Source organism: Dermochelys coriacea, chromosome 6 (assembly GCF_009764565.3).
Source record: "Dermochelys coriacea isolate rDerCor1 chromosome 6, rDerCor1.pri.v4, whole genome shotgun sequence".
Classification (NCBI taxonomy): domain Eukaryota; kingdom Metazoa; phylum Chordata; order Testudines; family Dermochelyidae; genus Dermochelys; species Dermochelys coriacea.
In genome coordinates this window covers 127,639,204-127,708,370 of record NC_050073.1, presented here as the reverse complement: position 1 = coordinate 127,708,370, position 69,167 = coordinate 127,639,204, and the positions used below count along the sequence as shown (strand labels likewise).

Genomic DNA, 69,167 nt, shown 5'->3' with positions numbered 1-69,167 from the left:
AGAGGTAACAAGTGAATGTAACAACCAGGAGAGAAGGCTCTGGGGAGGAGGATGGTAAGAGTAAGAAGACGCACACTTGCATAGGCTACCGACACGACTTATCATCAGTGCCCCCACTGGTCCTGTGCCTAGCCATATTCCCTGGCAGTGGTATGTAGGCCTCATAGTAGAGGTGGGTCTTGAGGAGGGATTCGAAGGAGGAGAAAGCTGTGATTCCACAGACTAGTTCTTCCCTGAGTAAAGGGCAGCACTGAAGGAAGCCCAGAGATACTTGTGGAAGAAGTGGACGAGGTCTCCACTAAGGGGGTGACAAGATACAAGAGATGAGCTGCAAGGGGCAGAGATGTGGTAGGCCTCGAAGAAGGGTGGGAAAAGGGAGCCAGTAGAGAGATTAACAAATAATGGCGCAGGATGTGAATGCCTCTCCGATCTCAGTGGGTCCGAGGGAGGCCCGCACATGAAACTCCTCACATGGCAATCCTGTATCAGGAGGAAATTCTCCCTCAATGTGAGCAGCTCCATAATTGTTTTCCTAAACTGACCAACCCAATAGTGACCGCTTAAAGAAACAGTTCACAAAACAGAGCAATAAAGCACTGTCATGGGGTTTATATACCCTGGCAACCAAGAGGTTAATGCAGGAATGGCCTCCCAGCACTGACGGGCAGCTGCACAGCAGCTGGGAGAATAATAGGGCTGGGGAGCAGAGGGGTGGAGCATCTGCCCGAGGAACAAACAGGCTGGAGAAGGAAAGTCCTGCCAGCAAGCTGGTGAGATGCCGCCCAGAGACAGCCCAGAGCAGGGACAACCAGATCTACAGGCTGGAGCAGCTCACAGAGCCCAGGGAGGCAGGCAGGAGCTCAGCGCCCAGCAGGAGGAGTTGATGAGGCCTGATTCTGCCTGCCTGGTTTCAGGGCCACCCCGCCCCATCTGACCAAAGGAGGCACTGTCACATCAGCACACCGGCTCACATGCACCAGCCTAGGCGGGGACCATCGCGTGGATGGCATGCAGTAAATTAAAAACCCTCAGCAATCTCCACTGCAGCCAGGGGCCTGGAGTCTGTCCCCTCAATCATTGGCTTCTCAGCATGAATGTGATGGTGTTAAATGCCTGTAACATACGCCAGGGTAAGGACTAGACTGGGCTTCTTGTGTTTGCAGGATGAAAACCACATGCCACTTCTTGCTCTGGGAGCAGCCCTGCACACACTGAGGGGCAGCAGGAAGACAGCACAGAGGAGTTTGGAGTGAGGGTGTTTGGCACCAGGGGAGTAGATTGTTCAGTTGGCTATTAATGGACTGGAGTCAAGAAAATCTGCAGTCCAATAAGTAAATTCATGGGTAGGAGAATAATAGTATGAGAAATACATACTTAAGACACTCAGACAGCTTTACCTCTGCCCCGGTAGGAGTGTCCTGAGTTAGACAGAACTCAGCGATTTGTGACAAACAGTTTCAGATCAACAGTGACGGCAAAACACTGGAATGTTTTAATCATACAGCGTTGCACAAAATCTGACCTCCACATTCACGGAACGGGACAGACTTTATAAAGTATTCACACTGGAGGTAAGCGTCCCCATTCTTTTGAAAGAATCTATATGCTGCAGATTATGCAAATATCAGTAAATTAGAGCTCAGATTCATGAAATTACAAGACACATGAAAGTGGACTGCTAACACATCATACTTACAGCTAGCATCAGACATATCAGTGTGCTTGCTCTACAAGTATCTTCTCCAAACCGGAGATTTCTGCAGCCAGAGAGAGGAAATTAATTAATACCCTTGTGAAAACAAGATGACCAAGGGAAGATGGAAGGATGCCACTGGGTACCAGTTCCATGGGCTTTTCCAAATTTAAGAACTTTACAGCTATAATCTCTGATTTTGCAAAAGCCCTGAGAAAGTCCTTGATCCTTAATAACACATCTTACAATGTACAGCCCTGATCTTGTAAACTCTTAAATGTGTGAATAAATGCTGGTGGAATCAGACCAAAGCAAGCAGAAGGCACAAAGATTGGGGGGCTGGAGATCTACATTACTACAGAAGCAGAGTTAAGGTTGGTTGTATTAAAGTTGATGGAATAAATGGGCCCAAAGAGTCAGAGGTGTTAACTTGACCCTGTCTCTGTCCAACGTTAAACAATTTTAAACAAGGTTCAGGGTTTGATCTACAGAGACTTCAGCTTGCCTTGAGCCATGGCAAACACACCATTAAAATATTGAACCTTTTCTTAAAGATCTAGAAAAGAGAAGCAGCTAAAGCCTTTAAAATGTAAATGTTAAAAAGGCTTTCATTTTCCCCAACATCCCTTGTTCTCTTCTCTGGAGAGAAGTTTTAGAATGAAGCCCCCCTCTCCCCACTGCCCCTTCTCACCTTTGACAATTCCTTAGCTAGCATTAAAGAGGGTAATAACTGTCCTTTCTGAGGGGGAGACAGAAAGTGTTAGTTGAGATGGGCTGAAGCTGTCGGATTAGTAAGTCTGATCCCCTTTCCTAAAATGGAAACAAGACAAACACATTCAAGATGGGGCGAAAGAACAACAGCAAAGCCAGAAAATGCAGCTTCTGTCTTGGGTATTGACTTTGACTTGCAACCTGACAGCTGGAGAAACACGGTCATGGCCCACGGTTTTATTAGCCACTCCAAGACCTGGCAAACTTTTACTAGAATCAGGCTGTTTAGGGCATGGCTTTTCAATTGTCTCTTTGGTAGCATACCTACAGCAGTGTTGCGAAATATACAGTCTTGGGCAGCTAAGCCTGACTTTTATTAGACAGAAAGAAAAGGGAAAGGATGAGAAAACAGAATAAAGTGAGGAAGAAGAAGGACACATGGGGGGAGAAAGTGGCTGGCCCATGTGGAGGTTGGGATTTAACCGGACCCAGTAGAGGTAACAATGTATCTGCATTCCTCTCTTTGGCCCTGTCTGGTTAGGATGTCTTTCTGGATCAGGACAGTGAAGGCCCAGAGGTGTTACGGTAGACCCTGAATTCCCAGGAGACTGTGGGGGTGGAAGCCACAATGATGAGGCTGGAAGTCATAATGATACTTCTTCTGGGTCACACATCTCCTGGGCAGCAATTGTGTCCAGAGAGCTCCTTGGTTTTCCCCCAAAAGTCTTTTCTTTTAAGGACCCCAAAGGCAGTGATGGGAGGAACAGCCCGTCCCCTCATTATTTTGTCTGCCAATTAGGCCTATCTTCCCACACACCAATTCCAGCCCATTAGTTTGTGGTCCCACACTGTTCTTGTTTACCAGGCATGATTTGGACACAGACCTTGAATGACAGCAGGAGTCCTTTTTGTCTGGACTCACTTAATCTTTATCTTTCTTTTGCCCCTTTTCCCAGCAGCATTTATTGTTGCAGGTTATTGTTACACTTCATGAATTTTTACTCCCTTTGCATAGCTGAGCTCACACTTGGGTAAATTTGTCAGTCCAATTATCACAACAGGGTGTTTGGGTGGCAGCTCCCTATATTAACATATTTGAATTTCTCTTAGTTTAACCTTATCTCTGAATTCCTTCCATTTCTAATGCTGGTCATTTTGTCTAAATACCACAGCACTCTTGTACTGTTTTAACCCCCAAATTACTCAGACATACTTTTTTTTCTGTAGGTGTACATATCTATGTTTGGTCACAATAAGAGAATGGACCAAGAACCTCCAAAGCTAAAAGTAGGAGTGCATCTACAGCGTGAACTAAAGGACTTCTTCTCTCTGTTCAAACTATCAAATCTGAGGTTTGTAGGTCTGGAGATCCTCAGTTCAATCCCTGCTCGTGCCCAAAATGATGAGCATCACACAAATGGCTCACAGCACTTCTAATCCTGACAGCATATGCACATATACCACGTGGGCATCTCTGCAATAAACAGACCAATGGTCAGAATGACCTGATGAGACAATGCAGGCCTCTGGCTGTGGGAAAAAGACCTCCCCACTTCCAAGTGTGGTGGGTTTTACTTCTTTGTGATCATGGGCCTGCAAATCCTTTCAGACACAGAGGTTCTTTCTTCCTGGGAAGAAGAGGGTTTATTTCCATCATAAATATGTTGATTTATGTGGACCCCTACTGTAAATTCAGAATTTGTTTTAGAAACATGTCAGATTTGCCCAAGCAGTGAGTTCCACCCATTGCACTGTGACATACTGGCAGAAATGTCGGGATTTCACCTTCCGACAGCCATATGAACTCCCACAAAAACTTCTCATTATTTTCATGCACAATCATGAGATCGCAAAGCCAAGCGTCAGTCCTTATGCAGAGCTCTACAAAAGCACCGCAGCTCAGGGGCCGGGGAATAGTCAATTGTGGATCAAAACTTGCCGGCTTTGCTCACTGGAGGTGAAGTTCATATCAGGGCAGAGGAGCAGTGCTAGGTTTTTGCACCACCTAAGTTCCAATTGAGCCCAGAGTCCCTCTGCCCTGTGGCAACTTTCACCGTCCTGTGAATGAGACCAGCAGGATTTGGCCCCTATTTTCTTGAAAAAAAGAGCTTAAAAAGTAGGATTAACCCTGAATACAGAAAAAGGCCATTATTGTTTTACAAACTGCATTGAAACTGTGTAAAATAAGTGTCCTATCACATCTGCCCCTCTGCTGATTGCTGGAATTGGTCAATTAACCCACTGAGTAAGGAGTACTCATGCTATTTCACTGACTTAAAAATCACAGCACAGTGATTACAAATTCCTTTAGTGTTTTTCTTTTCGAATCCTGTAGTTGCAGGAATCATTTTGTCCTTTGGCAGCCTTATGTTGTCTCTTTGGTTGAAGGGCTTTGGAGAGAAATCGTTGCCTCTTTTAGTTTTCTAATTCGAAGTGGTACCTGCAAAAGTTACTGTGTCCAGTCTTCAAAATGAGCCCGACAGGTTCTAAACTGCACTTACATTTCAAATAATGCTAAACTGGGGGTGAGCCAGTGAAACACTCCCAGTGAAGCACTCCCAGTCCTGACCATTAATCCAGGCTTCTTGCTTTTATTTAAAACAACTGCAGAAATAGCATTGGGGAAAAAAATTCTAACGAACTTGTGAAATGAACACATCCTTGCTACCTTTGGCTATGTCCTGCCATGAAATCCCCTGCAGTGCTACTACATTCAGTGCATTAGCCCAGAATAATGTTCAGATACTAAACAGGAACTTCTCTTCAAATCAAGCCTTGAGGCCTTTCTGGAAGATATGCTCTAGTCACACACAAATTATTGGCCACAATTCAGGGAGAATGGGTGAAATTTGATGGCCTGCAATATATAGCAAGTCAGACAAGATGATCTCGGCCCTCCTGACCTTAATCTCTATACATTTATGATGGAGTCCTTGTCACTGTGTCCTTCCCACCTCACCTCCTCCTCTACCTGTGACTCTCCTCATGTGCAAAGATTACAAGCTCTCTGGGGCATGGACTGTGTTTGGACACATGGACACATGTGCGTTCAGGGCTTAGCACAATGGTGCCTTTACCCCAGCTGGGGCTGCAGTCTGAAGAAAACTCATAATAATAATGAATTATGAATCAGGGATTTTTTCCAAAGTTCTTTTGAGCAGAAACAATATTTGCCATGAGAGAATGTCTCACAGTTCAGTTCCTGGATAACCACAAACTCCAAGTCCTGACCGCATAAACACGGCCAGAGCAGTTTCTGTTGTGCCCACACAGCCTCAAGATACAAGTCTGGGGTTATGCCAGCTGAGAATTTGGCCCTCCATGTCCACCATGGCATAAACTACCCTACCTAGGCAGGAATTTCCTACTGTCATTGTCGGCTTTCTCCTCTCCCTAGCCGAGCACTGGGGCCCTGTCATTTAAAAGCTTGCTCACTAGTTCCTGCCCATTCCAGAGAGTCTGGCATGTTTCCGTTGGAACAGGGCTATAAATACTCACCACCTGCCATCACCCCCTAGTCCCAGGAGAACCCTCATCTGGGGTTTCACACTAGGTGTGTGCCGACCTCTGCCAGCCTCTGCTGGTGCTGGTTCCCTTGGACTTGAGCCCTTCTCACTGTTTCCCAAACACAAATATGACATGCTTCAGAAACAGAAAGAATCCAGGAACCTGCTCACTTGAAGCATAAATACTTTGGGCATGCTTGTAGGAGAGAGCTGGAGCTGTATCTGAACTCAGTGCCCTCAGAGAAGGCAGTGGGGGGACCTTTATCCCCCCTCCCCAGACAGACAGAAAGACCAGGAGCCCATCTCCTTCCTCTCTCTCCGTCCATGCTTTCCAGGGGATCCTACTTGCAGGGAGGAGAGCTCGGGAGTGGAGGGAGATGGACAGTTCTCTGCCTCCCCTTCCAACCAAGGAGAGAACTCTGGTGTGGCCGTCTGCCTCCCATCGCATAGCTGACAGCATAAGTCAATCATTAATGGATGATGGTTTGGAAGAAGCTTCCCTGGCAGGCACGCTACTCCATAGGTGTCCACGAGGGGTATGCTCGCACCTTTCTCTGGGGCAGCTGGTCCCAGAGACCTGGCACCAGGCTAGATGGTCCCCTGGTCTAATCTGTTCCTGCTTTGTGTTCCAATGCATGCTGACGACACCACAGCTCAAATCACCTCACCCTCTGCTCTGCTAAGGGCATCACATGCACGCAGGAGCCGGGAATACACAGGAGCCTAGTGCAAGCCTCCCCGAGTGACCCCTTCGAGGAGCAATTCCCCCACCCCACACTCAGAACCCATCCAAGAGGGAAGAATGGAACCTCTTGAAAGTGGCACCATTTGCCCCAGCTGGGGACAGCCCACATTAAACCCCGAACACTCTGAATGTTGGTATCCGTGTGTGTGTGTGTGTGTGTGCGCGCGCACACATAGGTGGACATGGCAGGTGGAGGTACTGTGATGCTTTGGGGAACCTGAGTACAACATACATATTCTGGTTAGTAGTGAGTCGTTATGCCATTGTTATGATGAAAACAGCTGGATGGGGACTGCCCCTCTGTCTCGGTGCGTCCGCCATTGCTGACACACCTTTGAGCATGTACCTTCCAGACCATGGGCGAGAGCGAGTCGTCGGAACTCAAGGTCCATCTGTTCAGGGTGAAGCACCTTGGGACAATGGGTTTGCTGGAGTTAGGAGAAGATACTTCCTGTCTGAAAGGAGAGTGGGAATGGAGAGAGTGGAAACCCCCAAGCAGGACAAAGACAGAGGTGACAAAGCCAGGGGTTAAAGGACTCGCACGGGCAGGTCAGAGAACCACATAGGAAGTTTGGGCAGGAGACAGGAAAGGAATGGAGCAGCCAATGTCAGAGGAGCTGAGCTAGGGGACAGAAGGCTCCATATTTCAGGAACCCAAGACATGCACTACAACAGAAGGCCACTGGATGGTCCAGGATGACCCTGAACACAGCCCAAAGAATGCTCTGGAGTGGTGAGGAAACTGAGGCAGGGAAACGCATGTAGAGCTTAATTTTGCCTTTATCTGTACTTTCTGTGCTATAAAAGAACGAGCAATAATGGTGGTAGAATCCTGTGCAAAGCTTCTGTGCATCTTATAAGTTATGCCAACCGCATAGCCTGTTGAAAAGGTAAACCAGAAGGCTCACCCCTGTGATTGGCTACCTGTAAGCTAGAGGGAGAGTCCGAGGGCTCCACAGTGGCTCTAGGGGCTGGGCAGTTGGACCACATGGTTTCAGCTCTCAGGAGAGGATGCTCGCTAGAGGATCTGCACCCCAAGAGTGTGTCTAGGACCCAAAGTGAGGCAGTTCAGACTAAGGGCTTAAAGCACACAGAATCCACCAGCTGGATCCCCTCGCAGCAGCCTGGCAAAGACAGGTGCTTGGCTGGACTGATTGATGTGTAGTCCATTTCAGTAACGTATGACCAGGTCTCCCTTAAACCGAAGCTGGGACACAGACTCTCACAGCACAGCCGCTAATGACCACGGTCAAAGAAATGCATTAATAATTCATTATAAAAAAGACTATCCTTTTCCCTACGGAGCCTGTCACCAGCCTGACCTGGCAGAGGTCTTCTTCTGCCCACTGGCCTACACCTATCAAAAGGCAGCAGCTAAGAGAGGCTTGAGCCAGGGAAATAAATGGAAATCAAATGGAGAGGAGGAGGACCCTCTTCAGCACCCCCTGCAGCTACACACGCCGCTCAGTGGAGCCTCCTGAGGCTACACGAACTGCAGGGGGTTTCTCGTTTTGTTCTGTTTCCCATGGTTGGCTAATACCTGGCACAGCTGAGAGTTCTGGCTGAGGCATTTCACGCCTGCCCGGTCCCAAGGAGGCACCTGGAACTCCATCCCACTTCCTGCTCCACTAACCCCACAATTTCCTAATGTGGGCAGGGGCAGGGATTTTCCCACCTCACTGAACCTCAGTCAGCCAGGCAGGATACTGATAAACACTGAGCTTTTCCCGGCTGGCAGATTCACCCCAGAGCTCAGCCCGTGGGAACACAAGGCCTCCCTGCACCAGAGCACTGACTGGAGAGGGACCTTTCACAGCAGTGGCATGAGGGAGCAAGGCCCCTGCCATCCCAGGCCTCTGGAAACAAGCAAACCAATGTGGTGCAGTGGAGAGAGACACTCAAGCTCCTCTCGAACTAAGATGTACACAAAGAAGGGGCAGAGCTGGCCAGGCAGAAGGGAAGCTCCCCAGATTCTCAGCACCTTCCCCAGAGCTGCCTTTGGGAGGAAGGATGGGGTGGAGAGACTCTAGTCAGCGCCATTCGGATAAGCAGCATTCCCGTTTTGGGGCACTTATCCAAACTGGACCTCTGAACCTCTACAGACTTGTGCCCCAGGAGAACTGCCCATTGCAATTCTCTGTATGGCACAATGCTACAGGCAGGAGGAAGCAGCAATATTCTTCTTGGCCTCCATGCCATGTAAGCCGGCAACAATAAGCCAGGCTGGTTGAGGAGAATGGAGAAGATTGTTAGAATTCACTAGACAAATTACCTGATGCTCTGCTTAGGAATCAGGCTATTACGGAAAAAGAAAGCCAAGCCTAGGACAGTCTGAGAGGCACATCCTTAGCAAGGAAGACAGACTATTTCAAAGACACTGATTTATAAAAGTGAGCTCAATTAAACCAGAGTGCAGAAATTAGTGGATTCAGAGTAGCAGCCATGTTAGTCTGTATTCGCAAAAAGAAAAGGAGGACTTGTGGCACCTTAGAGACTAACAAATTTATTTGAGCATAAGCTTTCGTGAGCTACAGCTCACTTCATCGGACGCATGTGGTGGAAAATGTACCAAATGCATCCGATGAAGTGAGCTGTAGCTCACGAAAGCTTATGCTCAAATAAATTTGTTAGTCTCTAAGGTGCCACAAGTACTCCTTTTCTTTTTGCGAAATTAGTGGAGTCAGCGAATTCCTTTATTACCTGACTGTGCATCCCAATACTGTGCACACTGAAGTCCTTGCTGGCCTCCTTTAAGATGAGCTTATCTGAAAGAGAACAGCAGTTCCTTTAAAAAGAAACCAAACTGTCAACAGGAAAGTGCACGACCAGGACAAACCTTTGATTCTACAAAATGTTGCCATAATAGCTACAGGTAGTTAAAGTTCCACTAATTATTATGGTTTCATCCATTCCCCTCATCTCCAGCTATGGGTAACACACTCTAGAGGATAACAGCCCACTACTGCTACCAGGTAATGGTAGCTCACATAGCACCAACCCATGCTTTGGTGCTGAAAATCCTGAGTTCAAATCCTTCTAACAACCCGCATACAGAGCTGCTACTATGCACATAGGAGAAAATCCTTCTCTGGTCGCTATAGTCCCTCACTTCCTCTGGCAGAGGGAAGTAGGCCAATTCTACCATACATAGGGGCAATATAAGAACGGCCATACTGGGTCAGACCAAAGGTCCATCTAGCCCAGTATCCTGTCTTCCAACAGTGGCCAATGCCAGGTGCCCCAGAGGGAATGAACAGAACAGGGAATCATCAAGTGATCCATCCCCTGTCGCCCATTCCCAGTTACTGGCAAACAGGCTAGGGACACCCTCCCTGCCCATCCTGGCTAATAGCCATTGATGGACCTATCCTACATGAATTTATCTAGTTCTTTTTTGAACCCTGTTATAGTCTTGGCCTTCACAACATCCTCTGGCAAAGAGTTCCACAGGTTCACTGTGTGTTGTATGTCAGTTTGCCAGCTCTAGCCTAGGTCAAAGTAAGTTTAAAGCAGAGAAAACAAGGTTCTACTTTAGTCCCACTGAAGTCAATAGGGGTTGTGTCATTGACTTCACTGGGAGCAAGGTTAGGATATTCCCTGACAAACATGATGGCCTTATCTATGACAGGTTTCAGAGTAGCAGCCGTGTTAGTCTGTATTCGCAAAAAGAAAAGGAGTACTTGTGGCACCTTAGAGACTAACAAATTTATTAGAGCATAAGCTTTCGTGAGCTACAGCTCACTTCATCGGATGCATTTGGTGGAAAAAACAGAGGAGAGATTTATATACACACACACAGAGAACATGAAACAATGGGTTTATCATACACACTGTAAGGAGAGTGATCACTTAAGATAAGCCATCACCAACAGCAGGGGGGGGAAAGTATCTATGTAAAACCCCCTACAGGAACTCCAGGGGAGTTAACACATTAACAGATCATTATAAACTGACTAGCAGGTAACAAGAAAAGGAGTACTTGTGGCACCTTAGAGACTAACAAATTTATTAGAGCATAAGCTTTCGTGAGCTACAGCTCACTTCATCGGATGCATCCGATGAAGTGAGCTGTAGCTCACGAAAGCTTATGCTCTAATAAATTTGTTAGTCTCTAAGGTGCCACAAGTACTCCTTTTCTTTTTGCGAATACAGACTAACACGGCTGCTACTCTGAAACCTGTAGCAGGTAACAGGTTGCATCTGATCTCAAATGCCAGTCAAATCATCCATCCCTAGTTTGGATAAGGGCCTCATGTTTCTGTCCCTCCCGGAGGGATAGGGGGAAATACCAGCACTTCCCCACTCCCATCCACCATGCACTCTTATGAGCTCTTTGCAGGTCTTCTTGAGTGAGAAGGGAGACCTTGCAGCCTGGTACTCTTTGGGGAGGTCGGGTGGCGAAATAACTCCACTCAGCAGGAGGGCGTATGGCCAGTAGACTCAGTCTCTGCCACCTGTCCTCAAAGGATGAGCTGTTTGTCACTATTCTGGAGCAGAAAGATGTAGAAAGGGTCCACTGGGTCCCACTGCAGAGGTCGCATCCAGCCCAGAACACTTGGAAGTACTGTGTGGCCAGGACACTGGAGTATCCCAAAACTCAGCTCTGGGAGGAGGGGGGCAGTTTGGGAGAAGAGCTCTCCAAAGTTCAGATAACAGTACTATAGGACACAGCCTCCTTGCCAATCCAGTGCAATCTAGCTGGATCTTCAGTTGTCTGTCTGTCACTGTCACTTATCTCAACACTGAAGCCTTTGGGAACCACACGATTGTCAACCAGATAGCAACATTCCTTGGTAAAGACACTTCACAATTCAATGGTTTTCTATCCTAATATATCTGTACCAAGAAAGCTGCCAAAATCCGAATCAGGTCTGAGGGACATGGCTGCTGAGTTTGGCAATGAGTATCCTCATTTCTGATCTTGTCCTGCCACTGAACATGGAGCCGCTGATGAAGATGGTGAGAATCATGCAAGTCAATCCACCACCCTTCAGCCTTCCTGAGTGCCCACATTTCACTGCCATACAATAGAATTGCCATAACTGGGCTTCCCTAGATCCACAACTAGAGCCGTCTTGATGTCATAACATCTCCACCGAGGCTGCGGAAGGGCCTGCTACATGACAACAGCTGTTGCTATATAAGCGTCCACATTTTTCTAGCGCTGTCTAGAACACCGCCCAAATATTTCATGGTTGACAGCTGTCAAACTCCAACCTTTAGGGATGGTCAAAGTTCCAGATCATCATGTGCATCCACAAGGATACACGATGCGCAGTCCTGTGTATGTATCTGCCAGGCGCTCCCCCAGGAACATGGGGGAGGATTCTTAACGTCCCTGGTTTGGAGAGAAAGGACAACCCTTGCACGTAATTCACAATCTTCCTTTTAACATTTATTTTACTGACGGATGTTAAGAAGAATGTGGAAGAGGATCTTGACAGTTTGCGTCAGGGCAACTCCATGACAGAAACTAGATTATTAACTTAGGGAAACAAAAGGTTTCAGTAAGAGGCTGGCTTCTCCCCAGCCCCTGAAGGACCCACTGCCACAGCGAGACTCTCTTTCCATAGACAAACAAAAGCAGTTCCTTAGCTCCCCTGGGCTACAGTTCCCAGGGGATTTGCCTATTTGACTCCCTCAGTCTCTCTTACTTCAGAGCCTACTGCAGGACTTTTCTGTGCTCTGCCTCCCCTGGCTTTCAACCTAAAGGCCATTTTCCGCCAGCAGGTTCCCACTGCCTCTCCTCCCAGGGGACTCTGGCAGCATCTCCCACAACTTCCAGCTGCCTGTTCCCCCTTCCTGACTGACAGTCTAATTCTTTACTGCTCTCCCCTCTTAATTAGCCAATCTGGGAGCCTGTTCTAGCATAGGGAGCTGGACCTGCTTCGTTTCAAGGGGCCTGCCACTCTGTTACATTCTGCGTGTATATTTTTTGCAACAGGGAATAAAAAGTGCCCAGTGCTCTAACATGCTGAATGTAAAATGTGTGTTTAAGCCAGAAAGAGATCTTTACTCACACTCCGTGATTGTGTCCTGGGAACTTTTAGTCATTGTTCAGCATATAGACTGGAACTAAGAAATTTATGCTGAACATAACAACTTTGCTGAAGGTAAAAACCAATTCAATCTGTTTCCAAATGATTTTTGGAGTGGAAGGAAAGGGGAAACATTTCTGTCGTTAAACTTTGTTTAAATATTTTTTCTGTTCCACTTTCACACCTGGATCCAGTTTTTAGCTACAATCCAGTATGATAGGGAACTGAAAGGGAGAAAGAAGAATTTGCACGGAAAGGTTGGGTCATCCATAGAAAAGAACCCTTATTAAGTTGTTCTCTTTTTTATCTCTGTAGTCCACTGATCCCATATAACTGAGATGACTGGTGGCTTATTGAGGTTGTACATCTTGGGCTGCTGTAAAGGAAATCGCCTCCTTGCTCCAGGACACTTGAGCCTGAGAAGATAAAAGGAATTGGTGAGCAGCAAGTCAGAAAAGTCAATCCACCACTGCTTACTACAGTGTTGTAGTATTTTAAATTTGGCTTTGATTTAGAAAAGGGATTTCTATTTAACTCTTGCTGTTAAGTTTAGTGTTGTCGCTGTTCGTTTCCTTTCAGTGGGAAAGAGGACCGCAAATGTTTTATCATTAGAAAACTGCATGCGGGATAGCCGTGCAGTACTGGTGTAATTTCAGAGGCCCAAATGTTCCATTTGCTCACAACTACTGTTACATTGAATGAATCTGAAAGATCTATTCTTGTTTGCTTCATAGCTAGAATTCGCTTTTGCCTTATCTGTAAATAACCTGCAGGATTATATGAAAAAAGCTCATTGCAATATCAAGGGCTGTTTAGTGACCAGGTGAGAGATGCCTGCACAGTGAAGAAGAATAAAACACTATGAAATAACACCATATTCAGGATGCCAGATAATCTTCATTCCCCTGTGTTATTATGCCATCTTGTCACTGAAAATGGTGATTTTATGTCAAACAGCTATGCTTTAGTTAATGACATTTTCCAACACAGAAAGTGGCAATTATTACATAAGAACATAAGAGTGGCCATACAAAGGTCCATCTAGCCCAGTATCCTGCCTTCCGACCGTGGCCAATACCAGGTGCCCCAGAGGGAATGAACAGAACAGGGAATCATTAAGTGATTCATCCCATTCTCAGCTTCTGGCAAACAGAGGCTAGTAGCTAGTGGCTAATAGCCATTGATGGACCTATCCTCCATGAACTTATCTAGTTCTTTTTTGTTTTATTGACAAAACCAATACATTCTTTCAAAATTATTGGCTCAAGGGATTTTGATTACGATAAGGAACATGAATTCCAGATTAACTGAGTATGTATGTATAGGAGACTATATTTATTGCATGAGAAAGAAAAAGTGTAAGTGTGTGAAAGAAAAAGTGAAGGAAACACAGAAAGAGAAGTGTAATACTCCTTAATATGCTGATACACAAGCCAAGCCCCCCACCCCACAGTGTTTTAGTCACGGGTATTTTTAGTAAAAAAGTCACAGACAGGTCACAGGCAGTAAACAAAAATTCACAGCCCGTGACCTGTCCATGACTTGTACTATACACCCCTGACTAAATCTTGTGGTGGGAACAGCTAAGGGGGATGGCCCAGGGGGCGCTGTGGGTGCTCAGGAAGGGTGTGGCCTGGACGGGGGGGGGTGCTACAGGTGCTCGGGGGGGGCAGCCCAGGGGTGAGGGGATGCTGCAGGTGCTCAGGGGAATCCGTGACTTCCGTGACCTCTGTGACAAACACGGAGACTTAATAATAAGTCTTTTCCAAATCCTTTATTAATTACATCATTTCTCTGGGCAAACCCGGAGTATAATGTCAATGCAATTACCTGGAATTTAGCAACTTAACTCCAGTGACATTGATGGGAGGCAGCCAGCTCAACTCTCCCGTGCGTTAACGAAAATCACCCTTTAAAGAGACAATGTCATGGCACCTTCATAAGCAGATTTTGTATTTCTTATCACTGCCGTCCTGAAAGGGGAATCAAAAGAAGTCCCAGCATCCTCTGGTAATTCAGTTAGTCCTTTAGGTTCAGGGAGAGGCACCGTTCAGCAATGAACAGGGCCAAGGTGGATTTAAGAATAGTTCATTCATTTACACAGCATTTCCATATAGAAACATAGCATGGTCCAGCAGATAGAGCACAAGACTGGAGGCTAGATAGTAATCATGGGCAAGTTACTTAGCCTTTGTGCCTCAGTTTCCCATCTGTAAAATAGAGATAACGGGTAAAATGGTCAAAATGGCGAAGGGATTTAGGCTCTTAAACCCTATTTTTAAAAGTAACTTAGGCACTCTGGAGACTATATCTAATTCAAAAATTTATTGGGCTTAGGAGGCTAAGTCACTTGAATAATTTTCAGATTTTACTCACTGACACTTCCCTTTCCAAGCTGCAGGAGAAAAGCAGTAGGCAAGTGGTTAGTATTACTTTAGGTATAACTTTGGGGAGCCCTTTTCTAAAACTGTTCCAACTGATGTTTTGCACCTATAATTTCCTAGGGCAATCCCACCCAGGTTCCTGCCCAAAAGTTTGGGAGAACAATAAGAGATGGTCTCCAAAGCATCTGCCCCAGTTTTAAAACTGAGCACAGTGCATGGTGGGAGACCACTTTCAGAGTTTAGTTTAGTGCAATGAATTCTCATGCAGTACAGACATGATTCATCAATCTTATGGAGCCAAACAATCCAATTCTGCACAGCCAGAGGGGACAGAACCCTGCAGGTCCTCACCTGTAGGGCGCAGAAGGGAGTGAGTGCTAGGCATCACTGGGACAAGGGATCATGGGATGGCAAGCCAGAGACACAAGGGCTGGGTCCCCAAAACACTAGGGGGAAATCTGCACCAGAGTTGATATTGACTGAGTCAGTATTAGCTTTCTGCTTCTCCCTCTAGGTGTGGAGATCAGATGTCAAGGATTCCAGGGGCCACAACAACTCAGGAATCCATTGGAGATGCACTGCCAGGAAACCAAAAGACAACGGGTGGTCTCCACATGGAAGGCCCAAGTCTGAGGGATCCCATGGGTTTGAGGACAGAACCATCAAGTACTTCCTCAGAGGCTCAAACCCTCACAGAATTTCTTCTCCCCTCCTGTTTTCCTTTCCTGCGTGGTGAACAATTTGACCCACAGTTGAGCACAGTGCTGTCAAGCTCAGGGCCTCTTTTTCCATGGCCTTGCACGTCACCTGTATAATACAAGTGCAAAAGATTGCCATTCTGATTCAATAACCTTTTACACCCACTTTGCACAGGTGTAAGTGACTACAGATGGTGTAAAGCTGCAAAGCATCAGACCCTTCAGTGCCTTGGTTCTAAGATTTCCTCCAAAATCTAGGAAACACCAGCATCCAATCTGCCAAATGCAAAATAAAAAAAATGCAGAGAACATGACATACTCACTTTTCACAGCACCAGTATTCATTGCTTTCAATGCCGATAATACCTCTGTGAGATGCCTTCCTCTCTCTTTGAGTGAAAAGGGTTGAATTCCTGTGTGTTATCTGCAAACGTGTGCCCATATAAAACACAATAAGCCTGAGAAGCCAGGCTGGGGATGTTTAAAATAGTAATCTGTGGGCATTTTACTGAAGCAAGTTCATGAATAAAACCCATATTGTCTTACAGCAAAATGTTATCATGGAAAAACAAACTTTTGGAGCTGATAAACCTTTATCAGCACTCCCTGCCAACCTGAACAGATAGTCATCATACTGAATGCTACCACACACTTGCAGGAGTCAGACGTGGAAGCTTTCAGCACTAGAAACATTGTTTCACTTGTCACCTTTATCAAAACAGTGCAGAATAGAAAAACCACTTCAAGTTTGAATTTCAAGTTTGTTCCTATGCTGCAAAGGCTCCATGCAATTCATTTCTGTCTCTCATCTGCACCAATTTATTTCTAATGCATTATTAACCAGCACTTGGATAGTTTGATATATGTTCTAGGCATTTGCACACAACTACAAAGGGCTCAATTCCCGCCTCATGAACAGCTTCTACCAAAGTCAGCAGGAGTTGCATACCCTGCTAGAAGTACAGGTGCATAGGGCTATAAGGATGTACAGTGGAGATGCATGGCTATATCTCTAAGGACAGCTACAGTAGATGTACTCCTCTAAACCTGTGTTATTTTTCCCACAAGAAAATTAATACCAGCTTTCAGCATATGTTCAAGTAATAATAACACTTCCTGCTTCTACAGCAGGATCTCAAACCAATTTACAGATGTTAATAAAGTAAACGTCATGGGCCCCAGTGAGATGGATACGTATGGGCTGATGCAGAAACTGAAAAGCTTTGTGGCTTGCCTCAGGTCATACAGAAGGTCACATGGGAGACCCAGAAATAGACACTGGAGACCTGGCTCGTAGTTCCCTTCTCTAGCCACTGGACTCTATTGCCCTCAGACTAGTAAGTGATTTCAGTAAAACAAATAGAACTAAAATCCAAGCAGATACACTGCTTTCGGGATACAGTGCACCCTCAGATACACATGCTGCGCATGACCCAGAGGAGCTGGGCTAGGCCCAACACTGGTCTCAACCCACCTCTCTTGCGTTCTGATCCGAAGGCCAGTGAACCATTCAAGAAGGCTGCCCAGGCACGAGGAGCTATTCTGGCAGTCACGGGGCACGGTGGGTCAAACGATGTCCTGGCTATATCCCGTCGACCGCACACCCCTCCTGACAGGCTGGAAGAAGAATCATAGAATCATAGAATATCAGGGTTGGAAGGGACCCCAGAAGGTCATCTAGTCCAACCCCCTGCTCAAAGCAGGACCAAGTCCCAGTTAAATCATCCCAGCCAGGGCTTTGTCAAGCCTGACCTTAAAAACCTCTAAGGAAGGAGATTCTACCACCTCCCTAGGTAACGCATTCCAGTGTTTCACCACCCTCTTAGTGAAAAAGTTTTTCCTAATATCCAATCTAAACCTCCCCCATTGCAACTTGAGACCATTACTCCTCGTTCTGTCATCTGCTACCATTGAGAACAGTCTAGAGCCATCCTCTTTGAAACCCCCTTTCAGGTAGTTGAAAGCAGCTATCAAATCCCCCCTCATTCTTCTCTTCTGCAGACTAAACAATCCCAGCTCCCTCAGCCTCTCCTCATAAGTCATGTGCTCTAGACCCCTAATCATTTTCGTTGCCCTTCGTTGTACTCTTTCCAATTTATCCACATCCTTCCTGTAGTGTGGGGCCCAAAACTGGACACAGTACTCCAGATGAGGCCTCACCAGTGTCGAATAGAGGGGAACGATCACGTCCCTCGATCTGCTCGCTATGCCCCTACTTATACATCCCAAAATGCCATTGGCCTTCTTGGCAACAAGGGCACACTGCTGACTCATATCCAGCTTCTCGTCCACTGTCACCCCTAGGTCCTTTTCCGCAGAACTGCTGCCGAGCCATTCGGTCCCTAGTCTGTAGCGGTGCATTGGATTCTTCCATCCTAAGTGCAGGACCCTGCACTTACCCTTATTGAACCTCATTAGATTTCTTTTGGCCCAATCCTCCAATTTGTCTAGGTCCTTCTGTATCCTATCCCTCCCCTCCAGCGTATCTACCACTCCTCCCAGTTTAGTATCATCCGCAAATTTGCTGAGAGTGCAATCCACACCATCCTCCAGATCATTTATGAAGATATTGAACAAAACGGGCCCCAGGACCGACCCCTGACACCGGCTGCCAACTAGACATGGAGCCATTGATCACTACCCGTTGAGCCCGACAATCTAGCCAGCTTTCTACCCACCTTATAGTGCATTCATCCAGCCCATACTTCCTTAACTTGCTGACAAGAATGCTGTGGGAGACCGTGTCAAAAGCTTTGCTAAAGTCAAGAAACAATACATCCACTGCTTTCCCTTCATCCACAGAACCAGTAATCTCATCATAAAAGGCGATTAGATTAGTCAGGCATGACCTTCCCTTGGTGAATCCATGCTGACTGTTCCTGATCACTTTCCTCTCCTCTAAGTGCTTCAGGATTGATTCTTTGAGGACCTGCTCCATGATTTTTCCAGGGACTGAGGTGAGGCTGACTGGCCTGTAGTTCCCAGGATCCTCCTTCTTCCCTTTTTTAAAGATGGGCACTACATTAGCCTTTTTCCAGTCATCCGGGACTTCCCCCGTTCGCCACGAGTTTTCAAAGATAATGGCCAAGGGCTCTGCAATCACAGCCGCCAATTCCTTCAGCACTCTCGGATGCAATTCGTCCGGCCCCATGGACTTGTGCACGTCCAGCTTTTCTAAATAGTCCCTAACCACCTCTATCTCTACAGAGGGCTGGCCATCTCTTCCCCATTTTGTGTTGCCCAGCACAGCAGTCTGGGAGCTGACCTTGTTAGTGAAAACAGAGGCAAAAAAAGCATTGAGTACATTAGCTTTTTCCACATCCTCTGTCACTAGCTTGCCTCCCTCATTCAGTAAGGGGCCCACACTTTCCTTGGCTTTCTTCTTGTTGCCAACATACCTGAAGAAACCCTTCTTGTTACTCTTGACATCTCTTGCTAGCTGCAGCTCCAGGTGCGATTTGGCCCTCCTGATATCTTTCCTACATGCCCGAGCAATATTTTTATACTCTTCCCTGGTCATATGTCCAACCTTCCACTTCTTGTAAGCTTCTTTTTTATGTTTAAGATCCGCTAGGATTTCACCATTAAGCCAAGCTGGTCGCCTGCCATATTTACTATTCTTTCGACTCATCGGGATGGTTTGTCCCTGTAACCTCAACAGGGATTCCTTGAAATACAGCCAGCTCTCCTGGACTCCCTTCCCTTTCATGTTAGTCCCCCAGGGGATCCTGGCCATCTGTTCCCTGAGGGAGTCAAAGTCTGCTTTCCTGAAGTCCAGGGTCCGTATCCTGCTGCTTACCTTTCTTCCCTGCGTCAGGATCCTGAACTCAACCAACTCATGGTCACTGCCTCCCAGATTCCCATCCACTTTTGCTTCCCCCACTAATTCTACCCGGTTTGTGAGCAGCAGGTCGAGAAAAGCGCTCCCCTTAGTTGGCTCCCCTAGCACTTGCACCAGGAAATTGTCCCCTACGCTTTCCAAAAACTTCCTGGATTGTCTATGCACCGCTGTATTGCTCTCCCAGCAGATATCAGGAAAATTAAAGTCACCCATGAGAATCAGGGCATGCGATCTAGTAGCTTCCGTGAGTTGCCGGAAGAAAGCCTCATCCACCTCATCCCCCTGGTCCGGTGGTCTATAGCAGACTCCCACCATGACATCACTCTTGTTGCACACACTTCTAAACTTAATCCAGAGACACTCAGGTTTTTCCACAGTTTCGTACCGGAGCTCTGAGCAGTCATACTGCTCCCTTACATACAGTGCTACTCCCCCACCTTTTCTGCCCTGCCTGTCCTTCCTGAACAGTTTATAACCATCCATGACTGTACTCCAGTCATGTGAGTTATCCCACCAAGTCTCTGTTATTCCAATCACGTCATAATTCCTTGACATCACCAGGACCTCCAGTTCTCCCTGCTTGTTTCCAAGGATTTGTGCATTTGTATATAAGCACTTGAGATAACCTGTTGATCGCCCCTCATTCCCAGTATGAGGCAGGAGCCCTCCCCTCTCAGACATTCCTGCCTGTGCTTCCTCCCGGTATCCCGCTTTCCCACTTACCTCAGGGCTTTGGTCTCCTTCCCCCGGTGAACCTAGTTTAAAGCCCTCCTCACTAGGTTAGCCAGCCTGCTGGCAAAGATGTTCTTCCCTCTCTTCGTAAGATGGAGCCCGTCTCTGCCCAGCACTCCTCCTTCATGGAACACCATCCCATGGTCAAAGAATCCAAAGCCTTCTCTCCGACACCACCTGCGTAGCCATTCGTTGACCTCCACGATTCGACGGTCCCTACCCAGGCCTTTTCCTTCCACGGGGAGGATGGACGAGAACACCACTTGCGCCTCCAACTCCTTTATCCTTCTTCCCAGAGCCACGTAGTCCGCAGTGATCCGCTCAAGGTCATTCTTGGCAGTATCATTGGTGCCCACGTGGAGAAGCAGGAAGGGGTAGCGATCCGAGGGCTTGATGAGTCTCGGCAGTCTCTCCGTCACATCACGAATCTTAGCCCCTGGCAAGCAGCAGACTTCTCGGTTTTCCCGGTCAGGGCGGCTGTGCAGGAACCTTACAGGTGCCTTGTGCTGCCAGGGCAGCTCGTAGCAGCCAGAGCAGGGCCCCACAGGGACTCGGTTCACAGAGTCTCCAGGGCATCTCCCAAGCTCGCTGTAGCAGTGATGGATTACTGGCTCTGTTTGTTCATAGGAATCAATCCGACCACAACATGCATGTTCCACACATTCTGCATTACAATAGACCACACACAGTTAAGGCAATGATACATCTTAACAGGAAGCAATAAGGCATAAAGGGGAAATCTCCACCTTTCACACACCCATCCTGAATGCCACAAAACCGGAAGAAGAAAGTCAATGCAGGGCGCCTGAGAAGGAGGTGTATAGTTTATGCATGCTGAACAGCTATGCTGTGTAGGGGCTTCCCACACACTGTTGTGGAAGCCCCAGAAGGTCCGTGGCTAGGTAGATACACAAGCCAATCCCCCCCACCCCCCACTCACACACACAATGGGAACTGTAACAGAAGCAGGGGTTATTGTGGTCCTGAACCTGCAACTTTAGCCAGAGAGGGGTTCCACTAGCACTCCAGGGAATAACAGGAAGGCTTCCATAACCCCTGGACCTCTTGAGCTGTGTGCTGGAGAAAGGGTGCAGGCCTAAAAGAATAAATATTCATCAAGGTATAACACATTGCTGAATAGTTACTCTTTTTGTTTAGTAATTTCAATTGACCTCCAAAATAAATTTTAAAACCTGCTGACTGTCAGGGAGACTAGAGGCCACCAGCCAGATACTCAGTTCCCTCACCAATGCTTTCTCAGCAGCTTTCAGAGTAGCAGCCGTGTTAGTCTGTATTCACAAAAAGAAAAGGAGTACTTGTGGCACCTTAGAGACTAACAAATTTATTAGAGCATAAGCTTTCGTGAGCTACAGCTCACTTCATCGGATGCATTTGGTGGAAAAAACAGAGGGGAGATTTATATACACATACAGAGAACATGAAACAATGGGTTTATCATACACAGTGTAAGGAGAGTGATCACATAAGATAAGCCATCACCAGCAGCGGGGGGGTGGGGGGGAAGGAGGAAAACCTTTCATGGTGACAAGCAAGGTAGGCTAATTCCAGCAGTTAACAAGAATATCAGAAAGAAAAGGAGTACTTGTGGTACCTTAGAGACTAACAAATTTATTAGAGCATAGATGCATCCGATGAAGTGAGCTGTAGCTCACGAAAGCTTATGCTCTAATAAATTTGTTAGTCTCTAAGGTGCCACAAGTACTCCTTTTCTTTTTGCGAATACAGACTAACACGGCTGCTACTCTGAAACCTAAGAATATCAGAGGAACAGTGGGGGGGTGGGGTGGGAGGGAGAAATACCATGGGGAAATAGTTTTACTTTGTGTAATGACTCATCCATTCCCAGTCTCTATTCAAGCCTAAGTTAATTGTATCCAGTTTGCAAATTAATTCCAATTCAGCAGTCTCTCCTTGGAGTCTGTTTTTGAAGCTTTTTTGTTGAAGGATAGCCACTCTTAGGTCGGTGATCGAGTGACCAGAGAGATTGAAGTGTTCTCCAACTGGTTTTTGAATGTTATAATTCTTGATTTGTGTCCATTCATTCTTTTACGTAGAGACTGTCCAGTTTGGCCAATGTACATGGCAGAGGGGCATTGCTGGCACATGATGGCATATATCACATTGGTAGATATGCAGGTGAACGAGCCTCTGATAGTGTGGCTGATGTGATTAGGCCCTATGATGGTATCCCCTGAATAGATATGTGGACAGAGTTGGCAACGGGCTTTGTTGGAAGGATAGGTTCCTGGGTTAGTGGTTCTGTTGTGTGGTGTGTGGTTGCTGGTGAGTATTTGCTTCAGATTGGGGGGCTGTCTGTAAGCAAGGACTGGCCTGTCTCCCAAGATCTGTGAGAGTGATAGGTGGTCCTTCAGGATAGGTTGTAGATCCTTGATGATGCGTTGGAGAGGTTTTAGTTGGGGGCTGAAGGTGATGGCTAGTGGCGTTCTGTTGTTTTCTTTGTTGGGCCTGTCCAAGTATATCCAAGACAGAGACACATAGCAGTTTGCAGATCAAACACAGCATCTGGTTTAGCATGGTTTTCAAATGGCATTAAGTTTAAAGGAGCCCAGATTGTGCTGATTGCTTTGGTCCATCGTAACTTGTTCCACCTCATTAAGTGTCAATGGTGGAGCAAAATCTGAAGCAGTGTGAATTCAGGTTGCCCATTATAAGACCTCAGGGAAAATAGGTTATTTCATCCATGTTAAAAATATCTGGCAATCCTTTCTTTGAACAGCTGTCTCTCCCCCATGCTCTGGGAGCAATGATATGAAATTTGGTAGGAGGACAGCCTTTGTGTCAGGGACGTGCCTTTTGCCATCCTCATGAAAATTGCCCAAACTTGGCCAACGTATAAGCCTTTGAAAAATTGCTCAGTGGAGACTTCTTTGATTTTAGCAGCCTAAACCTGCTAAAATCAAAGATGGAATGGATGGAATGTGAGGATGCACATTCCATCCTCACTGAGTACGCTCCAGCCTCTCTCGGCCCTCAAATGTGGCTGGGCTGAGTATTCATTATCCCCCCAGAGCAACTGAGCATGGTCCATCCCTCACAGCTCCCAGGTGTGGTGGGAGTGGGCATGTTCCATCCCCACACAGCAGTTACGCACGCTCCACACCTTCAGCTTTCCTATGTGTGACAGGACTACACGTGTGCCATCCCCACAGAGTGACTGAGCATGTGGAATGAACAGTATGTGATCAGGTAATTAAATAATTCATATCCTTGGGGGCTAAATTCAGGTTGAAAAGGTTGATTCTGGCATTCCCTAATTTTTGAGCACTTGACTTTGCAACTTTAATAATGTTCTTTTCATATTGTGTGTGTGTGTGTGTGTGTGTGTGTGTGTGTGTGTGTGTGTGTGTGAGTGAGTGTGAAGTAAAAGTTGTATATAGTATCCATATTAAGCAATTTAGTCTTTCCTTCCATTAGCAAGGCATTCTTAAGCATGCATCGGAATCTGTAGTTTAATTGATTCAGAGAGTTTATTGTCCTCAGTCGGTATTTTAAAAGTCTTTTATAAAAGAAAATCCATTTTTTATTCTGAATTATAGAAAAAACACAAGCACATTTCAAAAAAAAATATTTTCATTTGGCAAAAGCTTTCTTAGGCAGCAAGCATCGATTTTCTCTGCCACTAGAAATAATTTCTTTGACAAAATAAGCACAGACCAGTGACCTAATTCTCATCTCATTTGCACTATTTTATGTCAGGAGTAAATCCACTGAAGTCAATATAGTAACATAGATGCATAACTGCTAGGAGACTGTAATGAGACTACAGCTCACTTCATTGGATGCATTACTGGAAAGCTTATGCTCTAATAAATTTGTTAGTCTCTAAGGCGCCACAAATACTCCTTTTCTTTTTGCAAATACAGACTAACACGGCTGCTACTCTGAAACCTGTAATGAGACCGTATCTAGTCATTTAGGGTACATCAACAGTAGATTTTTAGTCCTATTTCAACTCAAGTTACGCCTTAGATCAGAGGTGGGCAAACTATGGCCCACAGGCCACATCAGGCCTGTGGGACCGTCCTGCCTGGCCCCTGAGCTCCCAGCAGGGGACGCTAGCCCCCGGTCCCTCCCCCCTGTCCCCATTCCCCACAGCCTCAGCTTGCCGCACCACCAGCACTCTGGCCCACTCCTCCTGCAGGGCAGCGTCGCGGCGTGGCTGGCTCCGGCATGGTAAGGGGGCAGGGAGCAGGGGGTCCCGGGGGGCAGTCAGGGGACAGAGAGCAGGGGGCGGTTGATGGGGTGGAGGTTCGGGGGGGCGGTCAGGGAATGGGAGCGGGGGGCTGGATAGGCATGGGAGTCCCGGGATGCCTGTTAGGGGACGGAGTGTGGATAGGGGGTGGGGAAGTCAGGGGACAAGGAGAAGGGGTGGGGGTGCCAGGAGGGGGCAGTCAGGGGACAAGGAGCAGGGGGGGTTGAATGGATCAAGAGTTCTGAGGGGGGCAGTCAGGGGGTGGGAAGTGGGAGAGGGCAGATAGGGGGTGGGGACCAGGCTCTTTGGGGAGGCATAGCTTCCTACCCAGCCCTCCACGTAGTTTTGCAACCCCAATGTGGAACTCGGGCCAAAATGTTTCCCCACCCCGGTCTTAGATGCTAAATTAGACACTCCACGAATGTTTTGGGTTTACCTCAGGGAGAATAGACACTGTGACACTGGCAGACCAGGTGCCAGCTTTGGCCAAGGCTATAGACACCAGCTTAGCACTGACAAATTCACAGCTGGAAACCAGATCAGCTCACCTATCTGTTAGCATTGTTCAAGATCGGTGTTAGACTTGCAAGAATGTGTCTAGTGTTTAGACTCAATAAAATGCTTGTAACTTGCTGCATGTGTTAACCTTACTTGTAATGTCAGTATCCCACACTAATATAAAATATAAGTTTGCTTTATAACTATAAAAGTGCTTGCTCTGAACTTGTGAAACTAGGCAGAAAGAAAAGGAGTACTTGTGGCACCTTAGAGACTAACAAATTTATTAGAGCATAAGCTTTCGTGAGCTACAGCTCACTTCATCGGACGCATTTGGTGGAAAAAACAGAGGAGAGATTTATATACACACACACACACACACACACACACACACACACACACACACAGAGAACATGAAACAATGGGTTTATCATACACACTGTAAGGAGAGTGATCACTTAAGATAAGCCATCACCAGCAGCGGGGGGGCGGGGGAAGGAGGAAAACCTTTCGTGGTGACAAGCAAGGTAGGCTATTTCCAGCAGTTAACAAGAATATCTGAGGAACAGTGGGGGGTGGGGTGGGGGGGAGAAATACCATGGGGAAATAGTTTTACTTTGTGTAATGACTCATCCATTCCCAGTCTCTATTCAAGCCTAAGTTAATTGTATCCAGTTTGCAAATTAATTCCAATTCCGCAGTCTCTCCTCGGAGTCTGTTTTTGAAGCTTTTTTGTTGAAGGATAGCCACTCTTAGGTCTGTGATCGAGTGACCAGAGAGATTGAAGTGTTCTCCAACTGGTTTTTGAATGTTATAATTCTTGACGTCTGATTTGTGTCCATTCATTCTTTTACGTAGAGACTGTCCAGTTGGCATGGCAGAGGGGCATTGCTGGCACATGATGGCATATATCACATTGGTAGATGCGCAGGTGAAGGAGCCTCTGATAGTGTGGCTGATGTGATTAGGCCCTATGATGGTATCCCCTGAATAGATATGTGGACAGAGTTGGCAATGGGCTTTGTTGCAAGGATAGGTTCCTGGGTTAGTGGTTCTGTTGTGTGGTGTGTGGTTGCTGGTGAGTATTTGCTTCAGGTTGGGGGGCTGGCTATAAGCAAGGACTGGCCTGTCTCTCAAGATCTGTGAGAGTGATGGGTCGTCCTTCAGGATAGGTTGTAGATCCTTGATGATGCGTTGGAGAGGTTTTAGTTGGGGGCTGAAGGTGACGGCTAGTGGCGTTCTGTTATTTTCTTTGTTGGGCCTGTCCTGTAGTAGGTGACTTCTGGGTACTCTTCTGGCTCTGTCAATCTGTTTCTTCACTTCAGCAGGTGGGTATTGTAGTTGTAGGAATGCATGATAGAGATCTTGTAGGTGTTTGTCTCTGTCTGAGGGGTTGGAGCAAATGCGGTTATATCGTAGCGCTTGGCTGTAGACAATGGATCGAGTGGTATGATCTGGATGAAAGCTAGAGGCATGTAGGTAGGAATAGCGGTCAGTAGGTTTCCGATATAGGGCGGTGTTTATGTGACCGTCGCTTATTAGCACCGTAGTGTCCAGGAAGTGGATCTCTTGTGTGGACTGGTCCAGGCTGGGGTTGATGGTGGGATGGAAATTGTTGAAATCCTGGTGGAATTCCTCAAGGGCTTCTTTTCCATGGGTCCAGATGATGAAGATGTCATCAATGTAGTGCAAGTAGAGTAGGGGCATTAGGGGACGAGAGCTGAGGAAGCGTTGTTCTAAGTCAGCCATAAAAATGTTGGCATACTGTGGGGCCATGCTGAAGTGAAGAAACAGATTGACAGAGCCAGAAGAGTACCCAGAAGTCACCTACTACAGGACAGGACCAACAAAGAAAATAACAGAACCCCACTAGCCATCACCTTCAGCCACCAACTAAAACCTCTCCAACTCATCATCAAGGATCTACAACCTATCCTGAAGGACCACCCATCAATCTCACAGATCTTGGGAGACAGACCAGTCCTTGCTTACAGACAGCCACCCAACCTGAAGCAAACACTCACCAGCAACCACACACCACGCAACAGAACCACTAACCCAGGAACCTATCCTTGCAACAAAGCCCGTTGCCAACTCTGTCTACATATCTATTCAGGGGACGCCATCATAGGGCCTAATCACATCAGCCACACTATCAGAGGCTCGTTCACCTGCGCATCTACCAATGTGATATATGCCATCATGTGCCAGCAATGCCCCTCTGCCATGTACATTGGTCAAACTGGACAGTCTCTATGTAAAAGAATGAATTGACACAAATCAGACGTCAAGAATTATAACATTCAAAAACCAGTTGGAGAACACTTCAATCTCTCTGGTCACTCGATTACAGACCTAAGAGTGGCTATCCTTCAACAAAAAAGCTTCAAAAACAGACTCCAAGGAGAGACTGCTGAATTGGAATTAATTTGCAAACTGGATACAATTAACTTAGGCTTGAATAGAGACTGGGAATGGATGAGTCATTACACAAAGTCAAACTATTTCCCCATGGTATTTCTCCCCCCCACCCCACCCCATCCCGCACTGTTCCTCAGATGTTCTGTTAACTGCTGGAAATAGCCTACCTTGCTTGTCACCATGAAAGGTTTTCCTCCTTTCCACCCCCTGCTGCTGGTGATGGCTTATCTTAAGTGATCACTCTCCTTACAGTGTGTATGATAAACCCATTGTTTCATGTTCTCTGTGTGTGTATATAAATCTCCCCTCTGTTTTTTCCACCAAATGCATCCGATGAAGTGAGCTGTAGCTCACGAAAGCTTATGCTCTAATAAATTTGTTAGTCTCTAAGGTGCCACAAGTACTCCTTTTCTTTTTGCAAATACAGAATAACACGGCTGCTACTATGAAACTAGGCAGAAAGAGTGATTCCCCCACCCCTCAGGAAGGACAATCAATATTTCGTGGGCCATTGTAGGACAAAAACATTGTCGATTGCCCCATACACCCCTGGAGACGTTACATGCAGAAGCACTCGTCCCACCGGTTTGAACTCTGGGAGAAGGGCATATAAAGACACTCACAAGAAGAAATAGTTCTCTCTTTTGCTGCCTGGCTCTCACAAGGGTTGGAGCTAAGAAATAAAAGCAGGGATCCCCAGGGTCAACCCCTGTTAGCCCTATAAGACATTCACGAAACAGATTACAAGAACTGTCACCTTCTGGAACCACAGGCTGTAACTCATTTGTGCATATATGTTGCTGATTTAACCTTTAAACAACTCCCATTTCTTTTCTTAGTTAATAAACCCTGAGTTAGGTTACTATAGGATTGGCTACCAGCATTGTCTTTGGTGTGAGAGCTAAGGTATAAAGTGACCTGGGGAAAGTGACTGGTCTCTTGGGATTGGAGGCAGCTTGAATCTTTTGGGATTTTTGGTGTAAGTGACCATTTATCATGAAGTCCAGCTTGCCTGGGTGGCGAGATAGATTGGAGAGCCCAAGGGGACAGTCTGCGACTCCATGGTAAGACTGGTTTAGGGCTTCCAGAGTTCACATTGGTTACTGGGTTGGTGAAATCTAATTACAAAACATTCCACCAGTTTTGGGTCTCCGCCCTGCTTTTTGTCATTCTGCCCTGAGGTGGTTAACCACTCCAGACAGCATGGTAGATACCATCCAGACTGGCACATTATAAATGGATGAATAAAGAAATAAATGTAATGATAACTGAACACTGTCATTCTCCTACATACTAGATAGTAGGAAATCTGATCAGGAGTAGTTAAAATGCACAGAAATATACTTGAAAAAATATCAGCTGTGATATCTACAAAAAAAAAAGAGGCTAGTGAGAAAGGAGTTTGAATGTAAATGGCAAAGTTAAAGGAGAGTTATTTAGGTGAAGCTGCCCACAGCCAAGGGTATGCAGCCCCACACACAGACGTCAGAGAAGAACCATATTTGCTCTCCCTCAACTATTTTGGGTGGGATTTTCAAAAGCCTCAGAATCTGCCTAACTCTGCTCCCACTAAAGCCAATGGGAGATTTACCACTGATTTACATGACAACTGAGCTAGGCCAATGATGGATGCTTCTGAAAAATCCTATCTGCCATGTGTTAGAGGCTTTCCCTTCACCTTCTCCTCTGGTTCTCGTCATGCAGACAGAAAGCAGAAGATCAGAAGTCCAAAGTGCAGGCAATGAGATGTTTATTGGGGTTAGTTCCAAGCAAGCATATCCACAGCTCTACACACCAGCAGAGTCTATTTGCCAGTGTTCTGTTCCCAGCTCTGATGCCGCAGAGCCTTGCCTGTGTCCCCGTTGCCTGTTCCTCAGTTCCCATTTCCTATTCCCCATTTACAATTTTCCCTATTCCCACCTCCTTCTTAGCAGGCCCAAATACACCTGCAATGCAGCCCCACAGTCCCACTCCTTAGGTTCATGTTCCATATTGGGCCTGGGGTCTTCATCCCACCCCTTTTGTATCCCACGGGAGGGGTAAGGAGTGAGGTTGTGCTCCAGTCAGGGATAGGCATTCTTTTGGTCTGTTAGTGTTTTATACCTTTCCCCCTAAGCCCCTTTTCCCCTCCCAACTGGTTGCTTGACTTTGCCTTCAGATAGGGATTGAAGCAATCTTCAAGTGTGCTCTGAGTAACACTTTAACCTCTTATCTGTTCCCATTGTACCAACAAATCCAGCTAACAAGGCAGAAGCAACATCACAGTGTCCTTGTCCCTTGTTTACACATTTTTGTATCAGAGTATCAAAAAGTCAAACCCAAAATTGGATCCCACGCTCACAGACCTATCTACTAAGACCATGCACAGCTGAGAAGCCATCACTACATACAGCACCAATCACACACTATCACAGGACTGTGCAACAAATCAGTGGTGATTAGATATGGCAATACAATAAGAAGCTTAGCTGCAATCTTTTGTATTACAGCTACAGGATACATAAGGCTTTTTTAACCATGACTTCAAGAGAAAACTGCATTACAGAGCTTCAGATGACTTGTTCTCAGGCCCACCAAATGAATACTGGATGGCTGAAGGTGGGTCATAGTTTATCAGACAGATTCTAAATACTGGACTGAAATTAACGTGCAAAGCTCTTAACTCTGCTACTCTAGAGGATTTTTGTCATATCCACAATAGTGTTCAAAAACTCACCAAGACTCTAATCTATGCTGTAGTTTTCAATACATCTGATGCAGCTTTATTTATGCTAGGGACAATATAACAATTCTGCTTAAACAGCATGAAAGACTGCATTTTATACAAAACCTAATTCACGAGTTGGCTTTAAGATTCATATTTATTTTAATGTGACAGTCTGAACATACAAAGAGAGACAAACAAATGGAAATCAGCCATGCCAACTGTCACTACAGACTCTCCACGCAGCCTGCTCTCTGCCCTTCCATCTCTGCTTCTAGACAGGTGTTCTGAATGTCTTCCTAGTTCCTTAATTACAGCCTCTGCTTTCATTCGTTGCCTAATCAAAGAGATTTCTTTCTTTCTTTCAGGCTCTTTCTTCATTATCCCAAACCATTAGTCACTCTGGAGCCATCTGTGCTACTCTTAACTTTTTCTCTCTCTGTTAGTCACAATATAGTTTCACCTCATGTGTCGATGCTATAAAGGGGAGGCAAGGTAAACCAGAGAAAGAGAGCGCACACATTGCTCTAGAAGATATGGAAGGACATAAGCACTTTGCCTTGGGGCAGGATAAGGTTGATTTGTCACCACTGATGCTGCTGATAGTTTTCACATGACAAATGTGTGTCGGAGTTCTGCATTTCTATACAGTTTCGATAGAGGAGTCCCGTGTAGCTGCACACTCTGGAACACCACCAGGACAGGCCGTGGGCGCTGTTCTTACACAAGCTCAGCAGCCATACTGTGCAGCTCTCCTGTCATTTCCAAAGCAATGTTCTGAAATATAAGTGTTGCTTTAGTATAAAAACCATTCTCTGAAGTATCCCTAGCCTCTGTTTGCCAGAAGCTGGGCATGGGCGACAGGGGATGGATCATTTGATGATTCCCTGTTCTGTTCATTCCCTTGGGGGCACCTGGCATTGGTCACTGTCAGAAGACAGGATACTGAGCTAGATGGACCTTTGGTCTGACCCAGTATGGCCATTCTTATGTTCTTATACTTCATTTAATACTAGATTAAAATTCACCAGTTTACAAAAGCTCCTATGGTGAAGGCTTGTGACGCAAAGGCAGTAGTAATTTGACAAGGAGATAAATGTAACCAGTATAAGACTGTGAGATCTTTGGACCAAGAGCCAATCATCTCTTACTATATGTACACACCAGCCATCGCCCAATGTAGCACCAACAAATAAATAATAACACTGAGTATCACCCTTTGATATGGGCTACTCATCTTTGATATAGAAAATCACAATAATACTTGGTGCTCACACAAGGCCTTCCATCCAAGGTTCTCCAACCACTTTACAAACATTTGTATATCACCCCTCTCATGGAGGTGTTAGTCCATTTTACAGGTGAGGAAATGGAAGTCCAAACTGAAATGAAAGTCCTGATCGCCCTGTTGCTTTCACAGGATTGGTGCTCATAAGATTTTAGGGGAGGTGTGACCCTCTCTATACTTTGGGGGAGCGCCCTGTAACCCCCACATTCATCATTCACATATAATTGTGATATTTCCTATAAAGCAAGCCACGTGAGGTACCATGGGGAAGGCTCTGATCTGCTAAAAGTCACTGTTCTATCTAAATATGTATCTCATTGGTGCAGATGAAGTTACGAGATTGTGTTGTATGGTTGTCACTAGAACATGCTGTGAGTTGGGGAATCGCCCAGGTATTAGCTCCCCAGAGATGACAGGAAGGGACGTAACCAACACCTGGGCGGGTGTTGAACAACCATCAGCAGCTATTGTCCAGCAAGGTAGTTACAATTGAACAACTCATTTGCACAAGGCCACAACACATTTGCTCTGCCTTACCTGGTGACTTAGCAATGCCCACTAGACATGCCTAGACTTTTGTTCTTTGTGAACGTGGAATAAGGATATAAAACAGAACATAGTGGCCCCATGCTTTGTCCTTTCTCTTCTCTCCCACCTATGCTGAAGGCAAGGAGAATGCTGGAGCTGAAGAGACAGGTCCCCAGGCTAAGAGAAAAAGCCAGAGTATGAAAGACTGTAACCAACCTGCAATATCCAGTGGGATGAGAAAAACTGCTTAATCTAGATGTTGCCCAGTCTATAGGTTGAGAGTTTTAACTGCGTGCTTATATTTTATTTTATTTTATTTTGGTAAAGACTCTGACTTTTTGTCTATTGTGTATAATCACTTAAAATCCATCTTTTGTAATCAAACTTATTTTAATGTTTATCCTTATCAGTGAGTTTGCCTGAAGTGCTTGGTAAGTCTGCTCAGGTTCCAAAGGCTGGTGTATATCCACTCTCCACTGATGAAGTGGTGAACCAATTAATGCACTTGCATTGGTCAAGAAAGGAACTTGAGCAGAGCAAGACAGCATTTTCCTGAGGTACAAGGCAGGAGATGAGGGGGAAGGGTTGGCTCATGCCTTGCTCTGTGTGATCCATGAGTGGCTTTGGGACCATTCATGCAATCTAGCTGGGTGAGGGGCTCCACATGTGGTTGTACTGAGTGGTAACAGCACCTGGAGGGGTTTGCTGCTTGTCAGCAGTAAGGCATTGTGAGAGACAGCCCAGAATAGTGAATAAAGGGAGCACAGCAGTCCCGTAGTCACAGGTTGCACCCAGAGATCCCATCACGGGAGGATAGAGAGGAAGGAGAGAGGGAACAGCCTCTCTCCATGTGCATCATCCAGTGCTGATCCCATTGCTTTACAGCTGAAATCCAATGGAGAGTTTATGCTGTGGGGGGGGGGGAGCAAGTAACTTCCTCTTGGCCTTCCCAGGGGTGCTCTTAAACAGACGTGAGTATTCTATCAATGGCAGCATTGATCCAGAGGAAACATATGGCCTGAGGAAAGCAGGGTAAAACAGCTGTGCAAAAGGAAATTACCCTGTGGGACTAAGAGTTTCCTTCCCCTACCTTCTCAGTGGGCCTCAGCCCTGCCCTTGAGTGGAAGATTTGATGTAAACTCAGCCTCCCATGATATTTCTAGGGGAGTGTACAACCTTGTCCTAGTTTTAAGCATCATATCCAGGCTCTGACCAAATCATGCTGTTCCTTCTCTTCACAAAACTTCAAAGATCTGTACTTTCCCCTCTCTCCTCCCAGCTAAAAGTCTTATCTGGGAGCCAATTATCTCCTGGCTTGCTTGCAACTACTTCCTTCTTTCAAACACCTGGTTCCCCACACCAGACCATTATCTTCTGATTCTTCCTGAGATCTGAGTTACTACAGAGAATTCTTTCCTCGGTGTCTGGCTGGTGAGTCTTGCTCACATGCTTAGGGTTTAGCTGATCGCCATATTTGGGGTTGGGAAGGAATTTTCCTCCAGGGCAGATTGGCAGAGACCCTGGAGGTTTTTCGCCTTCCTCTGCAGCGTGGGGCATGGGTCACCGAGAAGTCTGCTGCTTGCCAGGGGCTAAGATTCGTGATGTGACGGAGAGACTGCCGAGACTCATCAAGCCCTCGGATCGCTACCCCTTCCTGCTTCTCCACGTGGGCACCAATGATACTGCCAAGAATGACCTTGAGCGGATCACTGCGGACTACGTGGCTCTGGGAAGAAGGATAAAGGAGTTGGAGGCGCAAGTGGTGTTCTCGTCCATCCTCCCCATGGAAGGAAAAGGCCTGGGTAGGGACCGTCGAATCGTGGAGGTCAACGAATGGCTACGCAGGTGGTGTCGGAGAGAAGGCTTTGGATTCTTTGACCATGGGATGGTGTTCCATGAAGGAGGAGTGCTGGGCAGAGACGGGCTCCATCTTACGAAGAGAGGGAAGAACATCTTTGCCAGCAGGCTGGCTAACCTAGTGAGGAGGGCTTTAAACTAGGTTCACCGGGGGAAGGAGACCAAAGCCCTGAGGTAAGTGGGAAAGCGGGATACCGGGAGGAAGCACAGGCAGGAAGGTCTGTGAGGGGAGGGCTCCTGCCTCATACTGGGAATGAGGGGCGATCAACAGGTTATCTCAAGTGCTTATATACAAATGCACAAAGCCTTGGAAACAAGCAGGGAGAACTGGAGGTCCTGGTGATGTCAAGGAATTATGACGTGATTGGAATAACAGAGACTTGGTGGGATAACTCACATGACTGGAGTACAGTCATGGATGGTTATAAACTGTTCAGGAAGGACAGGCAGGGCAGAAAAGGTGGGGGAGTAGCACTGTATGTAAGGGAGCAGTATGACTGCTCAGAGCTCCGGTACGAAACTGTGGAAAAACCTGAGTGTCTCTGGATTAAGTTTAGAAGTGTGTGCAACAAGAGTGATGTCATGGTGGGAGTCTGCTATAGACCACCGGACCAGGGGGATGAGGTGGATGAGGCTTTCTTCCGGCAACTCACGGAAGCTACTAGATCGCATGCCCTGATTCTCATGGGTGACTTTAATTTTCCTGATATCTGCTGGGAGAGCAATACAGCGGTGCATAGACAATCCAGGAAGTTTTTGGAAAGCGTAGGGGACAATTTCCTGGTGCAAGTGCTAGGGGAGCCAACTAGGGGGAGCGCTTTTCTCGACCTGCTGCTCACAAACCGGGTAGAATTAGTGGGGGAAGCAAAAGTGGATGGGAATCTGGGAGGCAGTGACCATGAGTTGGTTGAGTTCAGGATCCTGACGCAGGGAAGAAAGGTAAGCAGCAGGATACGGACCCTGGACTTCAGGAAAGCAGACTTTGACTCCCTCAGGGAACAGATGGCCAGGATCCCCTGGGGGACTAACATGAAAGGGAAGGGAGTCCAGGAGAGCTGGCTGTATTTCAAGGAATCCCTGTTGAGGTTACAGGGACAAACCATCCCGATGAGTCGAAAGAATAGTAAATATGGCAGGCGACCAGCTTGGCTTAATGGTGAAATCCTAGCGGATCTTAAACATAAAAAAGAAGCTTACAAGAAGTGGAAGGTTGGACATATGACCAGGGAAGAGTATAAAAATATTGCTCGGGCATGTAGGAAAGATATCAGGAGGGCCAAATCGCACCTGGAGCTGCAGCTAGCAAGAGATGTCAAGAGTAACAAGAAGGGTTTCTTCAGGTATGTTGGCAACAAGAAGAAAGCCAAGGAAAGTGTGGGCCCCTTACTGAATGAGGGAGGCAAGCTAGTGACAGAGGATGTGGAAAAAGCTAATGTACTCAATGCTTTTTTTGCCTCTGTTTTCACTAACAAGGTCAGCTCCCAGACTGCTGTGCTGGGCAACACAAAATGGGGAAGAGATGGCCAGCCCTCTGTAGAGATAGAGGTGGTTAGGGACTATTTAGAAAAGCTGGACGTGCACAAGTCCATGGGGCCGGACGAATTGCATCCGAGAGTGCTGAAGGAATTGGCGGCTGTGATTGCAGAGCCCTTGGCCATTATCTTTGAAAACTCGTGGCGAACGGGGGAAGTCCCGGATGACTGGAAAAAGGCTAATGTAGTGCCCATCTTTAAAAAAGGGAAGAAGGAGGATCCTGGGAACTACAGGCCGGTCAGCCTCACCTCAGTCCCTGGAAAAATCATGGAGCAGGTCCTCAAAGAATCAATCCTGAAGCACTTAGAGGAGAGGAAAGTGATCAGGAACAGTCAACATGGATTCACCAAGGGAAGGTCATGCCTGACTAATCTAATCGCCTTTTATGATGAGATTACTGGTTCTGTGGATGAAGGGAAAGCAGTGGATGTATTGTTTCTTGACTTTAGCAAAGCTTTTGACACGGTCTCCCACAGCATTCTTGTCAGCAAGTTAAGGAAGTATGGGCTGGATGAATGCACTATAAGGTGGGTAGAAAGCTGGCTAGATTGTCGGGCTCAACGGGTAGTGATCAATGGCTCCATGTCTAGTTGGCAGCCGGTGTCAAGTGGAGTGCCCCAGGGGTCGGTCCTGGGGCCCGTTTTGTTCAATATCTTCATAAATGATCTGGAGGATGGTGTGGATTACACTCTCAGCAAATTTGCGGATGATACTAAACTGGGAGGAGTGGTAGATACGCTGGAGGGGAGGGATAGGATACAGAAGGACCTAGACAAATTGGAGGATTGGGCCAAAAGAAATCTAATGAGGTTCAATAAGGATAAGTGCAGGGTCCTGCACTTAGGATGGAAGAATCCAATGCACCGCTACAGACTAGGGACCGAATGGCTCGGCAGCAGTTCTGCGGAAAAGGACCTAGGGGTGACAGTGGACGAGAAGCTGGATATGAGTCAGCAGTGTGCCCTTGTTGCCAAGAAGGCCAATGGCATTTTGGGATGTATAAGTAGGGGCATAGCGAGCAGATCGAGGGACGTGATCGTTCCCCTCTATTCGACACTGGTGAGGCCTCATCTGGAGTACTGTGTCCAGTTTTGGGCCCCACACTACAGGAAGGATGTGGATAAATTGGAAAGAGTACAACGAAGGGCAACGAAAATGATTAGGGGTCTAGAGCACATGACTTATGAGGAGAGGCTGAGGGAGCTGGGATTGTTTAGTCTGCAGAAGAGAAGAATGAGGGGGGATTTGATAGCTGCTTTCAACTACCTGAAAGGGGGTTTCAAAGAGGATGGCTCTAGACTGTTCTCAATGGTAGCAGATGACAGAACGAGGAGTAATGGTCTCAAGTTGCAATGGGGGAGGTTTAGATTGGATATTAGGAAAAACTTTTTCACTAAGAGGGTGGTGAAACACTGGAATGCGTTACCTAGGGAGGTGGTAGAATCTCCTTCCTTAGAGGTTTTTAAGGTCAGGCTTGACAAAGCCCTGGCTGGGATGATTTAACTGGGACTTGGTCCTGCTTTGAGCAGGGGGTTGGACTAGATGACCTTCTGGGGTCCCTTCCAACCCTGATATTCTATGATTCTATGATTCTATGACTTGCTGGAGGATTCTCTGCACCTTGAAGTCTTTAAACCATGATTTGAGGACTTCAATAGTTCATATATAGGTCAGGGGTTTGTTACAGGAATGGGTGGGTGAGATTCTGTGGCCTGCGTTGTACTGGAGGTCGGAATAGATGATCATAAGGTCCTTTCTGACCTTAAAGTCTATGAGGCTCTGATTCCTGCACCATCTATCTGAACATGTCATACCTCCTCCCCATGCTTAAATTTAGTTTATAACCTCTTTGAGGCAGTGGTCATGTTTTTCTACATCTTCTCTGAAGATACTACCATATCTCTGAGTGTGACAAATAGATAAATCAATAAATGAATAAGCAAGAAAGCACTTTCCCAAGGTCATACATGGCATAATCATGTAGCAAAGGTGAGAAGAGAATCCAGATCTGCTGACCAGCAAAACCTTGCACCTTAAATCAAAAGATCATCAAGTATAAAGAAACTAATTCTAGACAAGGGCCAGGCTTAGTCTGTTCTGGATTTGAATTCTGCACATTGACTTGGCACAATTTAGTTAAATTCTTCATAGCATAAAAAAATTCATGGTTAATAAGATGGGGAGGGAGAGGTTAAACCAAGAATGTTCTACAGATATACATTTGTATTAAACCAAAGTCATTCTAAATACATCTAGTTTAACTCAATAGTATTAAAATAGGAGTAAAGGTGTTTGGGTTTCTTGTGGTTTGGGGAGTATTTTTACAAAGCAGCATATACCTCTGTGGGCTCTAGTTTAAATACTCCTCTCATCAATTAGCTGAACTGAAAAGGGATTTCCGGGACTGCAAACCCATTGAAGGAAACCAAACACAACCCTTCTTGTGCACACAGTTGTCTCTTTATATGTAGAGAGTGCTGGGGGAAGTGCTAGTCTGACAGCTCTAGAAAAGCTACAGAGCAAATACATCATGGCCAATGGCCAGGCAAGCTTCCACAAAAGTTCCTTCAGTTATACTTGGGGTGACCACCTCAAGCAATGAAAGGGGAGTTCACATGCCACGCCAATTCAGGTCTTAAGCTCTTAGCTGAAGCTGCCAGCAGCAACCAACCAGTCAATGCATCTTCTTCTGTTTTGGAGTAGTTCTATGGCCTGTGTCAGGCTAGATGAAAAAAAAAATATCCCTTCTGGCTTTGGAATCAAAGAATCTGTCCATTAGGAAGTGAATGAAGACCACCACATCTAATCCAGACCAGACTTGGATCAGTGAGCTAGCAGAAAGGCTCCAGCTCCTATTACTAGGATCCTGAGCTATCCAGTATCCTCCACACTACATTTTTTTAAAAACTCTTCCTTATTATTAAAGTAATCCTTCTAAAGGCACAGCTCCAAAGAGGACAGTGTGACAGATGGCCACCTTCGCTGACCTACTCAGATGAATGACATTTGTTAGCATGCTAACAAGTAATTTGTTGTCCCCAGAAGGCCAATTATGGATAGCCAAAACCATTCAGAATTAAATTGCCATCTTTAAGAGGCAAATTTATTATTAGCAAATAAATGGGCTTTTTTTTTAGCTACAAACAAGAGTCTCTTATAGTGCCAGATAAATTTGGAACAAGTCTATCCTTCCTATCTTGATGGAAAATGAGGAAGGGAAGAAAAAGGGAGACCTCAAAAGGCTCATTGACATGTAGATATGTTTATATAGTTCATCCAAACATAACCATATCACAGCTTTCTCTGTCCTCTGCCCCATCCCATTCTACTTAACCCCAAAGTCACCACTCACTCTCCAAGTAGTAATTCCCCAACTCCTTCGTGTGCCTCTTATCTTGGGTCATTTTCTACCCAAAGTAGTAACTCAGGTTGGGTACATAAGAATGGTCATACTAGGTTAGACCAAAGGTCCACCTAGCCCAGTATCCTGTCTTCTGACAGTGGCCAATGCCAGGTGCCCCAGAGGCAATGAACAGAACAAGTAATCATCAAGTAATCCATCCCCTGTTGCCCATTCCTAGCTTCTGGCAAACAGAGGCTAGGGACACCATCCCTGTCCATCTGGGCTAATAGCCATTGATGGACCTATCCTCCATGAAGTTATCTAGTTCTTTTTTGAACTCTGTTATAGTCTTGGCCTTCACAACATCCTCTGGGTATTCTCTGCTGAACACTATCAAGGCTGCTTAACGTAAGGTATATCTCATATATTCAAGAGGGGGAAGCCACAGCAAATGGGCTCTGAGCCAAAGCCCACTCAAGTCAATGGGAATCTTTTCATTGACTTCAATGGGCTTTGGAGCAGGTCCATGGTGCATCCACCTTGGGGAAAAAAGAGAACACAGAAGATGGAAAGGCAGCAGCAAGCCTGGTGGATATTGCCACACCTCTGAGGATGCCAACATGAACAGGAGCTATGATAGAAAGCCTGATGAGGATCATGTGGTGGGAGAGAACTTAGCTTAACTTTTTTATACCCTAAGCATTGCTTGAGGATCAATTACGTTTAGTGGTGAGGGGCTATTTTTTGTTTACCCCTCATTATAATAAATGTAATTTGACATAACAAAATAAAAGAGGTGGGTTTTTAATTGTGATGTGTTGAGCTGAATATTAAAGATGAAGTGAGACAGCATGAACATATTCATTTTTATGTGATCAGAACCTTAAAAGAAACAGAAGAATCTTTTTATGAGAAAAAGAGGGGGGAAATCATTTCCGAAGCCTATTACAGACAGAATCAATGTCTGTGCTATACAGCAAATCCAATTTTGGGTTTATTTTTCAGGAAAATGACAAAAACAAGTCCAGACTTCATAATATAGTTCATGAAACACATCAATAGACTGAAACAGGAGCCATAAGTAATGCATAACAATTTTGTTAATTAAACATTTAATGTAAGAGACCTGGTGAGTTAGTATGGGGTTGTTGTTTTTTGCAGATCTATTTTGAGTACTTGCAGAACTGAGCAACTGTTCCTCTGCCCACACTTGGAAATTATGGCCTTAGAGTAAATTATGGATGTAAAAGTGTTACCTGAAAAATTCATTGTTTTACGCAGAACAAACAATTAGATAGGTAGATAAGTGAGAGAGAAAGTGCTCCTGCTTTTAGAGAAAGCAGTTTCTCCAGAGCACAGTGAAACTGTCTGTACCTTTTTCTTGTCTTTTCCTTGGACTGCATCTGAAATGCACCATTCACTATTAACAATTGGTCTTGTTTCAAGTGGCAACTCCAGGGAAGAACAAAATAAAGTGTTTTTTCCTTGTGACAGCCCTGATTAGTATGTATGTTCAAATGCATCAACCTAATGAAGCAGTTTCATTACAGCAAACTACTGTATTAAGTATTCTGGAAACTTCAGAACATCAGAAGAATTTGGGCGGGGGGGAAGCTATTAGTTAAACCCAAGGAGTCATAATGTAATAACAATGACTACCAAGAAATATGTTGGTTTCACTAATGACTGCTGCATGGAATGTAGAGGGTAGAATTCTAGCATACTCATATTTTATTTCAAGGCATGAATAGCTATAATCTACTTTCTGAACAAGGCAGATTATAGAGAGCTTTTGCACTACAAGGCAAGATCTATCACACTGGAGACAGGAATATCTGAACCACACATTAAATTAAGTAAGATGAGAAAAGGCACATTACTCTCAAATGCCACCAACGAGATGACAGGTTTTGTTTTGCCTTCTGCATTTGGTTATTACAAATGAGATTGCAGTGGAATTTGGTTGGGATGATAGTGAATGGTCAGTTACTGCCTAGAAGTGGGAAAGTAGCTGAGTTTCCCGGCACATTAACTGTTAAGGATTTTGGCGCAGAAGTGCCTGAAAGCAATATTTAAACATATTGGGTAGGGTGTTGACTGTAGTAAGTCTTTAACCCTTGTCTAACTGTAACTAGCTTGCAACAAAGTTCAGCAGAATGGTCGTTCTGGCACTGCAATGGGGCTCTGGAGATAGGGGTTCCATTCCTATTTCTTCAACGGATCCCTGTGTGATGCTAGTAAATCATTAACATCATTTACTTTTGAATGGTCGCTGCCCTAGGAGGTCTAGTTGAAAGAATAAGCTACCCCACCAGTCAGAGGTAAACTGAGGCATAGCTGCATCTTCATGATAAGGAAGTAAGTGTATAGTTACTAAGTGATGATTGTGGGACTCAACTGTCATCATTACATTAAATAGGTAATATATAAATTCATCAAATTATAATTCATATGAATAAGATCACTGGAAACAGTGCAATAGATGTAATTGCAAGGATCCCAGTAGGCAAAATAGGGGCAAGAGATAAATTAATCTATAATCTGATGCTCACCAGCAATCCCGGCTTCACACCACCCACACACAAGCTCCCAATTACTTCCTAGGAGAGGCCAGAGTACAATCACTAGATGTCTATGTTATTAATAAACTTTATTATGAAAGATGACAGGGCTGGGGAAAAACTCAATTATGTAAATAAATTAGTCAATATAAATTCTATGCCTTCCCTGACAACCCTCAATGTCCTTTCCTAGAATCACGGCTTGCTTTGCAGTCGCAAAAAAGCAACCAAAGTGTATCGCTCAGAAGGGTAAATTACATGATGTCATCTCTCAAGCCCAGTGCCCATTCCAAGGTAGTCAGATACTGCAGTGGAGACCTCCTTTACTCCCCAAAAACTAGTTGCAGTCAAAGCAATGGGAGAACTCAGTTACATCACCTTCAATTCCTAGCCAGGTGAAAACGCAGATGGCCCAGTGCAATATTTGTAATGAAAGAGAGGCCGGGGCTCAAGCAATTAGGTGCTGGGGCTCTAGTAATTTTTTACATTTGTCAAGGTTCCTTCCCCACTCTGATCTCTAGGGTACAGATGTGAGGACCTACATGAAAGACTCCCTAAGCTTATTCTTACCAGCTTAGGTTAAAAACTTCCCCAAAATAAAAACTTTGCCTTGTCCTTGAACAGTATGCTGCCGCCACCAAGCAATTTAAACAAATATTAGGGAAAAAGACCACTTGGAGATGTCTTCCCCCAAAATATCCCCCCAAACCCTACACCCCCTTTCCTGGGGAAGGCTTGATAATAATATCCTCACCAATTGGTACAGGTGAGCACCAACCCAAACCCTTGGATCTTAAGAACAATGAAAAATCAATCAGGTTCTTAAAAGAAGAATTTTATTTAAAAAAAAAGGTAAAAGAATCACCTCTGTAAAATCAGGATGGTAAATACTTTCCAGGATAATCAGATTCAAAACATAGAGAATCCCTCTACACAAAACCTTAAGTTACAAAAGGACACAAACAGGAATACACATTACCTCCAGTGCAGCAAATATACAAGCCATTAAACAAAAGAAAATCTAATGCATTTTCTAGCTAGATTACTTACTAACTTTACAGGAGTTGGAAGGCTTGCACCCTTGATCTGTTCCCAGCAAAGGTATCACAGAGAGAGACAGAACCCTTTGTCCCACCCCCACCCCAGATTTGAAAGAATCTTGTCCCCTCATTGGCCATTTTGGGTCAGGTGCCAGTGGGGTTACCTTAGCTTCTTAACCCTTTACAGGTGAAAGGATTTTGCCTCTGGCCAGGAGGGATTTTATAGCACTGTATACAGAAAGGTGGTTACCCTTCCCTTTATATTTATGACAACATTCAAACCTGATACAGCAAGCCCAGAGGTTCTGGGGCTATGAACTGCCAAGCTGAGAGGTGCCAGGGTTCTCTGGCAAAAATTAAGCACTAAGGTGGCATTTATGCAAAGCACAGGCAAGGAGTTCCCCTGCTGAGGGGAATGGCTTTGGCTCTGACTTGATCCCCTGTGATCTTCAATAACCTGATCTCTACATCCCTCGATGAATTGAAAGTCTGTTTCTAGTCTGAGATGTGATAGTACACACAGCATCATGGGGCTCCATGTCAGTATCTCGCCATGATTTCAGTATCAAATCTTCACATTTTACAAGAGATTTTTTTTCTTTCTAATTGGCAGCCTGGCAAACCCACTGTGAGATCTGAACCCTGAGTGTGGAAATTCTGAAATTTCAGCTTTATTCATTCCCTCCTGCACACCATCACCTGTAACAAAGGTTCTGCCAAGCAAATCAGGCCCTCGGTTATATTTGTACAACCCCATTGCTTGCAGTGGTTTACACAGGTGCAGCTAACAGGACCTGAGGCTAGGCAGTTAGGCTCAGATGTCAATGGACATTACGAGTATAAATATTGTTGTGAATCTGGACCTTAAGGACTAATTTTCAAAGGTGTTTAGTTGCCTAAAGATGAAGCTAGGTGCCTGCTGGGATTCTCATGAATGTTTAACTGATATTGGTTTCATTGCAGGTTAGGTACTTGGGCAGTTCTGGAAATCCCACTAGGCACCTATCTGCATCTTTAGCCACCTAGCTACCATGCAAATCTTGCAGGTGCCCAGAACTTTTGTAAATCAAAAGTGAGTAGCCTGACTCATTATACCAATCATAATTGTTCGTTACTTTGTGCATCCCCATCAGTTTGGTGTTTCCACCTATTGTCTCTCATTGTGATTCTGTGGCACAGGGATTATTTTCGTTGTGTGTGCAGGCAGTGCCTAGCACAACTGGGTCCTAGTCGGGCCTTCTAGATGTTATGGCCGTATAAATACACAAGAACGACTTGGGGCCAGATCCAGCACCTACCCAAATCAATGAGAGGCTTTCCATTGACTGTAATGGACACTGGTCCCAGGTAAGCAGCTATATTGATGTGTGAGATGGAATATGATGACTTTTCAGAGTCAGAGCTACACTTCAAACTATTAACATAATCATCTCTTAAAATCTTGACCTACTGATTAAACTTCCTTCTAAACTTTCTTCCTCCCCCTCCACTGTGTACTTGAATCCTTGACTCATTGGTGCTGATGCAATTCTAACTATTATCATTCCTTTCCCATGCTTTCTCTGGGCACCCAATTTTACTGAATTACAGCCTAGCAAAAATACCCTGTAATACTGCTTATATACCGTCCTATTGTATGAAATCTTAGTTGTTCACAAGAACGTGTTCCCCTGAAATGGACCAGTTCTTCCACACAAGAGAAGCTGGTCAGACTTCTGTGTGTCTCTGGACATATATGCTTGTTTTAATTATTATTATTTTTATTCTTGTTGGCACTGCAGAATTAACAGAGCTATAGCACAGGGATCTCAGATTGTATTCTGCCTCACATGTTCACAGAATTATTCGCCTGTTTCTAACTCCAAAGCCAAATTCTGCAATCAGTAACACCTGTGCAACCCTACTGAAGACAGCCAACTAAATTAGTCCCACACAATTGTTGTTACTGGTGATAATGCATGGAATTTATCTAGATGGTCCTGTTACCCAGGGTTTTCAAAACCCAAAGCAGTGGTAACATAACTGTTTCACTCCAGGTGGTGTCAGGAATAAATCAATGGGAACACAGCATTCCTGTCTGATGAAAGATTGATACAAATAAGTGTGCTCTTATTTAAAATGACTATTTATTAGATTTAAGCACACACAAACATAAGCAATAGGTTTAGATCATCCCAAATAATTACCTAGAATCTGAGATGGTATTGAGTAATTAGCAGCTGGTCAGCGATGGCCGGATGCTTCCCCGCCAGGTAGTATGGTTCCCTTTTGCCCCAGGTTATCTTACTTTTCTTTGCTGTCTCAGTGAGTCTGTGTGCATAATAAAACTTCACAGATTGAGGAGAAAGGGCTCTTTATTCATTCAGCACATGGTAGTTTGGTGGGGGTGGAGTTTACAGGGGAGAAAATGCAATGGAGGGAACAGGTTGGTAAGGAACAACACAGATAAGTGTCACATTATTGTGGGTCATTGATGAAACTGGTTTTCAAAGCCTCACAGAGACGCAAAGCCCCTCAGTGGGCTCTTCTTGTTGCCCTGGTGTCTGGCTTCTCAAAATTGGCTGCTGGGTGATCTGCCCAACCCCCCCCCCATCCCAGTAGAATCCTTTCTCCCTTTGTTTCATAGATATTATGGAGCACACAGCAGGCAGCAATAACGATGGGGATATTACTTTCACTGAGGTATAACCTAGTAAGCAAACAACACCAGCGACCTTTTAAATGACCAAAGGCACATTCCACCACCAATCTGCATTTGCTCAGCCTATGGTTGAACCAGTCCTTACTGCTGTCCAAGCTGCTTGCGTATGGCTTCATGAGCCTTGGGAACAAGGGGTAGGCTGAGTCTCCCAGGATCACAATTGGCATTTCAACATCACCAACGATTATTTTACAGTCTGAAAAGAAAATCCCTGCTTGAAGTTTTCTGAACAGACCTGTGTTCTTAAAGATACAAGTGTCATGCACCTTTCCCAACCATCCCATGTTGATGTTGGTGAAATGGCCCCTGTGATCCACCAGCGCTTGCAACACCTTGAGAAGTATCACTTTCGATTTATGGACTCTTTGACAAGGTGGTCTGGTGCTAAAACAGGGATATGCATTCCGTCTATCGCCCCACCGCAGTTAGGGAACCCCATCGCAGCAAAGCCACCCACTATGTCCTGCACGTTTCCCAGAATCACTACCCTTCTTAGCAGAAGTCTGTTAATGGCCCTGCAAACTTGGATCACAACAGATCCCACAGTAGATTTACCCACTCCAAATTGATGCCCCACTGACTGGTAGCAGTCTGGCGTTGCAAGCTTCCACAGAGCTATCACCACTCACTTCCCACTGTCAGAGCAGCTCTCATTTTAGTATTGCTGCACTTCAGGGCTGGGGAAAACTCTTCGCACAATTCCTGGAAAGTAGCCTTACACATTCTAAAGATCGGCAGCCACTGCTTGTCACCCATAGCTGCATAACAATGCGGACCCACCAGTCAGTGCTTGCTTCCCAGGCCCAGCAATGGTGCTCAGCCAGGTCAAGGTGATGCATGACTGTTGCCAGCAACTGCAAATTGCTCTGCTCTAGGTCTTCCAGCAGGGTTGCTTGTGTGGCGTCGCATTGTTCCGTGCAGCGGCTCCTGTATCGGCTGTGTAAATACTGCAGGATAAGGCGTGAGGTGTTTGTAATGCTCACAACAACAGTGTACAGTTGAGCAGGGTCCACACTTATCATGCTATCGTATCTGTGCGGATAATCCAGGGTTACAAAAAAAGGCGTAAAAAAGGCTTGGTTTGTTTGCCGTTGATTTCAGGGAGGGAGGTAAGTGCATCATGGGAGGCTAACATCATCTTCCCATAACCACACGTGCCAATGTTTTGGTCCCAAAAGTCATTGCAAGCCCAGCCCAAAATTCCACTCGGCTATGTGCACTGTGAGATAGCTACCCACAATGCAGTGCTCCATGCGTCAGTGCAAGCTCTGAAGATGCACTCCTCCAATACAATGAGCATAGTGTGGACACGCAAGATCGACTTGCTTAAATCGGAGGCTCGATATCGACTTACATAAAGTCAAATTAACTTTGTAGTGTAGATATGGCCTTAGTCATAATAAGTTTCCATATCAAAGGCGCCCAAACTCAAGGTCTCCGTCCTCTTATTTTCTTTCAATCTCATAACTTGTTAACTCTTTTCTCCCCTCCTCCCATTCTGATTAGCAGAAACTGCAAGCCTGCCGCTAGTATTTGGCCTTGCTTCCAGAAGCCCTGCTTGTCCAAATTAACCCTTAACTACAGTATGTGGTGTCCTCTTTTATTAATTTATGATGGCTAAATGCATACAATATGGCTGCAATTAGCTTGACCAAATTCTGGGGTAACATTCCCCTCAATTCCAGGGTAACTATCCTATGCATCATCAATACAATAGGTTGTATCCGGGCAAATAGCTTCGGACCAGATTTTCTGAGGGTCTCCAAAAATCCGCTGCAAAATTTGCAAGCACATTAATTTGCTTGTACAACTGTGGTAATTGTGTGGGTCACTGCATGTGTGCTTGTGCTATTCTGTTTCTGCCCTCAAAATGCCCAAGTGGATGTTCACAGAGTATGCTCATATACACAAATAGGTATATCCGCTCATTTGGAAAATATACTTCTGGGTGGGCATTGAAAAATAAAGCTCTTAGAGGAAATGAGGCTATATGTGAATCTTTATAATAATATCTACCGTACAGAAGTGCAGTGACACCTGATGTATTAATACTTGCCACAAACTGAAATATGCTACGTCAGAGCACATTTATTAAAATAGCTCTAAGACTCTAATTGTGGGAGCCAAAACTGTTCGCTTGCTCATGACCAAAAAACATTTGAAGGAATTCATCCCAGGTATTGCATAGCCTGTTTGTGCCTAATGCTCTGGAGAAATTGCCTCAGAACAGTTTATCCTCACATAAAGATCTTTTTTAAAATGCTGCCAATGCCCGGGAGAGTTTGGATTATCTGCTGCATGCATGCCAGTAGAAAATAGCCGAGAAGTGGCTCTTTTAATTTGGGCATTCAAATTTTCATTCCATTTGTACATTGATGTGAACTGCTATCTCTATTTTATCTTCCACAGCCTTTAGGGCACGTGCACTCACTTATTCCATGCTGAGGTTATTGCTCTTAGCACAGAGAAATGCTAATAGGTGAATAGCTTAGTGTAGATCTGAATGAGAGAGCTGTGACCGACGGTCTGGCACCTTTCATTTAAGGGAGGCGAAAATCTGACTCAGCTGAGACATAAATCCTTACCAACAAAGTCAGGCTCATGAGGTATAAAAAAGTATGCAAGACTGCTGTCCTCTCACAGGCTGAGTAAAATGTTATTCGGGTTCCTTCATTATGGTAACCTCTTTAACTATTCATTTATCTTGCTCCTCCCCCCCCCCGCCCCTTTGCTGCATACGGCAGGTTAATTGATCTGCCAGTCTAGACATACAAAGCCTAATCCATTGATTTCAGTGGGCTTTGGCAGCATTCTCCTTTATTTCAATGGGGTTTGGATTAGGCCCATTGCTGTTTTATACCTTTGAAATTAACAGCAAATGCAAGCTTCACTATGCTGAAAAACAAGACTTGCCCCTTGGGACTTGCAAATGGAACCATCTCCACAGCTTAATTGCTCCTTCCTAATGTTACTAATAAATACCCTGGTAAAGGTTTCAGAGTAGCAACCATGGTAGTCTGTATCCGCAAAAAGAAAAGGAGGACTTGTGGCACCTTAGAGACTAACAAATTTATTTGAGCATAAGCTTTCGTGAGCTACAGCTCACTTCATTGGATGCATGCAGATTATTATATGCTTGTAAATTATTTCATAATATAGACAAAAGCCTACTTACCGCACAATAACGCTCGCCTGAATGTGTGTGCTCATAAAGAAGAGAATTATGTTCATTAATTAAAAGACATGCGAGATGGCTTCAAATCTTGCCTACCTGAACTCAGTATAAGAAGTCAGGATAGAACAATTCATCACTAAAGCAAGGCTACCCTTTAAGGAGAGGGAGGGCCTAATTCTATGATAAATCACTCAAAAGCAGGAAAGGTCTAGCATAAGTAATAATCACAAGGAAACAGTTGAGAGCGTAGGAAACCTCTGGCAGTACTCATATTACAGCAAAGGTTGACAGGCAGGGGGCAAAGTGTTTTGGGGAAGTGAAATATAAAGGTTTGTGCATGTTCTTGACAGATGCTATTTTGTGAGTTTCACAGAGTTAAAAATTTAAAAGTCTTTGTAGACAAGGGTTCTGTCAATATTTGTATTTGCCCTCGCTTCGTATGCAAACAACCCTGAAGAATGGTGGTTTGAGTTGGGCTGGTCAGAAAACAAGAATTCTGTGTCATGAAACATTCAATATTGGTTTCGGTTGAAGACTGTTGAAAAATATGTGGGGAGGGGGAGTGAGCGACAGCGAGCAAGAGACACACCGCCGCTGAAGAGCCAGAAATGGTCAGCGCTCCCCGAGAATGTGGGAAACCCAGGCTTAAGGCCCTGCTCTGCCTTCTTTGGCTCAGGGATTTAGATTCATAGATACTAAGGTCAGAAGGGACCATTCTGATCATCTAGTCCGACCTCCTGCACAGCGCAGGCCACAGAATCTCACCCACCCACTCCTATGAAAAACCTCACCTATGTCTGAGCTATTGAAGTCCTCAAATCGTGGTTTAAAGACTTCAAGGAGCAGAGAATCCTCCCTCAAGTGACCCGTGCCCCATGTTACAGAGGAAGGCGAAAAACCTCCAGGGCCTCTCCAATCTGCCCTGGAGGAAAATTCCTTCCCGACCCCAAATATGGTGATCAGCTAAACCCTGAGCATATGGGCAAGATTCCCCAGCCAGATACTACAGAAAATTCTTTCCTGGGTAACTCAGATCCCACCCATCTAATATCCCATCTCAGGGGATTAGGCCTATTTACCATGAATATTTAAAGATCAATCAATTACCAAAAATCACATTATCCCATCATACCATCTCCTCCATAAATGTATCGAGTAGAATCTTAAAGCCAGATAGATTTTTTGCCCCCACTGCTTCCCTTGGAAGGCTATTCCAAAACTTCGCTCCTCTGATGGTTAGAAACCTTCGTCTAATTTCAATGCTGGTCTCCACATTCCTGGGGAGTGCCCTAACAAGTGGGCTATTGGCTATTCTGGGGGTCTCTCTCGCTCTCTGATTTGGAGCAGAAATTTCATCCGAGGTCTGAGAAACATTCCCAAAGAAATTTTGGCTGACACCAATATATTTCCACAAAAAGTTTCGGATTCAATAAATCGGTATTTTCCAGCTAAGAGAAATAGGAGAACATTCTGAGCCAGCTCTAGTTTTGAGGTCCAGAATCAGCATCTAGTTTTAGAGCCCATGAAGCTTAGAAATGCCTGGTTTTGTTTTGGACTCAAACAATAATCCCTGAACTCCATTCGCTCCTGAGCTCCATGGAAGCTATTCCCAGTTAAATCCATAAGTGCTGCAGTAGCATAGCTGAGAGAAGAATTGAGCCCCTTGTATTTAATGGTACAGCAGTTGGAGGAGGAGCCAGGGCTTGATTCTCTATCTATATATGGGTTTTATACTGCTGCTTATCACCATAGTATCTGAGCACCTTCCACTTCAAAATCAATAGCAATAGCAAAGTTTCCAGAAGACATTGTGGACTCACTGGCTTGGAGCTGGTGATCTACATCTCGTGCTTGACGAGCAGTACCGGGATTAGGAGCGGAACCGGGAATTGGAGCTCCCGCAAGTGGTGATGCCCTCCTAGGGGATCAGCGATGGTCTAAGGAATGGTACCATTGATATCTTGACAGATCCCTGGAGCGGTACCGTGACCATAGGCGCTGTGGTCATAGGCGCTCCCCTCCCCACCCCAGCTCACCTCCGCCTACGCTTCCTCCCGAGTGCGCCACTTCTCCCCCTAGTTCCCAGTGCTTCCTGCCGCAAAACAGCTGTTTCACGGCGGCAAGCGCTGGGAGGGAGGTGGGAGGAGGAGAAACATGGCATGCTCGGGGAAGAGGCAGGGCCGGGATGGGGATTTGGGGAAGGAGTCCAACAGGGGCAGGGAGGGGGCGGAGTTGGGGCAGGGACTTTGGGGAAAGGGTTGGAATGGGAGCGGGGCAGGGATGGAGTCAGGGTGGTGCCGAGGGCATGAGCTCCCACCAGCGCCAGGAGAAGTTGGTGCCTATGACTGTGGGCTCTGAGATACTGGGTACTGGGACGGGTACTCCTGCCGAGGAGCGTGTGCCTCCAAAGGTCTGTGCCCAGTGTTTGACGAGCTGCACCTCGAGCCTCTCTGCCCATGCCCAAGGTCCGGGGACCAAATGGGGCTGTGCTGCACCTGCCTATCAGATGTGTGGCAGCTACAGGAGGGCGAGAGCTGGTGGAAAGTCCCCTGCAATGGGGAATGGTGCCACTGAGGTGGGGACCAAAGCAGTCCAAAAGCGGGTTTACCTTGTGACCGGGGAACTGGAGGAGCCGACAGGGCAGCACCGGGAGGGATGTGATCTCCTGTGCCGCCTGCAGGGTCTCCAGTGTGGACGGCATCAGGAGCTCACAGAGGCCTCTGCCACTATCCGGGGTTGCTGCTGCGGAGCGGGTTGGGCTACATCGCTCCACTGGAGCTTGGGCCCGAGATCCCGGCATGGGTGAAGAGTTGCCCGGCGTGGGACCTTGCTCACACCCAGTCTTATCTTTTCCTTGCGGGTTCTTGGTTGGAGCCACAGATAGGTCACGGTACTCAGGGCTGAGTACGAGCGTTGCTCCAGTGCCGGGATGAGGGCCGACTCTTAAACAAATATCGCACTTCTTCTTAGTCCTTGGCTTGAAGGACTTGCAAATTTTGCACTTCTCACTTGTACGTCCTTCACTCAAGCAACGCAGACAATGCTCTGTGGATCACGGACAGGCATGGGCCTCTTGCAGCGATCATAGAGCTTAAAGCCTGGGGACCGGGTCATGCCCCAACCCGAGGCAAAGTCACATTCGGAACCTACAAAATCTCTAACTATAGCTAAGGGATTTATAAACACTAATCAGAAACTACATACAGTATAAACAGGAGATAACCAGTTCATACGAATGAGCAACTACAGCACTAGCTGAAACAGCAACAGTTCCAACACCGACACTGGTGGCAAGAAGGAATTGAGGGTGGGGGGAACCAGCGGCACCCTATATACCGCGGCATGTGCATGCCACTCCAGGGGGTGCCGAAGCTGGTCCCCTAAGGATACTGCTGAGGGAAAAACTTCCGGCAGCGGTGCATGTGGCGAGTGCAGACACCTATGTTGAATGGACACGAGCAATCACTCAAAGGCGAATTTTGTCTGATGACTGAAGAGTCCATTATCAAACTACAGCACAAAGCAACTGCAATAATTTCATTGACTGTGCTGCATCCCTTCTCTCCTGCATAATTTGGAAGTACGCACCAGGATCTTGTGCGGGGGATGCTGCTCATTACAGATATAAGCGGAGTCAGGATGAGCTCCACCCTGACATCGGGTAGTGAGTTGTGGCAAGTTGTGGAAAAGAACTTCAGGGGCTGATCTCATTTGCATAGGCACACCTACCCCATCTAGCATGAGCCCATAGCTGCCCAAATGGTCACTTTGGCTGCTGTGGGATCCCCAGTTTCTCTGTTATTGGGGCAGGAAGAATAAATGGTTATTATCCTGATTATGTGAATCAAGGACAGTAGAACTGTACTTGGCCTTTTGTTATGATGGAGGGACTTGCCATCAACTAAGTAGCACTCACTAGGCAAGGGACATGGGTTCCAAAACTCAGTGAATTGGAAGAGGTTGGGTACAGGTATTAATGCCTGGTGGTATGGGCCCTACATGCTATTTGCATTCCCCCTCCTGTGGAATATCAGAGCTAATTTTGATTCTATTAGGAGTGCAGTTACAAGCTGCTGAGCTGAATTCACTTTGGGCCAATGGTACACCAGCACTGAGGCTCCCCTGCTACAAGCTGAAATCACTGAGTGTTGTGTTAAGTAATGGAGGGAAGCCTGAAGATATGTTATATTGGAGCAGTTTATGGGACAGCTGGAGCAGTTTGTGGGATGGCGAGCAGAGCAATTCGTGGGATGGCTGGTGGAGAGGAGAGGAGAGGCAATCTGCTTCTGACCCTGTAAGGTGCTCCTTAAACCCCCATCTCCACCCAGGTTGGGAGGTAAAACTCTGTAGATAAACTTTCATACTCTGGGGTTGCACTGACCAGGGACAGAGACTTTTGGGGTGTTGGACTTTTGGGACTTTGGGTGTCTTTTGGGTTGCTGGTCTCAAGAACCCAAGGGAAAGGACACAGCCCAATTTGCTTGGGGTGGGTTTTTGCTCATGGTTTGTGTTATGAATCCTGGTGGTGGTGTTCCCACAATGTAATGCCACATTGTTTCTCTCTGTTATTAAAAGGCTTTTCCTACACTCAGACTCAGTGCTTGCAAGAGGGGAAGTATTGCCTCTTAGAGACACCCAGCAAGGGTGGTATATATTTATCCCAGGTCACTGGGTGGGGCATCGAGCCGGTTTTGCATTGTGTTATTGGAATGGACCCCTGAGATACTGAACCCAGCCGTTCTTGCTGCCAATTCTGATGGGCAGAAGGGTTACACACAGGATATTCTAAACATATGGTTTGCAGCTATAAGCATAAGAAAACTCTGAGCTAATTAACTAACTAGTAGGTTTCAGAGTAGCAGCCGTGTTAGTCTGTATTCACAAAAAGAAAAAGGAGTACTTGTGGCACCTTAGAGATTAACAAATTTATTTGAGCATAAGCTTTCGTGAGCTACAGCTCACTTCATCGGATGCATTTGGTGGAAAAAACAGAGGAGAGATTTATATACACACACACAGAGAACATGAAACAATGGGTTTATCATACACACTGTAAGGAGAGTGATCACTTAAGATAAGCCATCACCAACAGCAGGGGGGAGAAAGGAGGAAAACCTTTCATGGTGACAAGCAGGTAGGCTAATTCCAGCAGTTAACAAGAATATCAGAGGAACAGTGGGGGGTGGGGTGGGAGGGAGAAATACCATGGGGAAATAGTTTTACTTTGTGTAATGACTCATCCATTCCCAGTCTCTATTCAAGCCTAAGCTAATTGTATCCAGTTTGCAAATTAATTCCAATTCAGCAGTCTCTCGTTGGAGTCTGTTTTTGAAGCTTTTTTGTTGAAGGATAGCCACTCTTAGGTCTGTGATCGAGTGACCAGAGAGATTGAAGTGTTCTCCAACTGGTTTTTGAATGTTATAATTCTTGACGTCTGATTTGTGTCCATTCATTCTTTTACGTAGAGACTGTCCAGTTTGGCCAATGTACATGGCAGAGGGGCATTGCTGGCACATGATGGCATATATCACATTGGTAGATGCGCAGGTGAACGAGCCTCTGATAGTGTGGCTGATGTGATTAGGCCCGATGATGGTATCCCCTGAATAGATATGTGGACAGAGTTGGCAACGGGCTTTGTTGCAAGGATAGGTTCCTGGGTTAGTGGTTCTGTTGTGTGGTGTGTGGTTGCTGGTGAGTATTTGCTTCAGATTGGGGGGCTGTCTGTAAGCAAGGACTGGCCTGTCTCCCAAGATCTGTGAGAGTGATGGCTCGTCCTTCAGGATAGGTTGTAGATCCTTGATGATGCGTTAGAGAGGTTTTAGTTGGGGGCTGAAGGTGATGGCTAGTGGCGTTCTGTTATTTTCTTTGTTGGGCCTGTCCTGTAGTAGGTGACTTCTGGGTACTCTTCTGGCTCTGTCAATCTGTTTCTTCACTTCAGCAGGTGGGTATTGTAGTTGTAGGAATGCATGATAGAGATCTTGTAGGTGTTTGTCTCTGTCTGAGGGGTTGGAGCAAATGCGGTTATATCGTAGCGCTTGGCTGTAGACAATGGATCGAGTGGTATGATCTGGATGAAAGCTAGAGGCATGTAGGTAGGAATAGCGGTCAGTAGGTTTCCGATATAGGGTGGTGTTTATGTGACCATCGCTTATTAGCACCGTAGTGTCCAGGAAGTGGATCTCTTGTGTGGACTGGTCCAGGCTGAGGTTGATGGTGGGATGGAAATTGTTGAAATCATGGTGGAATTCCTCAAGAGCTTCTTTTCCATGGGTCCAGATGATGATGTCATCAATGTAGCGCAAGTAGAGTAGGGGCATTAGGGGACGAGAGCTGAGGAAGCGTTGTTCTAAGTCAGCCATAAAAATGTTGGCATACTGTGGGGCCATGCGGGTACCCATCGCAGTGCCGCTGATTTGAAGGTATACATTGTCACCAAATGTGAAATAGTTATGGGTCAGGACAAAGTCACAAAGTTCTGCCACCAGGTTAGCCGTGACAGTATCGGGGATACTGTTCCTGACGGCTGGTAGTCCATCTTTGTGTGGAATGTTGGTGTAGAGGCTTCTCCATCCATAGTGGCTAGGATGGTGTTTTTAGGAAGATCACCAATGGACTGTAGTTTCCTCAGGAAATCGGTGGTGTCTCGAAGATAGCTGGGAGTGCTGGTAACGAAGGGCCTGAGGAGGGAGTCAGAGGCTCGTTCACCTGCGCATCTACCAATGTGATATATGCCATCATGTGCCAGCAATGCCCCTCTGCCATGTACATTGGCCAAACTGGACAGTCTCTACGTAAAAGAATGAATGGACACAAATCAGACGTCAAGAATTATAACATTCAAAAACCAGTTGGAGAACACTTCAATCTCTCTGGTCACTCGATCACAGACCTAAGAGTGGCTATACTTCAACAAAAAAGCTTCAAAAACAGACTCCAACGAGAAACTGCTGAATTGGAATTAATTTGCAAACTGGATACAATTAACTTAGGCTTGAATAGAGACTGGGAATGGATGAGTCATTACACAAAGTAAAACTATTTCCCCATGGTATTTCTCCCTCCCACCCCACCCCCCACTGTTCCTCTGATATTCTTGTTAACTGCTGGAATTAGCCTACCTGCTTGTCACCATGAAAGGTTTTCCTCCTTCCCCCCCCTGCTGTTGGTGATGGCTTATCTTAAGTGATCACTCTCCTTACAGTGTGTATGATAAACCCATTGTTTCATGTTCTCTGTGTGTGTGTATATAAATCTCTCCTCTGTTTTTTCCACCAAATGCATCCGATTAAGTGAGCTGTAGCTCACGAAAGCTTATGCTCTAATGAATTGGTTAGTCTCTAAGGTGCCACAAGTACTCCTTTTCTTTTTGCGAATAAGTGTGAAGGAATATATGCAGTTGGCCAAGACTATCAGCAGATAGCTCTAGACTGAAGAGCTAACAAGCCTTTTCTTCCCTTCTCAACTTCACTGTGTCTCTTGCTGGGAGTCAGTGTCCCTCTAAAAGTGTTGCTTGCACTTCATGAACACAAACTTCCTGCTATGCTGACTCACAGAACCAAACACCTCATTCCCCTTAGTAAGCGTACACAGGAGCAAAGGAGGGAGGAAGAGGGCCAAGAGAGCTATTGGAAGGGAACCTTAGCTGGCCTTTGTTCTCCCCGCTCCATTGGAGCTAGTAGAAACTTGTCTATGAAAAATATACATTGCGGGATCCACAATAAATGGAAGTCTGACCAAATAGTGATGGAGCCAGATAACATCTCTACCCATTAGATTAAGTTAGTTTGAAGGACAAAATGTTCATCCAACCAGCATTATCCCTGCTGAGATGGATCAGAGTCCATTGTCACAGTGGTGGAGTGTAAACTCAGCATTTTATGGAGCTCTGATGCCATCCAGTTCTTACATTGGGGAACAGCATTACTTGGGTCTTAAACGGCACCTCTACCAAATGAAGGCTGGATTGTGGACTTCACGTCCAGGAGAGCAGTCCATGGGAACCGGGTCAGACTGTCCGGGATCTGCAGCTGTCAGTATGCCAGGGATGTAGGAGGAGATGCCTCACCTTTGGGGGGCAGGATTGCCATTTCCACCTGTTCAGGGTAACTCTTTCACTGTTGATGCTGACATCACCCCACACTACACTGGCAACCACCTCACTTCAATTAGCAACAGTTGTTGGACCCAATACAAGTGGTTTTCTGCCCCCCACCCCTGGGATCAGTGCAGAACAATTGAGGGCTTTAAGCAGCCTAGGTCTTTCCTGCTCCATAGTTACATCCATCATGGGATGATCTGAGGCTAAGCCAGAAGCGGAAGCAGGGTAAAAGGAGGGCAAGGAGCTGCAGAACTCAGTGAGCTGCCAAGGTCAAATCACTAACTGTTGAACAGCCTTGAGTGGTTGAACAGTACAGTGCATCAGAGATACAGGGCCATGTCAACCCCTCTCCAGTGCTGCACTGCTGACCGTCTCTTTACCTAATCACTGTCTACTAGAGATATTTCAGTTTGTCTAGTTTCTGTCTGTCCTTCAACTTGTTTCCCATCTCTGTTTTTTTTTCTCTGGGACAAAATCCTGCAGTCCTTCCTCAGGCAAATGCCCAGTGACTTCCCTGGAAGCTTGGACTGAATAAGAACTGCAGTATTCTGCTCTCAGTCATTCTGCTTAACTACCTCGGTTCAGCCTGGGGTTTCTCTTCGAGCTTCTGTGTCAGACATCAAGTGCCCCACCCCTGCCAGTGCCCCCTTTCGGTGCACACCCCTGCATATCTCACAGGCCCCCACTGTCGCCATTTTCAACTCAAATACCACCCCAGTCGGGGCTCTTCTATTGGTTCCCAGGGTTATCTGCTCACCCGCCCTTGGTTCAACAGAAAGTCCATAAGGCATAACATAAAACAGCCTCACGTGATTCTTTCCTGCCTCTTGTTTGTCCCGGCCCCTCCTCAAACTGGTACTCTCCTTTCCTCTAAGAGAGGGAGATCCCCCAGGTCCTTTCCCTATTGTGTCTCCTTATCAAAATAAACCTTTAAATAGTCCAGACCGTCCAAGGCTGAACTCCTAAAGGCTGACCCTGCCTGACCCCCTTGCCCAGGCAGTTCTACCTCCCTAGCCCCAAGAAGAGCTGGCCAAGCCCCTTCTCTTGCAGGCATCCCTTCTTGTTGTATATTATCCGCTCAGCCTCCAGCCCAGCTGTGAGCGATTGCTCGTTACTTAGCCACAGTGCACCTGCTTCCGGGCTAATCTGCTCCCCCAAGGAACCAGTCACTAGTGATAGGAGCTGGTCCCACGTCCCCTTTGAAAAGGACCCTGCACCCTCTGGCACCTACCTACTCACAAGGGATGAGACCATGCATGAGTAACGCAGGCTGACCCTAAATGAATGCCAATCAAATCTTTTACCATATTCACTATCATGTGTTCTGTATGTGGCTTGTCTTACAGAGACTGTCTAAGGAATCGTTTAAGGACTTTTTTTCTGAAAGATATGCTCTAATGCAAACAGGTATTATTCCGAGGAAGGTCTCTGGCCTCTGCCATATAGGAGGTCAGATTCCATGATCACAAGGGAGTCTATGAATCATTTTGGGCCTGCACCAGGACCCACTGAAGGAAAACAGAGTCTGAAAGGAACATAGGGCTGAAAGGGACTACGCGGGTTATTGAGTCCAATCTCTGCTATCCCAGGCAACCCTGTCATATAAACCTCTTCATCACCTTATCACATTCTGTGTTAAAACTCATTAGGTTGTTCACCCCCACAACTCCTACTGGGAGGCTGCCCGAGAACCTCACTGCTCTGGGATTTAGAAATGTCCAGCCTCAATTTATACCCATTTGTTCTTGTGCCAATGCTGTGCTTTAACTTAAGTAGCTTTTCCCTCTCCCACGTGCTTACCACCCCTCTAGCCCCCATTCCCAGAGGAGTAATGGAAAGCTGTCACATCCGAGCTCAGCTTTCTTTTAGGCTGGATGCGAGAGACCCTGTAAAAAGAGGTAATGCTGTTAAACTGCAGTCTCTGGTGTGAACTCCGACCCGAGTTGGCCTTCTGGGAGAAAGTCTTCCAGCGTGGTCTCCTGAGCTTTACATCACTACCCCAACCAGGCGGAGGCTCTTCAATGCACCTTATCCAATGGCATTAAAAAGTGACAATTAATTATTTGCAAGGTATTTTCAGGATGTCGCAAATATACATTCCAGCTATTTTCAAAAATACACAAAATCCCCAAGTAATTCCCACCCTCACTTCTGGGCTGTAATGGGAAATATTATGAAAAGAAAGCAGAATTGCCCGTCTCCTTTCCGTTCCCACCCCGCCCCCCAGCCCATGATTGCTTTCTCACTTTCATCCAGCAACGTTCAAAGGTAGCTAATGAAAGTACTATTATGCTTTGCTAGCTGTCGACTCTCACAGGAGAAAATCGCAGGAGCCAGATAAACTGGCAAAAGTTGGGTGCCTTTTTGTTATGTCTTCACATGCCAGTGACAACACACAACTAGAATAGCTCACTCTGCAAAACCAACTGCTTATCATTCTACTGCAAGCCCAGGAAAAATTAAGTAGACACTGAATGAACCATGTTTTGCTGGGAAACATTTAAAAGTCTTTTCCTTCCCTCTGAGCATTCTGCTGGAGCCATGGTGGTGGGAATAAGAACAGCTGCCAAGTCTAAAGCATAGTATTCAAATCCATATTTGTCATCTCACATAACTAACTGCAGGTTAATAAAATATCCACTTGTGGTGCTCAGTTCTGCCACGCTTTGACACCTTGGGCCCGATACCCCATGGCCCTGCATCTCATTTAGTCACTCACATGAGCATAAAGTGATTCTGAATTGGTAAATCAGGCTAGCTGAGTGGTTTTCATGCTAGGGAGCTCACCCCCTTCCCCTAATGCAGGGGTGGCCAACCTGTGGCTCCGGAGCCACATGCAGCTCTTCAGAAGTTAATAGGCGGCTCCTTGTCTAGGCACCGACTCCGGGCTGGAGCTACAGGCGCCAACTTCCCAAAGGGCCGGGGGGTGCTCACTGCTCAACCCCTGGCTCTGCCACAGGCCCTGCCTCCACTCCACCCCTTTCTGCCCCCTCCTCTGAGTCTGTCATGCCCTCGCTCCTCCTCCTCCTCTGAGGAGTCTCCTGCACGCCACAAAACAGCTGATCAGGAGGTGTGAGGAGGGAGGGGGGAGGCGCTGATCGGCGGGGCTGCAGTGGGCAGGGGATCCAGGGGAAGCTGATGGGGGGCTGCTGACATATTACTGTGGCTCTTTGGCAATGTACATTGGTAAATTCTGGCTCCTTCTCAGGCTCAGGTTGGCCAACCCTGCCCAAATGGAAACGCTTCAAGAAAATATTAAAATGTAGAATGGTTTCAGAGTAGCAGCCGTGTTAGTCTGTATCTGCAAAAAGTCTAAGGTGCCACAAGTACTCCTTTTCTTTTTAAAATGTAGAAGCGGATCTATAAAACTCATGAAATGGAGCTAAATGCAACTCTAACCATATTAGCTGAAAATGAAACTCTTCTCCCTGGACTTAGGAAAGAGTGTTTGCTTGCAAGAGCAGGCAAAGAGTTGTTTTCTGTCAAACTACCAGACAGAACAAGGCAATGGCTTGGTCTTACCACAGAGGCTAATGAAGTGTCCTGTATACATATGTGCCGGGTAACATCTTTCTGTGAGAACAGGAGAAAGGAAAGAACTTGCTTCCCAGGTGGGAGGGAGAAGGGGGAGGGGAAGCTCCACATGAAAGACTGGGGGAGAGCATTCAGGAGAGCTTGGGGTCAGACAAAAAGCATTCCCGGGGAACCAGACAAAGGGGAAGGGGGGACTCTGTCAGAAAGAAGCAGAAAAGTGAGCAACAGAGAAATAAAATGAGTTTGCAAATCCAACAGAGCCAAATTAGGCTGACTGTAGCTATATGAGAATACGCAAGGTGAGAGTTTGAGCTGGGAAATCAGGTTCTTCCCAGACTTTACTTAGTGACAGATTCATAGATTTTAAGGACAGAAGTCTGAGCTTGTCACCATCTAGTCTGACAGGCCAGAGACCCTCACCCACTAATTCCTGCATCTAGCCCCCAAAAGAGCAGAGTTTCCCAAATGGTGTGTCACAGGAAGGTTGTAGATGGGTCACGGGCCTGGTGAGGAGGGGAAGGGAGGGAAGGGTTGGAGAGAGAGCCTGACCCATACTCAATCCACAGCAGTGGCTTCTGTCCTACAGGGGTGGATCTGGCTCCCCACTCTGGGCATTGCAACCCTGGCACATGGGGGCACAGCACCATTCAGGTTTGGCCCAGCCGCCTATATGCCAGATCGCAACACCACTCACTAACATTTGGCCAGGCCTTCCCTCTGTCATGATGGCTGGGGTTTGAAGGAATGGGATTTCCCCAGAAGCAGGACAAGGAAACCAGGAATTAGTGCTAGGATGTAAAAAAAAATCAGGGGGATTCACAGACAAAGGAAGTGTGGGCAGGAGACTGGAAGAACAAAGGAGCATGTTTTGTAGCAGAGTATCCTTTTCTAACTGCAGGACCACCTGAGCAAGAAGAAAATTGGCTGGCGGGCAGAAGAGACAGAGAGACACACTCCATGATCTAGAGAAGCCACATGCCAGAGGGGGATCTGGACACCTTAGAGGATCTACCCAAATCCCACAAATCACTCAAGTGTAGTGAGGAAACTGAGGCAGGGATGGCATATAGGTGTTATTGTTCTGTCCTGATTTGTATCTCTCTTGTGCTATCTAAAGTAGAGAGTGGTTTACAAACTCGGTGTGTTATGGAACCCAAAGTGCCCACAAGGTCGGAGCTCTGGGACAGGGTTCGATGAAACCAGTGGGGTGTCCATGGGGCACCAGCACTGGTGCTGGGGCAAGGTTCCATTTTGGGGAAGGGGTAACAGGAAGCGAGTCTTTGCCAAGGAAATGTGCCCGAGAGGCCAGAAATGGGACAGCACTGGAGACTACTGACCAAAACAAGCTAAAGAGCACATGGGTCCAACATGTGGGGACCCAACCAGCAGCTTGGTGAGTGTTCAGAGCAGGAGTTTTACCAGGGTTGTGGCAGCACCTAATTCCATTGATTTAGGATTATTATTTATTTTTTGCATTGCAGTAGCACCTCGGGACCCTATTATACCTCAGGACCCCACCCTGCTAAGCACCAGACAAACAGTCACTTCCCTGAGGAGCTCACAAACTAATTGTAGGACAAGAGATGATTGATGGATACATCAGACAAGGTTAATACAGGGGAACATTGAGACAATATTGGTCAGCACGACGAGCTATGGACACAGCACTCCAGTTCCCTAACCAATGTAACAATTGTCTTTGGAAGTTGGGCACCAAGCTGACATTTTTGCCTTTGAAAATCTCCCCCTAACATGATTTTGTCAGTCAAAATATAGCCAAGCATATTCACTTTTAGAAATCAATGAGCTGTTCCAGCATCAACCAGCCTGAACATTTTATCACAAACTGAATTAGCTTCACGCACAAAAATAACCAAAACACAAAGTCAGTAAGAAAAACCTGTCAACTTTCCTTTCCTTCCAGCGAAGCTGAACTTTGGGGTGTGACCTTGAAAGCAGCGTCTGCGAGGACTTAACTTCCGAGTGAGGGTGGAGGCTCAGGGGCCGGGAGCAACAGACTGTGAGATGGAGTGGGGAGAGAACCAAGGAAAGCAGCAGCAGGAAAGGAAGGCAGAATGGAGGAACTGGGATAGAATAAGTGGGGAAAGGCAAAGGGTGATGAAGATTATCCACTGAGGCAACTGGAAACCAGCAGTGCAAAGTGGAAGGCTAGGGAGGAGATAGATTCCTGGATTTCAAGACCCAAAGGGACCATTGGGATCATCTCGTCTACCCTACAGAACACAGGCCAGAGAACTGCCCCCAAATAACACCTGTGTGAATTAGGACGTACCTTTTAGAAAAACATCCAGTATTGATTTAAAAATTATCAATGATGGAGAATCCACCACAGCACCTGGTTAATTATGTCAGAAACTGAGAAGCGGTGGTCAGACCAGCAGCAGTCAGGCCTAATGGTCAGGCCAGGGGTCAGAGCCAGGGGTCAGAACAGGAATCAGGAACCAAGCAGGGGTTTGAACAAGGCTGGAGCAGGAGCAGGAGCAGGCTGGGGCAGGAGCAGGCTGGGGCAGGGGGCCCACTGTCCGAACCACCAAGCAGCAGCAGGGGATATTCCTGGTGAGATAGCAATGTTGAGCAGACTGGCTCTCTTTGGGAGTCTATATCCCTGGCCTTGGGGTCACCTGGTTAGAGCTTTGCCCCTGGATTAGCTGAGCCCTGGCTGATTGATGTGCACTTTCAGGTAGTCAGGCTGAGGGATGGCTCATCAGCACTTACCACACTCAGAGATGACACATTACCCTCCCTGTTCAAGGCGTACACCTTATTTCCACTCTGACATTAACAAGCTTCAAGTCCTAGGAGCTTATTACACCTTTGTCTGCTAGACTGAAGAGCCCATTATCAAATTATTGTTCTGCCTGCTGGCACGTATAAAGCATGCTCGAGTCACCCCTTAGCCTTCTCTTGGGTAAGCTAAATAGACTGAGCTCCTGGACTCAGTCACTCTAAGGCATGTTGTCCAATCCCTTAATTATTCTTGTGGCTCTTCTCCGAACCCTCTGCAATTCATAAACATCCTCCTGGAGTTGTGGGCACCAGAACTGGACTCATATTCCAGTAGTGGCCACATCAGTGCCAGATACAGAGGTAAAATAACCCCCCAACTCCGATTCAAAATTCCCCAGGCCAGGTCTTTCCCCCTACTATCCAGAATGCACGGGTTCACAGACAGACTCTAGAGCTGAAGAAATATGTCACTTGTTTCCTGCTTCAGTGAGTGATCAATCCACCAAAACGGGGCACAGGATAGGGTTAAATGCAAATGCGCCCCCACATTCTGGTGCTCACCTTAAATATGTTCTTACAGTTATTCATTATATAGTGCACAAGCACTTTTTCTGCCTAGTCCTAAGATTAGTTTGCTAACTCAGTTGTTTACCTGATTAGATTGCTGGCTCAGCTTTTCGCCTGGCAATTCTTTCCTTGCCAGACAAGCAGATGTCTTTTCACATGTCCCAATGCCCAAAAATACATTATACATATTACATCCTACACCTGCTCATACATCCAAGGATTGCAGTAGCCCTTGGGCCACAGTGTTGCAAAGGGAACTCATGCACAACCAATTACCACCAGGAACCCCCAAGTCCTGGGACTGGAAGAGAAGGCAACAATGGACGATGAAAAAAGAGGTACAATGGGACTGCAAAAGAGGGCAGGAGTGGGAGGGGGAGGTCAGGGAGGAGACACTTCAGAGGCTCTGAAGGAAGGCAGCCAGGGGATAGTGAGGGAAGCAGAAAGACAGACCAAAAAGAGAAGAGGGAAAAGAGACGGGCAGAGGAAGAACACACACCACAGGCAATTGTAGCAATAACCCCAATACTAGTTAATCACCTTCACAGTGCCAGGCCTGAACTAACCCCCCAGGTCTAGCACAGACCAGAGCTCTGGCCAGGCAACGTTTGGATCTAATTCAGCTTGGGCTGAGCTTTAAAAGCTACACCATGGGAATGGGTTCCCTCAAGTGCCTCCATTACCAGCCGTGAACCAAATGCCCGGGTCTGACTTCTCAGGAGTCTTGAGCACAACCGATTTCCAGCTGTCGCTCAGCACATTCCAACGCCAATTGCACAGACACAGCATGATTTCCAGCATCGTTTACTTCCAGCGACAGCTGCGTCTTCCCACCCCTTTGGGCTCACACAGTTTCAAACCGAACAGGCTTGGTTCAGAACTTTTCAGCCCCCATAAGATTTCCCTAGAATTTTGCGTGCGCCAAAAACCTTAAAATCTAAGTGAGATTCAAGCCAATGACCCTCAACAGTGCCCAATTTGATAAAATCATTGGGTTCTGTTCTTACCGGGTGTCAAGGTTCCTTCCCCACTCTGAACTCTAAGGTACAGATGGGGGGACCTGCATGAAAGACTCCCTAAGTTTATTCTTACCAGCATAGGTTAAAACTTCCCCAAGGTACAAACTTTTACCTTTTGTCCTTGAACCTTTATGCTGCCACCACCAAAGTGTCTAACAAAACTAACATGGGAAGTGCCCACTTGGAAACATCTCCCCAAGCACTACACCCCCTTTCCTGAGGAAGGCTTGATACAAATCCTCACCAATTTGCATAGGTGAATCCAGACCCAACCCTTAGATCTTAAGAACAATGAAAAAGCAATCAGGTTCTTAAAAGAGAATTTTAATTAAAGAAAAAGTAAAAGAAAAACCTCTGTAAAATCAGGATGGTAAATACCTTACAGGGTAATCAGATTCAAAACATAGAGAATCCCTCTAGGCAAAACCTTAAGTTACAAAAAGACACAAAAACAGGAATATCCATTCCATTCAGCACAACCTATTTTATCAGCCATTTAAACAAAACAGAATCTAACGCATATCTAACTAGATTGCTTATTAACCCTTTACAGGAGTTCTGACCTGCATTCCTGCTCTGGTCCCGGCAAAAGCATCACACAGACAGACCCAGACCCTTTGTTTCCCCCCCACTCCAGCTTTGAAAGTATCTTGTCTCCTCACTGGTCATTGTGGTCAGGTGCCAGCGAGGTTATCTTAGCTTCTTAACCCTTTATAGGTGAAAGGGTTTTTCCTTTGGCCAGGAGGGATTTAAAGGTGTTTACCCTTCCTTTTATATTTATGACACCGGGCTCCTGCATCGCTGTGCTACAAGTCCAAGTACCGCTGTCTCCAGGCTGTGGCGCTAGAATAGCACTGTAAAGGTTAGAAAAAGTCTTTGGAAATAAATACCACGCTAGTCACTTTCCCATAAGAACAGGAGCAATCAGTACTTTTTTTATTCTGCATTGCTTGAAAATATGTAACTAGTCTGGGACTAGAGCCCTCTGCCCTTATTCACAAGCAAAGACAGTTTTCTCTCGCGGCCCAGCAACCAACTCTGCAACCTCCAGACCACTCCACCAGAGCCCAGCTCCTGCTGCCAATAGCACAGGAGAGTGGTGCTCCATGCACCTGGGTACTCTCGTACTCTCTCTCTCTCTCTCTCTCTCTCTCAGAGACTAAAGAAGGCTCGTACACAGCCCAAGGTGATACAGCTAGGCCTGGTTCTCTTCGTTATTGTTATTTTTATACAGTGCTCAGGAGCATGCTGGGTGCTTTGTGACACATAGGAAGAAAGGTCCTTGGCCAAAAGAGCTTTCAGTTGAAGGCCCCGAGCCTGCAAGAGACACACCGCCGCTGAAGAGCCAGAAATGGGCCCATGACTGTGGGTAAAGTTTGCAGATGACAAAAATTGGTGGAGTGGTAAATAATTATAGGGACAGGTCAATTCCACAGAGCAATCTGGATTACATGGTTAGCTGGGCTCAAGCGAACAACATAGAATTTAATACAGCTAAATGCAAGATCATACATCTAGGAACCAGAACACAGGTCACATTTATAGAATGGGTGACTGCATTTTGGAAAGCAGCCACTCAGAAAAGGACTTGGGGTGATGATGGAACTGAACCAGAGAGATGTGATGGCCAAGAGAGTACACACAATCCTTGGTTATATAATCAGGGGACTATTGAGTAGTGTTAGGGAGGTGTTATTACTGCTGCTTCCGGCATTGCTGTGACCCTTACTGAAACCCTGGGTCCTGTTCTGGGGTCCACACTTCAAAACGATGCTGACAAATTGGAAAGGATTCAGGTAAGAGCTAAAGGTCTAGAGAGCTCTATCCATTTATCTTAACAAAGACAAGTTTAAGAGTTACCTTGATCACAGTCTCTAAATACCTTCATAAAGACAAGATTTTGGGTGGTAGATGACTCTTTAATCTAGCAGACAAAAGCATAACAAGATCAGTGGACAAACTGAAACTAGAAATGAGATGCAAATTGTTAATTAACCATTGGAATAACTTTCTTTGGGATGTGGTAGGTTCTCAATCACTAAAAGCCTTTAAATCCAAACTGGATGTCTTTCTAGAAGAGAGGCTCTACTTCAACGTCTTTCAAATGTGCTGTCATGAGCAACACTTAGGGGGATCATGAAAGTCTATCAGGGTGGTGGCAAGGCATTGAAAATTGTATTACAATCTAAAGCAAAGAAGATCTCTCTTCCTCGACTCCCTGCATATCCTTATCCTTCAGGGTCAAGTATTCTCTAGCAATCTCTTGAAACACACAACTAAAATGAAGTGTCACTGTTATCACTGATCTATTTTAACACTGACTTTTAGAGAAGATGGAATGCAATTGTGAAATTTTTGACATGAATAAAGGGATGCCAACTTGAGAAAGCTGATAAACACTGCTCATATTCAACCAAAAGATATGCATATGATGCAGGAATCACAAGGTGAGGTTCTTTTGCCTGGTTTATGCAGGAGGTCAGACTAGATTATCATAATGATTCCTTTCTGGCCTCAACATCGAGGACTCCTTTGGTTTTTCAGTTTTATTTTAAATTTCACAGGATTATCATCCTATTTTCATATTTACTCTGCTTCAAAATACAATATGCCCTTTATGCATCATTGCTACTTAAAAAGGAAAGGATTTGTGGATGATGAGATAAGGGGTTTATTCACACAAATTCCTTGTTTAATCCACTTTTAAAACAAAATCCTATTTATCTAAGTTTGCCATTTAGAAAGCTGATGGGAAGCTCACTCTAAAATAGACTGTCAGTTTCCAAGAAGCACATCTTTTTCCCCTTTCATTTTCACTGCACCCCCATCTTCCAAAGATATTACACCTCACCCTGAAGAGTCAGACGTACAAAAAACACACGTTCAAGGAAGAAAACCAGAATAGGTGCGAATCCTCTCCAAACATAGGTACCCTACTCCAGACAAAGGCAATGCTGCCAACTCTAAGCACCTAAATACCCAGTGCCAGGCCCCCAAAATGCAGGAAATTAGTTTAAGATTGTGAAGTTTTAAAACACAATAATTTTGGGGGGCGGGGACGGTGTTATTGCCTCTTGGTTGTTAAGCCTTTAGGATTCACATTGTCAAGCTTTACTCTGCAAGCAGGAGGGCAAGAAACACCAGACTATGGCAAATATCAGCCAAGATAATCGGGTGAATGAAACTAGCCAATATTTGGCAAATTAAGTATTTGATTTGCTGATCCCTTCTAAGTGGTGAGTTCTGTCTGCAGCTCTAAATCGGGTGTGTACCACATCTGTACCACAGACCTGCCCAAGTGCTGGGGTGTCTGGGAAATAAATGCTGTAGCATAAAAGCAGGTTTACAACTGCTTGCACATGTGCATGCCTGGGAAACAGGGAACAGCAGAGAAAATCAAAGGCAATAGGCATTATTGTGTTAGGATCTTTCTGCAATATTTGCCGCTTTCTAAAGAATCCAAATTTTGTGCAACAACTAACATGCAGAAAACATGATCTCCAGCTAAAGATTAGGCAGCCAGAAAGTAAGAATTCACCTTTCCCCCAGCCCACTCACCACTATATCCTGGTCTACGCTAGATACCAGCACTGTTGCAACTTGCATCAATGTAAACACAATGGTGAGCTGCAAGGTGCAATCTATTTGGAAGAGCACCATCACCTTTGGATGGCTGTACTCAAAGAGGCCAGGAATCTGTTTTTATATTTCTCAGGCAGTCAGGAACTGGGGTAAGTCTAGTTTCATTCCTTTATGGCCTTTCTGTCTGCTCTTTGTTGGGTTTTTTGTCTTGCTTTGTAGCTGTATTAATATACATTTAGGATCCACAGTTGGGAGTGGTCTGGGCCATTCCACATCATCAGCAAGCCCTCCGCATCCTCTTGCCTCCACCTAACGGAGTGCGGGCTTCACCCCTGGGGTTGCACTGCTCTTGGCAGGCAAAGAGAATGGGAGGCTGCGAGGGGTGCCACAGGGAGGTAAGAATCTTTCCCTGGGAGCTGGGGGGGTGCAGGGTAGCCTTGCTGCATATCCTTTCCCTACTGACCCTTTGCTGTTTTCTCTTTTCAGATCTCAGGCGTGTGGGGGGGTGGTGCTAAGGCAGCATCTGGGCTGCCATGGCAACCCCCAGTAAAGTAACGACGTTATTACTGTGTTTGGTTTGTATTATAGCAGTGCCGAGATCAGGGCCAGGATCAGGGCTTCACTGCTGTCGGCACTGTGAGAGACAGTTCCTGCCCAGGAAAGCTTGCAGTCTAAATGGACAAAAAGAGTAGAGGAAAGGGAATATGGATATCCTGGCTTTACAGATGGGGAACTGTGGAACAAATTGACTAAAGGTCACCTTTTCAAAAGCAGGGCCATGTTTTCTCAGGCTCAGGGCTCCACAGTTCCTGTTGTTCTCGCATAGGATGTTGCGCTCTGTAGGAGTAGTGGGGCCCTTTTAAAGATCTGGCTGTTTCTTTAGGCACCTGAACAGGAGTGGGGTACTTGGCTCTTTTGGAAAGATGGCCCAATAAGACTTAGCTACGGTCACACAGGGGGCCTTTAGCAGAGCCAGGCATTGAACCTAGATCTCCAGCCCCCTACTCCAGGGCCTGACCCACAGAACTGTCTCAGTAAGGCTGTAACAAGGGCCCTGTTGAGTGACCAGTGATTTGTGTTTTGCAGCGGACTCCCCATAGGACAAAACAATTGTTGACTTTTACCAAAGGTTAATAAGGTTGTATTTGGTCCTGTCTTGTCTCTTTCTTTGCTGTCCTAGAGGTTGAAATTTCACAGGAAGACGATGGAACAAGCAGAGCCAAGAGCAGCTGAGCGGCTCTGGGACTTTCCCTGAATGGGGTCAGGGCGGTGCAGAGAACAGCCGAATACATCCTCGGGTACTCTTGGGCCTCTGTGCAAATGTCAGGGGAGTGGCCTGAAAGGTGGCAAAGCCACTATTCTGAAGGCTGCACTGAAGGGTGAGC

At 46.0% G+C, this 69,167-nt stretch overlaps 1 long non-coding RNA gene across 1 annotated transcript; it reads right to left on the bottom strand.

Moving 5' to 3' along the window:
- Positions 1-12,030: 12,030 nt before the first annotated feature.
- Positions 12,031-42,440, bottom strand: LOC119857736. The gene is made up of 5 exons (XR_005293685.1): positions 42,366-42,440; positions 17,250-17,392; positions 16,099-16,199; positions 14,524-14,903; positions 12,031-13,109 (listed from the first exon to the last, which is right to left on the bottom strand). It is a non-coding gene; the product is annotated as an uncharacterized LOC119857736 (long non-coding RNA).
- Between the last annotated feature and the right edge of the window lie 26,727 nt (positions 42,441-69,167).